At 32.9% G+C, this 72,089-nt stretch overlaps 2 protein-coding genes across 3 annotated transcripts in view; one reads left to right on the forward strand and one right to left on the reverse strand.

Moving 5' to 3' along the window:
* LOC143255599 (rifampicin phosphotransferase-like) overlaps positions 1-3,138 on the forward strand; it is a 109,641-nt gene extending 106,503 nt beyond the window's left edge. Inside the window, exon 40 of the mRNA XM_076511482.1 lies at positions 2,216-3,138. Within this exon, the coding sequence (XP_076367597.1) occupies positions 2,216-2,268 (53 nt within the window). The 3' untranslated portion in view covers positions 2,269-3,138. The remainder of the gene's footprint in view (positions 1-2,215) is intronic.
* Positions 3,139-10,010: 6,872 nt separating this feature from the next.
* Positions 10,011-36,497, reverse strand: LOC143255600 (uncharacterized). Of its 2 annotated transcripts, none has more exons than XM_076511483.1 (2): positions 36,138-36,497; positions 10,011-14,352 (listed from the first exon to the last, which is right to left on the reverse strand). In XM_076511483.1, the coding sequence occupies exon 2, from the start codon at positions 14,292-14,294 to the stop codon at positions 11,019-11,021; it is 3,276 nt and encodes a 1,091-aa protein (XP_076367598.1). In that variant the 5' UTR covers positions 14,295-14,352; positions 36,138-36,497; the 3' UTR covers positions 10,011-11,018. The 2 variants fall into 2 exon arrangements, with proteins under 2 accessions (XP_076367598.1, XP_076367599.1); XM_076511484.1 differs by having other exon boundaries at positions 36,280-36,418.
* Positions 36,498-72,089: the final 35,592 nt, after the last annotated feature.

The raw sequence follows: 72,089 nt of genomic DNA on the forward strand, positions 1-72,089 counted from the left end.
AACTAGAGTTAAAAGAATTTTAAACAGAGTTTTGCAAACAAAGTTTAACGGATATGATGCGAAGAAGAAGATTATACTTTGTTTTGACTGTGTGCGTAATGAGGTGAAGTGACCAACTGAGTGAGCGAGAGGCGTTTGACCTCGACATTCTAGAAAACTGAGTACGTGAAGGTTACGTGATTCTCGGGGGAGCAGGTGAGCATAGTAACGAAACCAAAGTCATGCAATTCGCTTCAATTATATGGAGAACAAATAGCATATATAAACAATACCGTCAATGTTTGAAGTTATCAAAAATGTATGCCCTTTATCCATTAAACTCTCCAAGTAAACTTGATTTCACAACATTAAACTATTGTACTAAATTAGTTGCATGATATTTTACATAGTGCTGATGACATATTTAGATATTACAATAACTCGAAATCTGGAGGCGATGGGCAAATTCTGACTACGTGGTTGAAATCAGCATCGTCAAATTACCCCAAATCACTTGAGTTTTCTCCAGCAAAATTGTTGTTTTCCAGTTCAATTATACAATTTCTCCAACCAGTTCTCCTATTTCAATCCTTTAATCATTTATTATGACACGTTTACCTAACCCCCTACATCTGGTGACATCTTCTTCAACCTTACCTATGTAAAAGTCTTCTCTTTCACATAATCATTTTTCTGGATTATTATATTAGTTTACCAGGCTATTATTTTAATATTTTGCGAATTTTATTATTTTTCTGTGTTTATATTTCTAAATCTATTTTTAGTTCTAATTACGTTTTCACATTTTTGTTAATTTCAGCCCTGTTTATGTTATTTGTTCAACAGTGCTTTTCACTATGTTATGTTCCCTCTGATACAGCGGTAAAATCCCCTGCTAAAATCAGGGGTTCGGTTCCCTTCGGTGGACTCAGCAGATAGCCCAATGTGGCTTTGCTATAAGAAAACACACACACTATTGTTTGTTACTGTGCTGCACGTTGAACGTGTGTAACCTCGTATTTAACTTTGTACTTTCTTATTTCATTACAAGTTGGAGATTTTACCGTAAATAATGTTATGTCTTAGGTATGAGAATTCGATCACAGTTGCAATAATTCTCAAATAAACAAATTTTACTAACTTTTAACGATTCATACTGAACCTGATTCCATTACAACAGTCTCGCTGCCTGACAAAGGGCATATGTCCGAAACGTCGCATAAAATTAAACTAGAAAGGTATAAATTTAGACGTGTCAACTTATTCTTTACTATCTTTTATTTAAGTTTCTGGAAAATATACTACGTCATAAGTAAGAGAATCAGTGAAACATTGAGTCAGTTTTCAGTGAGTAGAGAGCTAGCCATTTAGTGAAGTATTTGGATTATTGTTAGTTATCACGTATACTCATTACGCCATCGATTAGTAATCCGATTATACAATTATGTTTTTGTACGTTAATACATAGTACCGTTAATGAGTAACTCTTTGTTGAAGGCGAAGACGTTATTTGTCAACTTACAACTTGCCTATAAGTAAGTGAATCTGTCAGCATTCTATAGCAAAATGTTAAGGAAAAATAAGCAAATATTTATTGTTACGTTATTTTAATATCGCGTATTTTCACCAAATAAATAAAAGTGAAAACACATTACTACAACGACATGCATTTTCGTATAACCGTCTAATTTATCTCTTTTGTGTTGTCTCATGACAGTTTAACTTACACTGCCTTTTAACAATTTATTATATGTTTTGATGTATCTGTGCTATATACATATAACGTCAGTTATACATTAAATAAAAATTAACAATATCAAGTGAAATAGCTAATAGTTAATATCACAAACTTTCATTCGATCCTGTAAAACGCAAGAAAAACAAGGGCTTTTAGAGTTCCATGATAACAACTACATTGTCTGAAAATGGGATGATTTTTTCTGGACAACACGTTAACATTCAGTTCTAAAATTGAAACCATCTAATATAAAAATTAGAACAATACGCAATAGAAACCATGGTTTTTAAAAATCGTACTTTAATTTTCCTTTTAAATGTACCTCACAGATGGAGGTGCCAGTCACAAAGTGCATGTTAACATTTCTCTTGAATGAAATGTTTGATAAAGTAGTAGAACAACTGATATCGTCAAATTCACATTATGCATCTTTTCCTCTCATTATACATTTCTCTTCATTTATGTATTGCTCTCTTATTCAAATTTTGTTTTTTTCAGGTGATCAAGTGCTTCTAGATGGAACTCGAGGAATACTACAAAAAATAGGCTGAAATCAGAAATTAGAGCAGCCATTATTTAATTCATATTGTAAAAAAATAAATTTTATCTATTAAAAAGTTTTTTGGTAAAAAGTAAACAATATTACCACAAGTATTGTGGTAAACAATATTACTACAATAAAATATCTCAGTCAAAATCACTAACACTTGGCTCATTTTTATCCATCTAAGAAACCTGAGTTTCTGTTACCGTAAGCTAAGCGTCATTTATATCTATTAAAGTACACATAATATCAGATGCTTAGAGAATCCTGTCTGCTCCCATATTAATAAGTGTTGAAATATAAAACATTTGGTTGCCATCAGTAAGTCGAGAGACATAAAATACGCCTCCTGGTGGCACAAGTGTATGCTTGCTGACTTACATCGCTAGAAAACAGGTTTCGACATCCGTGATGAGTAGCTTTGTGCTTATTTAAAAAAAAATTAAATACACGACTACTGCTATACCATTTAATTGTAAGATGTGTAAAAACAGGACTGCTATTATAACAGTAAGTCGTAAGACACAAAAAAATATATATTCTATCAATATCAGGTTTTGAGACTTTGAAAATTTCAATAATCAAGGAGAAGAATTTTTTTTTGGTCCTACTGTGTCCAATAATACATCGCTTTAACAAAAAAACAAAGAAAAAGATATTTTTCATCCATGCTGTTGATCCAAGTTTTAGTAACTCAATGTTTATAAAACCCAGTAATTCTAATTCTTATTCTAATTCATAAGCTTTGTATGTCGAAACCATATTTTGTTTATTCTGTAATCGTGTATTTGCTAATATGTTATTTAGGTCTTTTTACGAATTTGAACGAAGTACTTCTCTTTCTTTAAATAAAATATTTTCTCTGGTACTAGAAAAATGTAACTGTTTCTGTGGTCCTGATTCTAAAATTGATGTTTAAAATTACTGATCACCTCAGTTTTCGAGTTATGATAGATGAAACTATTCTTATATATCGTGAAAATAACTTCTGTTTAATAACTTCATTTATTCATTGAAAATTGTATTTAATAATTGCTAAAACAATACATACTAGTAGTACCAGTTTTAAACAGCAATGAATATAATAAGATTATATACTGAAAATACATTTAGGTTATGTCAAAACTTTCATCGTGGTTTTATTTTCTATTGCAAAATATCTTTGATTTGTTGCACATTTTGTTAGAGTTCTCAGTTTCACGTTGTTAGAACCAACAAATCTCCCATCATCGCAAGATTTTATCATTATTGATATCACTGTCACATTGTAAAAATACCTTGATGGAAACGCTCAACCTACTCAGAGCTCACTACGTTTAGGAAAGCAGTCTAAGAAATTTTTTGATAACCAGTTTGAATGACTTTCAAGCAAGAAGTTCTTCCTGATTGAGTATTGTTTCAAAATTATCACTCATCAGCAGTTTCCGAACACGTAGATCAACAAAGATACCTTTTTTTTATTTCTGCTTCACTGATTTTTGGAAACTTATCAGACAGATATCTGAAACCGTATCTTTGTTCATTCCTTTTACAAAATACTTCAACAGTACCAGTTAATACGAAGCTTGAGCAGAATCACATGTTGGTGATTCACTAAAGGCTGATACTTGATATTCTGCTTCCCTGATATGTAATTTTATCTAACTGGCTATTCTTTCTTTTTTGAAACAATTTTTTATCGTCTTGGCTGACCCAGAGAAACGAAGAGTAGTACTTTTTTGGTATACTCACTCTGAAGACGTAACAAGAGTGCAATAATTTTATATCATCACATATATTTCATTTATGGTAACATTATTTGATGATTTAAACTATAATCTACATGCTTTGATGAGATTGTTTTATATTCACAGCATGAGAAATAGGAGTCGATGGCTTTGTGTTCCAGCTGTGCAATAGTACAGCTTTCAGATTAACCTTATTTGAGTTAGTAAATCTCTCCATTCTTGAGTATGGTGCTCAGTATCTAATTCTTCTATACTGCATCAATATTTGAACAGAAAAACAAAGTATCTTGCATGCTGTAGTGAGAAGCAAGAATTTCATGGAGACTTCGGTAAACAGCAACTCTTGTTCCAAAAACTAATAAATTTTATTTTTATAAAGAAGAATCGAGAAGCTCCCTATGTCCTGAATCAGATTATTTAGTTCTTCTTGTGTAATCATATGAGGCAGTTTTGTTGAAGTGCCACAGGAATAGAATTAGTAGAAGGAGAGGATGAAAATTATTCATTGTTTTCTTCAAATGATAACTCTCTTGTTCTCAAACTCGCTTGTGAATGTGGCATCGGAAGATCATTCCCATGTGGTGCTGGATTTATTTCAGGTATAATATCTGGGTACTTAATGTATTGCTTAATTTTGCCTGAATATCCAGAAACATTATTTTCATACAAAAATAACAGTCAGTTGGATGATCTTTAGCCTTACATCTGCTATTTGAACTGCAAATGGCATACTTCCTTTGTTTTTTTAGCCACTGTGTTAGTCAGATGTGTAAACTGCGTAGCACATATGTAGAACACAGTATTTTTCTTGGACTCCAATTTTATACCATAAACAGTAGTAGTAAGCTACCTCTACCTTGTGTGTGATGTTTTTCATTCGTAAAACTGTAATATATTTTACACAAATGTAACAGAAACTGTTTGGGTGATTTGTGTGCACGTTCGAACATTATTTGAACTGTAGGCAGCTAGTATTTCAAATGTTTTCTAAAGAAAATATAAAATAACTTATATTTACAGTACTAGAGTTTGGAAGATTAAAAAACAAGACAGAGTTTTGCAAAATTAGATCATATAGCGGATGTGATACGAGAAAGAAGATCGGACTTTGTTTTGACTGTGTGTTTAATGAGGTAAAGTAACCAACTGAGTGTTTGACTCCGATTTTTTTATGCTCAGTCGAAGAACTTGTCGAATGTTCTAGAAACTGAGCACGTGGAGGTTTATTGATTCTTGGGCGGAGGAAGTGAGTATGAGAATGAAGCCAAAGTGATACAATCCGCTACATTTATATCTAGAACAAATAACACATATGAAGCTTAAAAATCACTCAAAATTTAGAGGCTGTGGACGAATTTTGATCAGATGTGTGAAATCAGTAATATCAAATTACGCGGAATCACTTGTTCACTAGTTTAATCCAAAGTTTAAGCAAAATATTTAGCATAGGATATATGTGACTTTTAGCACTTTAAGATTGTAAATTTACTGCTGTTCTACCGAGAAACCATAGGAGATAAATGAAGAAAAAATGTAAATGAAAAGATCATTAGATAATTTTCAACAGTCATAAAAACTTTACCAAAATGTGATACTCCACCATAGTTTTATAGCTTTGGGTAGCGAAGCTATTAGTTTCTTTTCGTTGCCAATTGAACATTGTCATATATTATTATTTGAATTTTTTAAAATAAATCTGTTGAAAATAGGTAAAAAAATGATAAGTCGACGAACCATAATTACAGTTTCTCGTGTCTGTTTGCAATTAAGAACAGAGCTGCACAATGTGCTATCTGTGCTCTACTCACTACGGCGTATCGGAGCCCGGTTTTTAGGGTTGTAAGTTCGCCTATATACCGCTGTAACACTGGGAGGCTTTTTACTTGTCATTTGAAATAAAGACTCCTATCTTTACCAAAAGACATTAGATAAATTGTCATTAAAGACATCCCACGTACAAGAATTTTGTTCAGTGGTGAAGTCTTTCAGTCTTTTCCTTACAACAGATTGTAAGTCTGAAGGCGCAAAACGCTAAATACATATACACGTGGAGGGCGCAGTACAGACAGATAATTGTGTTGTTTTGAACTTGGCAACAGTAAGGAAAGTTAATTGTGATATAAAAATATGTGGGAAATGCAGTCATATTTTATCATTCCAAATTCCCTATGTAGAAGAAATGTCTGCTCTCAAATTATCAAGACTCATCCATACTGATTTATGTTATTCTTTTGGTAGTTCTACTTGTTGTCCAATGAGCATCACCAAGAAGTAACTCTATTAATGGGTGTTTTACAAGCTGTCGTAAATACTCTTAAGTGTTATATATTTATAAGTTTTATATATACATATATAAGAGTTTATACATACGTTACTTGTCCAAGAGCGATCATCTGTCCCAGGCACTTTTTGTATAATTTGTTCACAGTAAACGATAGAAACTTGTTTCTTTGTACCTGGTTATTACGATCTCCAAATATAGCATTGCAATTTCGAAACCGTTTGGCTGACAAACAGATTTAAATCGAAAGATACATTTTTGTGTAATCATTATCTGGAAAAGAGCTTGTTATATTATGTTTATAAAGACAATTCTTTATACTTGTTAATTAACAAAACGTGACGAGCAGGTAAAATATAATTGTATTATCATTTACAGCAGTTAGTTGCTTTAGTGCCGATAAACACAGCGTGTGATGAAGAGAGATAACGTTAAACCTTTCACCTCTTCTGGGCTTTCTATAAATAGCCCGTGATATCATCGAGAAGAAATGAAGCTACAAGAGATGTGTCAATGACTTAAGCACAACACTCTCTACGGGTTGATTAACCGACACCTTGGCCTTGCATATAAAGCGATACCAGTTCAGCATGTACCACATAATAAATAGCCTTACAAAAGAACGTAACTGCCATAATAAAACAGTTTAACACAATGTAATCCTTCTTCTTTATTGTTAACTTAAGCCTGTCTTTGAAAAGCAATAACCCGTAGTGTTTATATTTACCCATAATTTCTTATTTATGCGGCAAACTATTAATTAATACAGTGCATACTAACATATTTTGTAGTGTCCCCAATAATCAGTTAATATCAAATTATTTTGTGTCTCTGTTTCTTTACTGAGCAGACTTAAATTACATTAGATAGTAGAAATGGAAGATGGCACTAGCCTTAACTATTAGCACGTGCTTTATGTGATTAGGATTGTTTTGTTTGTTATGAACTTTTTGCAAAACTACACAAGAGATATTTGCGATATCCGTCTTCAATTTAGCACTGAACGACTAGAGAAAAGGCAGCTAGTTATCTCTATCCACCGACAAGTTTTGGGCTACATTTTTACAAATAAATTCTGTGATTGACCGTCACATTATAATGTACCCACGGCTGAAAGAACGAGCAAGTTTAGTGAGAAGGAGATTCAAACCCGTGTCATGCTAGCTCTTGTGATCAGTAATCATGTAATCCTTAATTTCAAATTACAAAAATAACTCAAAATTAAGTTTGCTAGAAAATGTTTTATTAAACCATAATTTGCTCTAATAACACCAATATATATATTTAAACTATAGAATGCTTATTGAAGATTAAAACTTGTTTATAACTTTCACCACCAAGGGAACACTATGAGAATTTTACATGCTAATTATATATTCAAGAGTTTCCTCGGCCTATAAGAGACAAAAATATATTAACATTTAAAATAATCATTTCAAAATAAACATTATTATTAACATAAAGCAAATTACAACAATAGCCTATAGCTAATCATAATCAAGTTTCCTTAATTATGTTCTTTTTAGAAATTTAATAAAAAATCAAATCTCATGATGAGTACTTAGTAATTGCATATTAAAATTCTAATTTTTTTATTAATTAAAAGTGTTTTTATTTATTATTTAGGCGAAAACGTAATTAAAATGATACTTATGAATGATAACTAAAATGCCTATTTGTTCGTCTATTGTTATGTAGTAATTTCTGAAGGCACTACGTACCCCAACACCGAAAATACTAAACCGGAACAATGACGAGACTTACATACACCCAAGATCTACTGAAATATTCTCTTTGATGATTTGTTAATGTAATTAAGAAAAACCTAAACTGTGCTATCAAACATGTAGACAAAAGCACAGAGATAGTATAGCTAACGATTATCAAATTTAAGAAATTTGTGAGAAGTCTTGTCGCAATAGTTTCTTTAGGAAAAGACAACACATTCTCATAATTACTATGACAATTAAAGACGAAAAGTGCCTTGAAGAAAATTATGATCGCATTGAAAAGCATGTCTTAATATTAAATTACTTTAGAAGGTGAAATAAAATGTTTTTGTTCTACAAATATTTAATTGCTCATAACGACTATAATCTGTAACAAGCACGATGGCATACGTCAGTGACATATAGTTTTAGGTGGCCAAAATGAATGCCAACTGATTCATCACCATGACTCACTGCATTACATAACCAACAACGTAAAATATCTCATGTGGGGAATCATAACTTTTTGTGTGTTTGTTCAGAAACATTGAAACTTCTTGTTCAAGTAGCTTATAATAATACCTACAACGATTGAACTCTTACGGTACTTAGATTAATAAATTCAAGAGATATAGGCTTATTTTTGTTACGATAATAAACTCAGGTACGTCCGTATAACGAAAAAAAAAAGAAGATAAAAACATATTTTGTTTTAATATCGACACACACACTCTATTCATGTAACATTGTTTGAATTATGTAATAAACATATAATAACATATACATGTTTATATACATGCAACATGAGTCCAAAATGTAGCTTTCTTGTTCTGCGTTAACATTAAACCACATTTTTTACAACGCTACAGCTAACGTTAACATAAACTTTCTTTTTCTTTTATCTCGACGGGTAATGATCGGGCATGAGTTACTTATTATTGATGGTTGATATACTCTCAAATACCCTCGATTTTTGTTCCGACAATCTTTATTCCGAACGTAGACACAACACGCGTACATAGGAAAACTGATGTTACGAAATAATTTTTTTAGATATGAAGATCATTCAGAGAATTGTAGTTCACGTAGTTTTAGTGGAATCGTGGTAACGTAATCGTAATAAGACATTGCTTGTTGTGAAATTTGTTATAGTAAAAATAACAAATTATTTATTTTATACGTAACAATACATTCTTTATCAAAAGAGGGAAAGGGCAGATTTTTTTAAAGACAAATTGTACCAAGAGTTTGATTTATTTATTTACTGAATTACTTGTGCTAACGATTTCTTTAAGTAATTAATTAGTCCTGGTTACCTGAAGGTAGAGTTACTAGCGTTTTGTCAAGATTTTCGCATTTAACCATAGCAATTTAATCAAGATAAATTGGAGGAAAATAAGAACAAAGTTTGTAAAAGTTTAACAACATGTTGTTTACACAGAAACTTGAAATATCTTTCGAGATAAAACAAACAAGCTGTTAATACATAATGATGTACAATATTAGGTGTCACGATGTTCTTGGTTAAACCACAAAATGACAATAAAATGGAATTACTTGCAATAATGTTATTTATGATATCAGAACATCACAGTAATATGTTATTAATTATAATGGTTTTCTTACAAATTCCCCAAATATTTTTGTATAACCACAAGATGGTGATGTTGTGCAGTCAAGAATACGTTCTTCATAAGAACACACGGTGAAGGTAAGAAATATCAACTGTGCGGAGCTTAAAATACATTTTAAGTTTTCTTGCAAACAGCACGTTATTAATATTGTACAAAAGTGATTACTTTGTTTCTGTTTTCCTGCTATTGTTAGATATGAAGATATTTACAAAATTTTGTTGACATTCTCCTGTACTAGCTACAGAAATGTTGGTAAAATTAGATTATAATTTTATAGAGTATTACCTTTCACTTTGTTGTTGGAAAGACACGGCAGTAGAACGATATTACTTGCCACGATGTTTTTGGTAAGACAACACAGTCGAATGGTATTACTTGTCACGATATTCATGGAAAGACATTGTGATATAACTTTATTAACTGCTAATTAATTATTGATTAGATCACAACATGACGATACAACGGTATTATTTGTTACGAAGTTCTTGATAAGGCCACAACATGAAGATAGAACAGCATTAGTTACCACGGTGTTCTTGGTAAACATGGCGGTAGAAGGGTATTATTTGCTACAATGTTCTTGATAAGGCCAAAATAAGACGATAGAACGGTATTTGTTACCACGATGTTCTCGGAAAGGTCACAACATGAAGATAGAACGGTATTACTTGCCACGATGTTCTTCATAAAGTCAAAATACGACGATAGAACGGTATAAGTCACCACGATATTCTTGGAAAGATCACAACATGACGATAGAACGGTATTACTTTCCACGATTTTCTTGATAAGGCCAAAATATGACAATAAAACTGTATTAGTTACCACAATGCTCTTGGAAGAACATGACGATATAACTGTAGTATTTTTCCAAGGTGCTCTTGGAAATATCACAACGTAACTACAGAACAATATTACTTCTCATAGGATGTTGTAGTACGCAACAGTTATTAATGCTGGACGTTGGTAACATGAATGTGTTGCACACATTGTGTCCAACTTTGGTGTGATCAGCCTTGAATATCAATTAGTTATAGATTACTATCATTCCTTTGTTATAATTTCTTAAGTCCTTAAATATTTTTTTTGGCATTTTTGAAAATGAAATGCAGTTTTCTTCCCACACGAAACAATCATATACATTTAATAAATGAAGTCTGCAAAGTTGTAAGCGAAAATATATTTTTCTCCGGAAATTTAGTAAATTGTTTTTCATTTTTAGGTATTATAATTAAAGCGATCAAGATATGAAACATGTATTTTTAGAATCACATACTTTAGTTTTAAACTACAAAAACAAAGCTACAAATGGTATTTATAAGCAGAGAACTAACAAAATAATTTCTTGATTACTGTATAGAATGAGCAATAATCAAAACAGGCCAATGTGGCTTAACAGCACAGTTTTATGGAATATAACCAAGTTCATCAGCTAGGTCAGTCTGAGACCAATGTTTGAATTTCCGTTCACTAATACCGTGACGAATGTTTATTGTTGTTCCACGGTTTAGTTCTGAGTCAGACTTGTAATGGTTGTGTATTGGTAACGAATGGTCGGAGTGGTAGTCATCGACTCCAGAATCATAGGAAAGGCTGCTTCCAGAGCCACGACGACGCAGTCTACGAAGACGTTTTTTTGAGAGACCACCGTTCTTTTTTGAAGATTGGCTTTTTTGCGAACTATTGTTTCTGTTTTCTACGCCTGGTGAGTGCGAATGTTCTGTTGGAAGATCTTGAAAACTCCAAGACCTCTCGGGATTTTTTACTTTGACTATTTGTTCACCATTAGGGCTCAAACACACTTCAGAAGTATCGTAGGCTGAGTCCTCAGAGATTTCGCATTCCTTTTTCTTTTTTGATGGGACTTTCTTTTTAGTTCTAAAACTAGCAAATTTCTTTCTAGCCCTCTTTAATGATTTTAAGCTCATTCGTTTAAAACTCGCCAGGAAGCTTGGTTTTCTGTTCAAATGGTCATCTGAAGAAAATCTGATGGACTTCTGCTGACCTCTATTAAGGGGTAGTGTGGCAGCTCCATTATGTGTGACCGAGCTTTTGTAAGATGCTTCTGAACCCTGGCTCATTGTGGACCAGTTCTTCACGTTGTTGTGTTTATGAAAGGTTCGGATCCCAGTTGAAATATAGTTTGTTCGATCCTGACCATAGGATGACCCTTCTTTATAGGGCACGTTAATGACAACCTTTGTAGTTCTGTTTCCATTGATTTTAGCAAGAGTCTCGTCATTGGTCTCTTGAAATTCGTTGTTTTTTGTATATTTGTTGTATGTCATTTCATGGACATCGTCAGGTCCATAAGCATCTCTAGTTTTGAAACAGGTGTGTTTTTCGTGCTTAAGAGTGGATTGACTGTCTTCACTTTCGCTTTCATTATCATCACAGATCACTTTCCGTGTGATATCATGCTCTTTATTACGTTGAACTTGCCACTTATCACTTTGATTACTCGAGTAAGAGCATTCACTCTTATAACCGAGTTCCACAGCTTCAGCTAGCTCTGTCGCTGCAATACCTTGTTTTTTACTTCTACTACCATTACGTATGGAGTTATAGTGATTTTTTCTTGGAACAGCATATAATTCACTGTCTAGATAGTGACTATCAATAGATGCTGTAAATGAACCATTTTTACTCAAGTTTGTTGAGTGTTTATCAGACGCGTAATTAATTTGCTCTCGAGTATCGTGTGACTTTCTTCTGTCTTTAAAATCACTTATTTCTCCATTTATTTCAAAATGCTTAGATTTAAACATTCGATTGAGATTTTCAATTTGTCGGTGTTTCTGGGTGGATATTATTGACCCATACAAGGACTTCGCATCACTTTCACTTCCAAAGTCCATTGTTTTTGTTATTACTGTGGTTTCTCGTAGAGGAGCCACACTACTACTTGTACTTTCTGTCTCTTCTTGTTCGAAATGGTTCGGCAATGACTGAGAAACATCTCTGGATTTAGGACGTCTTAAGACACCAGCCTGTCCTTCTTTACCCTGGCAGTCTACCTTAATTTTCGTAATTGGTCTGACTCCGTGTATGTTACTATGTCTTTTGATAACTTCTTGTATGTATCTACGTTCGTGCTCTGGTAACCTACCAGGTTCTGCTTCCAAATCCAGTGATTTCAAAGATTCCTCCTGGAAACCATTCCATCCCCACTCAGTTGATGACGATAGATTCTCGGCGTTTGAAGCGTACAATCTTTGTCTTAATCTCTCTTCCGGATTGTAAAACCTTACTTCAGTGTCTTTAGGTCTATTTGTGGTATTTTCAGTAATTTCTCTTGAAAACTGCATGGCTTGTGAAATTCCTTCCGCTGATTTACTACGATTTATGGTCGTAGGCTTTCCATCAGTGTCTGATGAAGAGGAAATATCATTAGCTATTCTTTCGGCTGATTTACTGCGATGTTTAAGGTGCTTTCGCAAAAGACTAGGAGACGAATAACTGTCTTCAGAGCAAGATTTTCCAAAATGTTCATTTAAAGTTGGTTTTCTGATATCCAAGTTCGAGAAAAATTCTCGCCTATCACCAGGAGTTGTTCTGTAATTTTCAAAAAATAGCTGTCTTCGCTCTCCAAAATGTGAAGAGGGACTTTCATCAAACATTCTTTCACAGGATTTACTTCTCGAATTGTGAGATATTTTACTATTGTATTTGTTTGCTCTTCTCTCGCAAGATTTGCTCCGTGTTTTTTGAAGACGTTCTCTCTTTTCAAGGCTTGGAGATGGTGAGTAGTCCTTAGCTCTTTTGTGACGTGACATTTTTGAATTATTTTTTACATATCTTCGCCCTGAATCTGGCGAAGAAGGAACATCTCTCTGTTCTCGTTCAAAGCGTCTTCCCATTAGTTGACCATTTTTTTGGCCCTTGGTATCATTACACTTTCCTTTGTGAAAATGATTTCGTGTGATAAGTTCGTTAGAATGGCCTATTGAAGATGGCGTTTCTATTCTTGCTGTCAGTTCACGCTGAAGATGTGTATCATCGTATCTTCCCGAAAAGTCTGAAGCCCGACTGCTTATTCCATCTTCAACCAAAAGTTCTATGGAACCAACGCGTTCACATTGCTGTTTTGTTTCTCCTAATATAGAACAGATGGTCATAGCATCTTCGGCACTAGAGCAAAGAAACGCATGACACTCAACAGACTTAGGAGAAGCAACTCGATGGAAGAGGCAGGTGAACAATGATGGATGAGTTAAACTAACTAGAAATCGTTGTTTCTTAGTAAGTCTGGTGTACTGGTCATCATCAACGACGGCTTCGGAACAGGCCAGAGGAACGAAAGCTGCACCAAAGGTTTTACGCTTCATCACTCGAGTGTGGAACCGCACTGCAGCCCAAAGAGCTAGACTCGAAACTGGAGTAAGAACTTTGGTTACCACAGCAATGGCATTGCCAGTCTCGTGATCCTGATTACTTTCTGCCACTACAAGACCATAATCAGACACATGAAGAATCTGGTTTAAACCCAGAGGATGAACTGCCCGCTGGTCTTCACCTCTACGCCTAGCCTTAGAATACAGCTCGAGAAGTGGTCGTTGTAGAATTTGCATATTACTTTTCTTCCCTTTAACATTGAAGGTGGTACTACCCAGATAGCGAACAGGAAAGCCATCTTCCTCAAAAGACGGAATCGGATCTGTTGGCTCATTACAGGGAATCATAATAACTTTTGACTTCTACAAGGTTAGTAAAGATGTTGGAATTGGAAATGGCTACATCCTAAATAGAATGAAGAAAAATTAGACAGTTTAATCAACATCTGTTTCTTTCTACACAGTTATAAATATATTTTCATATAGAAAACAAATTACTTACATGCTTCTCTGAATACTTTCAGATTCATATATTTCTAGTAAATAGAAGTAAAGATAAGAGGTATTTGAGCAATATGATCATGTTTGAAGGATGACGACCTCCATTCACACATCAACAAATCTTTACTCTCTATGCTAAAGACACTTAATATCAGAATGCAAGATAAGGGGAATATAATTTCATGTGAACTAACAGTCTGTTTATCAGTTCATAGTATGCTCATATTCCAAAAACTACATAAGTGAATGTTTTTAGATTTTTGGTTACATTTATATTTCTTATTTTCCAGATTCTTTCAAAATAACATTAATATTCAGTTAAGTTCGTGTTTCAAAGAATGCTCTTTCTAATTCTGTACGTATTTTACATCTTGCTTCACATAGACTTAAATATTTTCAGGACATATAACTTATTGTGGATCCTCAAATGTAAGTAAATCTATCCGGTTAGTTTGTAGTAATGCATCCTGTTCCACATTTAGGTTCAGCTAATCTTATTACTCACAATCTTACTTGTGAATTTGCTTAAGGAATAAAAGGTTAGTGTATTAATAATCTTTAAGAGTCAACCAAATAATCTAAACACTGAAAGACATAATACTTCTCCATCGAATTATTTTAAAATGAATATCAAGATAATTTGATTTAACGCTGTTAAAAGCAGTATTTTACTTATATTTATATTTCATACCACCTAATTAGATTGTACACACATTTACAGAATCAACGAATGAAACAGAATTTCCTTAAAATAATGCTTCTTCCCCGCAATTCTCAAGTTGCTCAAGCAATTCTTTGGCTATTTTTATACAAAAATTATTACCAGAAATAGATGTGCCTATAAAGATGTTTAATATTACATATATTAAAACAAATATCGTTAAAACCGATGCTCTCACGTTTGGTTATACTCTCTCTGATAACTATTTCTTTTGGTAATAGCCCTGTAGCATAGTTTTCATTGTAACAGGATCCACGGTGAGACTACTATATACATAGCACGCTACTCTTACATGAATGAGTTCGATAGTTTATCTAATGTATGTGTATGCTAATTACCCATTGCTTGTTTCAATAATTCGATTGCACGTAAAACCATAGGCTCTACAATAGGGGATGTGACCAGTACGTCTTCGTAAAGAATAGCATGCGTCTCATTCTCTATCTGCTTGAGGTATACGCTTTTCCAGATCTTCCTTCATTATATTGCGTACTGTTTCCTAGTGGACGACTTTTTTCTATTGATCTTTGTGTTCATGGAATTGGAGTTTACTTTGTTACAAGTGTTGGTTTCTTTCTTGATAGTCTTGATGCATCAAGTTGATCCATATTTCTTTGGCTTTTAATACTTTAAAGCACAAAAGATATCCCCACTTTGAAAACTCTAAATCCCTAATATTAACATATCTTTATGATTTGAGTGTATGGATATTTTAAGTCGGAAAGCAACCAATTTTCGGAGACATTCAAAAATCCAAAAATGTCAAAATGCAGTTCTTATACATTCCATTCCATGGCGACTTTATATCATTTGTGGTTATCAGGTGACTTGCTGATTCGTATATTCAAAATAATTTAAGTATAGAGTACTCAACCTCTTTAATAATCGTGTTAGCTTTAGACATTGAACCAATATATTCCCAACCTTAATGTGTTTGAAAGTGAAAATATAGTTAACTTAGTATTAGTCAGAAAAACTAGAATGCCATCAAATAAGGGATGCATCTCCATCTCGTAAGTGTGTGTTTTCTAATAGCAAAGCCATATTGGGCTATCTGCTGAGCCCACCGAGAGGAATCGAATCCTGATTTTAGTGTTATAAATCCGTAGGTTTACCGCTGAACTAGCTGAAAGCATTACCTCGTAACTAATGATAAATATCTTTTTGCTAACGAAATAGAAGTAGAATTAATGACCAAGGTTCTCATCACGAAGTGGTCTTTTAAAATTTCTTTGGGACTCCACTTTTTTATTTTTGATGACGTTGTGACTTCCACAACATATCTTCTCTTGAAGATCTCAAGGTTATCATTCAGTCACCCACAGATGAAAAAGATTATTAAATATATATTAATCATTACGCAATCTAAATTTTATTTTAAAGAAAGCACTTTAAAGCATAAGACAGTTCTTAATTGAGGGCGTAACTTGAGTGAGACTGAGAAGGGTATCCTCATATTTGGGAGGGGAACCGAAATATCAATTTGAGTTAGACATTTCTGTAGTTAGGGCGGATTAGCATATATACGCAAATTACGTCATAGCGTAAAGTTCCAGCTAAATTGTGGGGCTTAAGTCGGATCAACCTTATTTGCTCCTCAGGGTATTTGAAAAATGATGCTCTCTTCATGTAATACCAAAAGTGTTTACATCCTAGTTTGCTTTTCAAAATATTTCCCACTTTGATGCAAGCCTTGAACGAAAGTTGCTTCACAGACTCTGAATATTTTTCCTGGTGTTTCGTTTAATCAATAATTTATATTGTTTATTAGAAACATTTCTGACCGAGGGAAAGTACTTATGTGGAAGGTATTCAATCGGACTATTGTTAGCAGGTGTGTAGAAAACAGGATCAACGTTGTGGTCTTGTCAAAACTATTCTAATATTTTAAAACACAAAGAATTACATAAAACTTATTGCCATAAGTTCAAATCAAGCTTTCTTGACAACATAGGTCCATATCCTCGTGTTTGTCTATTTAGTGATCCAATCTAATATTGTTCACCTTTAATATACTATTTTTATAAACGTAATATTGTTCTCAAATGAATTGGTTTTGGTTCATGTATATTACAGATGTATTGAGTTAGAGCTGAAAGTTACAGGTTTACATATGTTTCAAGATAGAAAACACAATTGTACAATCTCTTTGATAATCTTTTAAATTAATGTGTTTAGATTTGGAGTTAAGTGTTGAAACATTTGAAACTGGTAGTTATACTAACAAATGCATCTGTCCTGGCCAGGGACATAGATCCTGGGGAGGATGGGAGTACAGATCCCCCCTTCATTTTAGGTAGGGGGTATGGTGCATACAATCATCTCCCTCTCTACAGTTTGGTCTGCTGAATTGTTTTATTGCATCACAGGCCTACAAATTCTCGTGTTCTTACCAATCGAATTACATAATTAGGCCTAGATGCAGGCTTTTTCAGTAGTCGAAATGTACATCTTTAATATAGGCGTGTTTCTAAGCTTTTCGATCTAAGCGATAGTTCATAAGTATCAGTCAGTAGGCCTAAGTATACATGCAAGTATCGTGGCAACAAGATTACTCTGTGACTGCATGTTTACTGCTTCCAGGTTCACGTAATTAGAGATTACTAATTTGCAAATTGAACAGTCCACATAAGTGGTTGCAAAAATCATTCCACCATCGGGTGTGAAAAATCTACGCCCCTGGTCCTGGTAGTTAGAGCTGAAGTCTTAAACTAATAACAACTGTGAGACTTGTATAATAGTTCTGTAAATGTATCTGTTTTAGCTACATGTTATGTAGTACTATTTTTTTCCTCAGTCAAAACTGGTAGGCGTACTAGTTGTTAATCTGCTTTAATCTGATCTATCTTGAAAAGATTTATATACAGTTCTATCTCCGAGTTTTTAGCCGGAAATGACATTTGTGCTTCATGTATTATAGTATTATAAATCTATTTATGTTTATAGTTGAAGTGAAATGTCATTTAATTGTACACATGTGTTATTATAACTTAGCTGGAATTTAGAGTTCAGTTATTCGCCTTATAGTGCTGGTAAGTATACCTTCTTTTAGGTGCATTTTGCAATTATCAACATACCTGTAATTCAGGGTATGGCTTGTAATTTTTCGAATTTAGTACGCAAATTGAAACTATTCTTTAATAGTTTGTAACAAAAAAAATTTGCTAGATTCTGATAGTTTAATCCTGCAGCCAGATTTGAAGTTGTTAAATTCTCGTGAATTCTTATTATTTTAATCTTCAGCTGAGCTATCAGTGTCATTAATTATAAGTGTGTCACATTCTGTCAAACAAGTTATGCAAGGCATGATAAACTTTTCAGTTTCTTAGGAATATGTCTTTCTGCGTGAATCTACAGCCTCTCGACTCATAATCCGAGGGTCGCGGGCTCTAATCTCCGTTACACCAAACATGCTTGCTCTTTGAGCCATGGAGGTGTTATACTGTAACGGTCAATTCCACTATTCGTTAGTAAAAGAGTAGCCCAATAGTTGGCGATGGGTGGTGATGACTAGCTGCCTTCCCTTTAGTCTTACATTGCTAAATTAAGGACGGCTAGCGCAGATAGCCCTCGTATAACTTTGCGCGAAATTCAAAACAACCCAAAAACCAAACCAATCTAAAGCCTTCTATTGGTAGACCTCGCGTATCTTTCCGCACAAGAAGGAGATGTAAATTTATATGTGAAAATGACGTTTTTAAATCTCAGTTATCAGATTTTTCAAAAAAGATACATATAATATTGTAGTAAACTTAAATATTGATGAAAGTTAACTTAAGAACCTTAGTGGTAGTCAATGTATATAGCATTTCACTGACATTGATAACAGTGAAGTCACTTTCAAACTCATTAAATTTTAAAAATTGCTTAATACGGTTTATTTTATCATATAAAATGGTACAGGCGTTAACAGACATGTGAAAAAGAGGAATAAGTACTTTGATTAATTTAACTGTAAAAGCGTTGTCAAGAAAATGGACATAAAGTCTCGGAAGATAAATAAATAAAAAGTATGTCTTACAAAACATCACTATTTCAATATTACCCTGTTGATTACTAAAGTATCCAAGAAAGGCAAACTAGATTGTTTTTCACACTTAGCTATAAACTTTATACTGACATGTTTTATTAATAAAATATTTTAGAAATACATCAACATAGCTTGTGGCTGCGGTTGCCGTCAACTTAAGAAACACGTGCTTAAAGTTCATTTATTATGTCTGAAGAAAAACAACAATTCTGAATATAAATCAATAGTCTTGCAGCGAATGTTTGTATAGCGTGACTAAACATCAAAACCGACAAACACATTATGACCAGTAGTCCCAAAACGCAAATCTGCCTTTAACAATACACTCACTACTATACCAGCAATGCAAACTCACTGCAAAAACGATAATTTATTATACTAAGCGTTGTTATTTGAAACTATTGGAGTTATATGAAAAGAAAACACGAAAAACTTATGAATTTTAAGTATATCAGCAGTTGGACGTCGTCTAGTATAAAAGAGCATATTCTGGGAACATGGATAATTCATCAAACACTGCACAACAAGTATTTCCAAAATGTAGTATCCAGATCAGAACTCTTTGATAATTAGACGAGATGAAGGTAAATAAACTTTTTCAGAAGTTGATAATTTAAAAATTTAATTCAACATTAAATTGTTGTCTGTTTCTTGTCAAGTTGTAAGCTGTTAAAATGTATTGCTCATATCATTTTATACTGCCTACACATCTACATATATAAACAGGTTACTTACTGGATTATTTCCATGTTACCAAATATTCAACATTTTATACTTGAATACTTACAGAATATTGGCAATACAAAATACACTTATCTGAATATAAAACAACATTTACATGGATTATGATTACATAACTAAACAGTTTCTAATTTTAAGCTGTTGATCTTACAGGGATTTTCACCACGGTCATAGCCAAGGTTGCCTAATTCGGTAAATTTTGCTAATTTACCTGTTGCATGGCCAATAAAAGATTTTCAAATTTATTGCCTCCTTTACGTGAAGTTTCACCTTGTGATAATGATTTATAAGGGCGAGTTTAATGTCTATATGTTTGAATATGCTTTATAAGGGCGAGTTTTATGTCTATATGTTTGAATATGCTTTATAAAGGCAAGTGTTATGTCTATATGTTTGAATATGCTTTATAAAGGCAAGTTTTATGTCTATATGTTTGAATATGCTTTATAAAGGCAAGTTTTATGTCTATATGTTTGAATATGCTTTATAAGGGCTCACTGTGCAGACGCAAGATAATTTCAGACAGTGATGATCCATCGGTGGCTCTTTTAGTCTTGTTTTCATATACTGTATCTATTTATATGATTTCGTGAGTTGTGAATCGTGTCAGTATTCGTTTACATTGTAATGCATTTTTTAATTTTAAATTTGTGTTTTGCTTAATTTTTATAATTTCATTTAATTTACATTTAACCCACAGATGGCCGAGAAAGGTGGTGATAAGAATAGCGATTTAGTAGAAAGTCCATGCAAGAAAGTAAACCTGCATAAATCTAGTTACGAACAGAAACGTCAGTTGCCACAACGTCTTATTGATCCTAAGTTTAGTTGTTTCAGTCGAAGTTCGAAAAACTTAAATAAGTCATTTCGTAAAATATGCAGTTGTGACTCATCTGGGAGTGGGAAGTGTTACCATACTTTAGTAGTATTTTGACAGTGAAAAACATTTTAAAATATTGAAGTGCCCAGACTTCTAAAGTAGCTAATTTCTTACGGCCTTCTACTTCATATAGCATGTCTCAAGTAGGTTCCATTGAACTGAAAATGTGTGCGTTTGTGGCAGAATACAATCTCCCCATTTCAATGCTAGATCATCTTCCAGGCTTTCTATATAATGCATGCCCTGATTCTAAAATTGCTAAGGGAATTAAATGTACAAGAACAAAAGGAACAGCTATTTATCGCAATGTCATTGGTGAGGAATATTTGGAAATTCTTATAGCACAATTAAAGAATATTAAATTTTCATTAATCACTAATGAAAGTACAGATGTGTCTTCAAAAAAAGCAACTTGTTCCAATAGCTAGATTTTATGATAGCCATATTCAAAAAACAGCTGACAAGTTTTTAACTCTTTTGGAAATCAATTGCGATACTGCCCAAGGCATTTTCAATTCTATAGTAATTTTTTTGAAAAAACATGAAATCCCATTTAAAAATCTTATAGGCTATGCAAGTGATAAAGAGATGCTATGATGGGGTCAAAAAGTGTTATTCAAAGTCTTCTAAAACAGAAAGTGCCATATCTCTGTGTATGAGGTTCTATATGCTATTCAATGCATTCATGTGCGTCCTATGCATGTTCTGAACTTCGAACTTCCTTAGAGGAGTTAACTAGAAATATTTATTCATATTTGTCAAACAGCCCAATGAGATTATTTGAATATGCAAAATCTTAGGAATTTACCCAGACTGATCCTAAAAAGATTTTACATCATAGCTGTACTCGATGGTTATTACTTCAGCAAGTGGTAGAAAGACTACTGAATCAATAGCCAGCATTTGTTTTATTTTTACTTCAGTGGCATTAGAAGATGGGATGACTTTGGCATCTACGATACTAGAAGGTTTACAGAATTCAGTTGTAAAAATGTACTTTGCATTTCTAACTTTTATTCTGTTACATGTAAATAAAATAAATCTAGAGTTTCAAGCTGAGAGCTTCAGAATTCATAGGCTGCATGCCTCTATCAACAATAGTATGAAAGGTATCCTTGGTAATTTTATTAAAAGAGAAGTACTAAAAGGTGCAGATATATCAAAGGTTAACATCAATGATTTTTCAGTTTACTTTCCCAGAAATGAACTGTATCGTGGAGCAAGAACTGAAAGTATCTTTCTAGAATATTCTTCCAAAATCCAAACCAAAGAACTTGAAGAATTTTAGCTTAAGACGTTGAATGTTTATGTCAAACTAAGTAAAAAAAAATGAAAATGGTTTGTATCGTCTGGTATATTCACGTATTTACAGCTATTTGAAGCTTTAGATTCAGAAAATGTGTCTTAAGGACAGCCACATTCAGATATTTCATTGGTCATAAAATTTCCTAATATTATTGAGAAAAAAAGAGTATGAAGATATCAATAGAGAATGTTGAGAGTTAACTTTGTAAGAGAATGACATTTCAGAACCAGAGAAATACTGGTATTATATTTATCAAGTAAAATGTGGAGATAAATTTCGTTTCACAATTATCTACAAATTAATGATAAACTTACTATCATTGCCTCATTTTTCAGCTGTGGCAGAAAGGCCTCTTTGGTAAACAATATAAAGTTAAAAACTCGTTCCCGGCTAAGTACGGAAACACTAAATGTCTTATTATATGGCAAAAATCTTTTAGAAAACACAACATGTAAAGAATGGCAACCGTCTGAAAAGTTGAGCAGAAAATGAAGGAAACTAAATTGTACACCAACAGAGAAAAAAAACACCAAGTTTTTAATAAAATAGGGTTAGTTATATGTTTTTTATTTAACTTAGTAAAATCCAAGAAATTTCGGTAAATTTTAGAAAATTATTTGGTAAAATCTAAGAAAATCATCTGACAACCCTGGTCATAGCTGCCTGCATATAATCATAACATCTACTAGACCATTACCACATTACTAGATACTTGTACACAACTAACCATGGGATACCAGCCGTCCTTACCCAGCTTTGCTCAGGTAATACCTGAACAGAGGGTCAACCTTTAGCTATTTTTAAACAAAAAATATCAAAATTTCACTTTTCATGTAACAATCCATGTAACATACATAAAGGTAGTGATACTGAAAAAAAAGACATACTATTTTAAAGCATTCTATGAATATGAAATTAGTACAAACAAACATTTAAATATAATCATTTTATTCAAATAATATGAATTTTATCATTTGTATGTACTCTCGTTTAAAAACAATAACAGTTTCGCAACAGGTTTTTAAAAAACAATGTAGAGAATAAAACCTAAACTCTTGTTTAGCACTCCATTAATTAGTGACATCAGCCATTTTCTAAACTACTCAACTTTGTAATTTAAAATTAAAGACAATATCTAGAAACTTATACAAACACAGTATCTATGTAGTTAAGAAGCAAAGTTAAACCTTTAATTTTACAATGTATTATTTAACACATGAAAAATTCCTTCATTTTTCTCTACATCATACCTATGATTACATTATTTTATATTTACTGTATCGAAACAATCGATTATATTCTATATTCATCATAATTCCATGCATTTAATAATTTCAATTTGAGATATCAGTTATTGTTAATATTGCTGCTTAGATACCTATTTTAAATTTCCTTGGTGACACTGTGGTATGTCTATGGACTTACAGAGTTAGAAACAGGGTTTTAATGCCTGTGGTGGACAGAGAACAGATAGCCCATTGTGTAGCTTTGTGCTTAATTACACAATGCTAACTACTGCCTGTTTTAAAGCGAAGTTCCGCAGTAAATGAATTTTTTTATTGCTCAGTATATCGTTGTCCGATGAAAGTCTCGGTAAGAGGAACGAAAGCACGCAAATAAAGGTATTTTAATGTAGATAAAATTCAACATATTCACTTACCTGCGTTATGATTTTAAACGAAATTTTTTTTATTATTTTTGAAAATTGTTTTAATAAAAGTTGTTATTTCCTGTGTAGCTCAAATTTGTTTTCTTTTTTTTCGCTGCAAGAGTAATAACGAGTTTTATTCAAAAATATTTTTTATTCTTCTGAAAAAAACAAAACAACAAACGACAAACATTTAAAGATAATCATTTTTGTCAATAACATGAATCCTAACACTTTTACAATATGTGTTTTTGCTGTTTTTTAAATCTGTTGTTACAAGACTATTAGGCCCGGCATGGCCAAGCGCGTTAAGGCGTGCGACTCGTAATCTGAGGGTCGCGGGTTCGCATCCCCGTCGCACCAAACATGCTCGCCCTTTCAGCCGTGGGGGCGTTATAATGTGACAGTCAATCCCACTATTCGTTGGTAAAAGAGTAGCCCAAGAGTTGGCGGTGGGTGGTGATGACCAGCTGCCTTCCTTCTAGTCTTATATTGCTAAATTAGGGACGGCTAGCACAGATAGCCCTCGAGTAGCTTTGTGCGAAATTCAAAAACAAACAAACAAAACTATTAATATCAAACTTTATTTCCTAACACTTTGTTGTACCAAGTAACAAATGGCAATATATACTTAGCTATAGAGCAAAATTATATTAAAAAACAAACAAAACTGGCCACAATTTTTCGGAAATAAATTCAACTCGATGCACACTATTAGTACTATCATGCGTGAAAGTTTCAAATATTTAGGTTCTTTTCCCTTGGAGCTAGCTGACTGACTGACGCACACACACAGACACACAAAGGCGGTTTTATTAGTATAGATTAGCATATTAATTACTGCTTACTGTTATATACCCAACACATTTACAGGATAATAGTCATCTTTAATTTGCAAGCCATTCATTGTGTATAACATTTCTTAGATTATTTTGATTACTAGACACTCATGTACTACTCATCAAATGTTCACGAGGCTTTTATTTTATTACATCATTGGCTCTATACCAATTCATAACCAGTGTCTTTCTTACATTATTACATTACTATGTGCTTTTATATATATATATATAAATAACCAGAGTAATTACCTAATTATTTTCATATTATACGATATTTATCTCCTTATAACCAAATATTTATATTATAAATAATGTCCCATTACTAGGTAGCAATCTGTAATTAATCTAAATATTTCCTTGAATAATTGTCCATGACAGATACACAACAAGCTATCTGTATTCTGCCCACAGGGGGTCTCGAGACCCAGTTTTTAGTAGCGCTAGTCCGTAGACGTAAATTTGTGCCACCAGCGCTGCGTAATAAAAAGTTTGATAAATGAATCTGAGCGAAACTTTATGAAAATCACTTTTCACAGATGCATCGCTCTCTCACAGTATAAACTCAATAACGAATGGACTTCAGTATTTTGCACATTTAACTTTAACTGAATTCTATTAATAAATAAACTTCCTTTTATATGCAATTTCTATTCATTACTTACATTCGTTTGTTGTTTGAATTTTGCGCAATGCTACGAGGAATATCTGTACTAACTGTCCCTAATTTAGCAGTGAAAGATTAGAGGGAAGGTAGCAAGTCATCACAAATTCTTGGAATATTCTTTAACCGAAAAATAATTAACCGTAACATTTTAACATCTTCACGCCTAAAGGGGAGAGCATGTTTGGTGTGACAGGAATTCGAACCCTAATGAGTCAAGCGCCCTAACCACCTGGACATGACAGGTCATTAGTTCTGCGAGAACTTTAATGACATGTTCATTATATTCGTTTAATACATGTTCTTATACGCGAGTTTGTAATCACTAAGTAAGCCTATGCAATTTCAGAGGCTGGAAGTTTTAACTGTCGTTTTAGTGTTTGTGTTGAGAGGGAAATTTTAGTTCTAAATTAAGTGTTGCTATTTTTTTTAACAAAGATTGGGTATTTATATTAATTTTACCCATATTTTGTACGTTTATAATTTATAATTCTCATTATTGGCAGACTGAGGACAGATCTGTAGTTTCTGCACTAAACTGAATATGTAAATATTCAATAAATGAAAGACGAGTAGACATTGCTCAGCGGTAAGAGCGCCGTACTGTAATTGCGAGAGTACATGGCTTGCGTCTCATTGCCACGAAATGTTTTTTCACACTTACGTGTGTTTAGGTTATTACGACTAGTTACGTCATAAAAGTAACAGTAAAATTTCACTATTCGATAACAGTAGCCAAAAAAGTTGGCGGTGGGTGCTGTTGATTATCTGCCTCCTCTCTATACTGATACCAATCAGTTCAAAATTAAATACAGCTGGGGCAAATAGTGTCTGAAATAAATAGACAAATACGGATTGGACTTTTTAAGATATATTTATTTAAAAAATGCAGTTGTTTTCCTCGAACTTTCATCACAAATTTCTCAATCAAACGCTACAAATCTCATATCGTTAGAAATGCCTTTTCAGATAAGTCCAGATTCCATACTGAGTTTTTCTTTCAGAATCGCCTTAACTGGTTTTTGCTTAGTCAAACTTTTTAACGCACCAAGTATCGTACACGATAGTACAACGTCGTTGTCATCACGTGACGAATGGTTTCGATTTCAACTGTAGTTTTTAGTTGCAAACTATTTCCAACAAAAAACACTAAAATCACATGTAATTACTTACACGAAACGAGCATTACACCAATTACAATGGGCGTTCTTGATTACGTAGCCTAAAATACTCACGCACAGTTCGTTCAAAACCATATGTTGTGAATCCGCATTCAGTCGTTTCTGCAAATTGAATTAAATTTGCCTGCTTTACATCTTTACCTTTACATTAATTTTTTCAATAACTTAGCTTCGATTCGTTTCACAGACTCCTATAAACACCTTTAAGTTACTTTTCCCTTTACTACTGGTTTTATTTTCCGTTTTTGTGAGTTTCTTCGTTTCAGCTCGTAAAACTGTGTCGTGCAGAGTTCTCAATGCTGTTTCATACTCTGTACGTTATTGTAAATACCGTTACTACACTTTATTGTTTACTTTACGTGTAGTTTTATTAAATAAAGTTAGTAATTGTAGTTTTATTAAATAAAGTTATAACTACGCGAGTTTATTTGTCTGACCGCGTAAACTTGTTACAAATATACCAGGATATATCGATTTTAACACAAATGCTTCTATAAAATGGCGTGCCTAAAAATGATAAAATAATGAAAATTATTCGGTTATCGTCGTCATCGAAGAAGGTCGAAACGTTGTTTGATCCTCTACTAGTGTTTTCTCTACTCATACTAGTCGTTTTTAAATATATAATTTTCTCAACAAGGTGGTTTTCTGGTCATCAAGGATAACTACTGTAATTATTTTGCGGGTCGCGGTAACATTTTATCAAAATAAGAGAAACTGCGATTGAAATATACCTTACTTAATTATGTTACCTGTTTAACACGTAAACTTTTATAATAAATTTTATATTTCAATACATGAGTCCAATACTCCTTTAATTACCAATACATTTAATGAATTTACTTCAATAAGATTAAGAAAAACGTTATATTACATTTTAAACAATATAAAAGTCAACAATATTTTTTTGTTGTTGTTATGAGAACAACTCAAGAAAATGGAACTGCGGTCGCAGGATGCTTACACTACTGGACCCACAAATACACAGTTTGGTGCATTAACCACTAGGCGACACTTCCCCCAGCACTTTTGTTTGTTTTTTGTTTTGAATTTCGCACAAAGCTACTCGAGGGCTATCTGTGCTAGCCGTCCCTAATTTAGCAGCGTAAGACTATAGGGAAGGCAGCTAGTCATCACCACCCACCGCCAACTCTTGGGCTACTCTTTTACCAACGAAAAGTGGGATTGACCGTAACATTATAACGCCCCTATGTTTAGCGGACGCGGGCACGAACCCGTGACCCTCGGATTACGAGTCGCGCGCCTTACGCGCTTGGCCATGCCAGGCCTCCCCTAGCACATGAAGCCAAACCTGAAGGACGAATTTCAAGCCATAAAAAGTCTAAGTAAAAAGAAAAATAGAGTAACAACAAAGTCAAACATATATATTCTTTAAACTAAATTGACTAAACTAATAAAGTTAAAGATATTTAGCTTTATACATTGAAATATGATGAATTTCAAGAAATAAGATCATGAGGATGTTACTATCCTCTCTTCAGTCATGTATGGTTTACAGGTATGGTTGATCGGACAGATACTGCATGTTACACAATTTCTGGTTTTTAAGTCATGTTTTTGCGTTCTTTAACTAAATGTTGGTAATAAGATCAACTCTACTAGTTTTGATATCGTCTTTCTATAATAACATTTGATTAGATGAAACTATATATTTATGTAGAGAGCTTTTAAATAAGATAAGAATAATAATACATCAGTATTAATTTTAAAAGTTTATTAGAACTGCCCCGAAGTAATCTCACATAGAAATTTCATTAGTTTGTATCATGGCATAAGTAGGGGAAAAGACTAACTTCGTTACGTCTGTCCCTTCCCTACCATGAAATGACACCACTGACTTGATCAATGCCATTTTCTTAAAACTAATATACTGTTATTTCTAAACACACTGAACATGTTTCTGGGATTTCTTATAATATAACCTACTAATATGAAGTTCAGAGATAAACATAAAGATAACAGATCACGTTCAGATTTATTCCATAAGAAAACCTTTACTGGCTTATACTTTAATTTCGATAATTTTATAACAACTTATATTAAGAAAATTATAAGTCAAAAATAAATCAAAATGTATTGCATTAAGAACTTGAGATTATCAAAACTTCTGACCTAAAAATGTTTAAATAAAATATATTATAAAACATATTATTCATGGCTATTTAAACACCCAATCTGGAATGTTACTAAGCAGAAAAGTTCTGTAGTATTAATAAATACAAAAAACATTAAATAGAAATTAACTAAGTATGCTGTGTCATTTGGATTACCCGTCACTTGAATCAAGGTGTATCGTTAAACGTGAATGCAGTTTGTAACAGTGTTTTAGGTATAACGATAAGATATTTATGTTCAAAGCTACAAATAATGTGTAAGTTTAAAACTCCTCACTAGAAGATAATTTCAAGCTCTAATATGAGAATATGTTAATTTGAAATCGACGCCATTTTCCAGCATTAAACACGATGTGAGAAAATAGCTTAAAACACCATAAAGAACATGACAAAAGTGGATAATTAACAAAGATTGCATATAAAGGAAAGTATACTTATCAATAGGTTTATATTGGAAATAAACGAGTAGAATAGTACATTCATTTAGATTTACACTGTCAAAAGCGATAAGGTTTCATTAAGTTTCTTTGAATACTGTTTATCTTATTACTGTCATATACTTTTTTATATCTTATATTATCTATTACTTCGTTATACCTCACTAGGTATGTTTCTCTATGTGACCATAGTGTTCACAGAAAATCATTACATTATTATCAAATCACTGTTATATTACTCGGTACGTTTTCGTAAAAACTATTATGTTGAAATAAATGTCGTCACAGTATTAGCTACTTTTAACCTAAACAGGAAAAGTATTCGATTATTATCATACAAGCTGCGACCCACAGAACAATTGTGATATCTTTTATGTCTTTCTCTTGAAGTTCCCTTGTTCTACCATTTTAACGCATAAAACTTAATCTACTCTTTCTTGCTGGCATTAAGTGTAAAATTGATAAATGCTCATCTATTTGAAAACAATCACGTAGAAGTAACTTTATTTAGCAAAACTGCATCTATGTAACTTTAAAAAAAAAGTAACTTCATGTAAAATAAAGAATAAAGTATAGTAATGGTGTTTACAATAGTATTTAAAATAATTTATAAAAACGAAGAATGAGAACCGTAGTAAAGAAAAAAGCAGCTAAAAGTTGCAATGAAGACAAACTTACATGAAAACGTCTTCACAAAGTGATAATCATTTGGTTTTGAATGAACTGCACATGCGTATTTTAGAGAACGCCCATAGAAACTGTATTTAGTGTAACGTTAATTTCGTTAGGGTATTACATGCAATTAAGTTTTGTTTATGTGAAATACCTTGTAAATAAAAATCTAAAATTGAAATCGAAACCAATCGTCACGTGAAGACAATGACGTTGTGCCATCGTGTACCACATTCGTTACGTTGAAAAGTTTAACAAAGAAAAAAAAACAACAGGCAAGATGATTTTGAACAGAAGAGCCAATACACAATCTGGACTCCTTGGTCATAGGCCTTTCTAACGAAATGATATTCGTAAAGTTTGATCGAGAAATTTGCGAGAAGAGTTTCGGACAAACAAACAAGCGTATTTTTTATATGTATAAATAAATAACTACTTCTCTACAATAGTAATGTTGATTATATTATTACTGTTATTAGTAGCTAGTTGTCGCAATTAATAATAATACTTCCATGCACTTTTATCCGCAGTTATTAATGGGTTTTTGTCTAATTACTAGCCATATATCTATATATGATCAGGAATTTATAGACTGATATCATATTAACAAGTACTCAATTGTATATTACATTGTCTTATTAATATGCTTCATGCCACAGGACTTGAGAGGCTGGTAATATTCATGCATACTATACAGTAGACGTAAAACCAAGAGGAAATTTTTCTCTATGCACATTGAAAAGACGTCTTAGGTTTTATTTCATTGCTTCAGGTTAAATATTGTCTTCGAAGGGACAGGGTCAAGACATACGATGGCTAGAAGCAGTTCAGATCTCGACCTTACCGAAAAACTGTTGGAAGGTAATGATTAGCAAAGTGCAAAAGAAGAAATGAAAACGTTTCATGGAACTGCCGGAAGTTCTAATGAGCACGTGACTTCATGAACTCACCCTTGCCTACATTCGATCCTTCTTGCACAGCATGCCATGGTGATTTCAAGTAGTTATCAAGACAGAGGGCACAACCAAATACATAAAAAAAACAACTAATTCTATCACAACTTTTGTCAACTATATTACTGGAATTATTTTTAAACGTAGGTTTTCTCGCTCAAAAAACATTTGCGTTTTTGCCAAGTATTTATTGATCATCTGCTATAATACGTTTGTAACGGTTGATTTGTTAATAAGGTTGAATATATGTGGTTGGAGGACTGAAGTATGAGTCAGCTTAAACCACACAACCATTTTATATTAGTCTAACATCTCCACAATGCACAATATCGTAAACAATTACCAAAACCAAGAAAGTGTGAGAAAGATTGGGTGCTGCAACTATTTTCTCCAACACTGTTATCTCATTACTAGGCGCTTATTTGCACATATCTAAATACTTATTACATCATTGAATATTTAATCATTGTCACTCACTTGTAAATAGTGATATATTCTTGATTATATTACTTATTTGAGATATTCCTTTCATATTAATAGCTATATATTTATATATAAAACGAAAACATTTTTCGAATTAGTATATATTAGTACTTTATATGTACACTAGATACTTGTAACCTGTAAAAAGTTACCGGATTTCTGTCACACATTACAAGCAATGTATTTGTGTGTAAGCAAGTATTTAATTAACTGCTATATGAAAAGATATTTTTATGAAAATAACAAGAACATTGACATACTAGTATTACTTTCGACATTTTTTTATTACTGTTCTTACTAAGACGGACTTCACGTTACTAGATAGATATAACCATATTATTTAATGGAATATCTTAGCTGTTTTAATAATACGAGTAAGCTATTTTATGTTATTATAATGTATTGGTTATTTCAATTTTGCGTTTTTACTTCCAAAGCGAGATGTAAGTAATCCTCAGTAGGGTAGATAAATTTTGTGATGGCACAGTAATTATCTTTAATCGTACCAAAGCCACAGTCGTGTTCTGCACTCTCAACAAAAGACATGATGGCAAAGACAAACCACCCTCATCCTTTGTGTTCGCTGCCACCTCTTTGAAAGAAATGCTGAAGCACCTGGAGGTAATATTTGACAGACAAGCTCAACTTTACCAACCACGTTAACAGTATGATAACCAGAACACTGAAAACTGCAGCAGTAAGTAGAACTGGAAAATAATCTGGTTATGTTCTTCTAAATTCGTATTTTCTCCATTCTGGAGTCCACAGAAACGGTGTAGGGATGTACTTAGCTTCCACAAAGGGTGAAGTTCAAAAAGTCTGTCACTATCAGCTTTTAACTATCGTGTTAGATATTCATCTATCATCACGGTCAGAAATGATTCCTGCATTACTGAAAGCGAGAAAGCTAATTGGGCATTTATTGTCTCATGGAGCAATAAAATACTTCTTGGAGCGTTCAAACTGGCAGCAAATAAGTAGTACAAGGATAGAACTAGAAGCCACTATGTGACTTCACAAGATAAACCCCTTTATCAAATTCAATACAACTACTGGTATGACAACCATTAAAGGCGTTCATTGACATTCAGATGGCAAATGTTATAAAATTTTACCTCATGGTATAGTTAAGAAAATAAGGGAGTGGAAATAGTTTACTGTTTGTTTGTTTGAAGTTAAGCACAAAGCTACACAATGGGCTATCAGTACTCTGCCCACCATGGGTATCGAAACCTGGTTTATAGTGTTGTAAGTTCGTAGATACCTCTGTGCTACTAGCGACTAAAAAACAGTATACAGTCAGAATAACATGGGTCATATTAATAAATATTAGTTCTTCTAACTCCTGCAAGGCGGTTGGTCTCTATATGATGGTTCAACATCCCCTAGTAGTGAAGTCAACAGATATTCGGTTATTTCAACGATATATATATATCACCTTCGTTATTTAAACACTATCTGCTGACGTTATATATCGAATTCATTATTTCAATACCCAATTAAAATAAGTTTATTTCAACTATGAACCGATTTATTTATTTCAAGTCCTGTTGTTGGCTATGCTAACTCAACTTTATGTGTCGATTACCCTAATTCAACACTACATATTGGTTAATTTTGGCTATATCTACCGACTAAGTTATGATAACAATATATATCAGTTGGTTATTGGTTGTTGTAATAGTATTCACGGGCTATTTCTTTAACTGTATGTATCGACTTGGTTAATTCAAAGATCTGTTGTAATGTAGTTATTACAATAACATATACTTATTTATTCATTTAAAAACTATACATCAATTTCGTTATTTTAGATCTACATGAAAATTTGCTTATTTCAACTCTATATATACCAATTTATTTATTTCAAGCCTTATGTACAAACTAGGCTAATTCAACTCTGTATACCGAAACTTGTTTTTTCAACACTATGTACCAGTTGAGAACCAGATTAGGTTATCTGGAAACATATATTATGTAATAAAGTGAACGTCTGAGAGGATCATAAAGAAGAACGGCAAAAATAGAGGAAAACACGTCAGTTAAAGGAAGGTGATTTGTCTTTAATACAAGGTCACCCACCACCTGCTTTAGCGATCACCCGTTAGAAATGTATTCAGAGATGAAACTCATTAACCGTTGACCTTGAAGTCATGAGGTTTAATGGTCAAGAGTTTCAGTGATGTCGAGAAAACCCATTTGCAGAGAAATATATATGAAAAACGGCTCGTTTGTGTTGAGAAATATTTTATGTAGAAGAGCGACCAATGTTTCGACCTTCTTCGGTCATCGTCAGGTTCACAAAGAAAGAAAGAGGTAACTGATCGGAAGCTGACCACATGTTTGGAAGGGGTTGCGTAACTGAGTGTCGGAACGTAGAGGGCGGTGTTAGATGTTTGAATATATAATTTTATATTATTTATTTTATTATATTTAATATAGGTATAAAGATATCAAAACATGTTTAGAAGATCTAGCCAGGGGACTTGTGATACTTTCTACAGAAAACAAAAACAAGGAAACAACCACAACCAACCAATAGAAAGAAGACAACTTAGATACTTTTATTGACATCCAACAGCCAAACTTCCCAGGTAAAATTAAAAATTTATATTTTCCAGAAACACCTAAAAACAACATCTTAAACGATTTTTTCAAAGAATTTTCTCACAAAACCATCAACATAATTTCACAAAACAGAAGGCTGAAAAACAATCTTACGAAAAGAGACATTATTTCCATTAAAAAACCTAAAACAGGACAAAAACATAAAAATTCTAAAAGCAGATAAAGGTAACGATATAGTCATAATGTACACGAATGAATACAATCAAAAAATGAAGAACATCTTATCAGACACGAACAAATTTAAACCAATAGACAGAAATCCAACAAAGATAAACGAAACGCAACTTAATTCCTTTATTCCTACCTACGTAAAACCGACTCACGCACACCATAAATATACGGCATCCCCAAACCTCAAAAACCAGATTGTCCATTACGACCAATAATGTCCACATATGAATCGTTTAATTACAATCTCGGTAAATACATAGCATGGGCATTCTCCAAATATTTAACATCAGCCAGCTCATTCATCAAAGACTCTTTTAATTTCAAGTCTAATCTAAATCAACTTAACCATAAAGCCTTAATGGCCAGTTTCGATGTTATATCCCTCTTTACAGAAGTTCCAACCACTGAAGCCTGCAAGATAGCCTTAGAACTCTATATCCGAGACCCTAACCCAACTATAGAAATTCCCAGTAACCAGTTAGCAACCCTCATAGAATTCACCACGATAAAGACAAACTTCATGTTCAACAACCAAAACTATATACAAACAAATGGCCTAAGCATGGGCAACCCAATATCACCAGTTCTAGCCAATATTTTTATGACACAAGTTGAAACACAAGCAATTAACACAGCATTACATCCACCACTATACTGGTACAGATATGTAGATGACACGGTTGCGGGATTCAAATCTACAGAACACATACTTAATTTTTTCAATCACATTAACTCTATACATCCCAACATTAACTTCACATGTGAACAGGAAGAAAGCAATCAAATATCATTTCTTAACCTCAAAATTACAAGAACTGACACACAATTCAAAACAGAAATCCACCGAAAAATCACCCATACTGGACTATACATTCCTTGGGACTCAGCACATGAAACAAAACAAAAACTCAACATACTAAGAAACCAAATAAACACAGCCATAAAACTATGCTCACCAGATAAAATTAACGATGAAGTACACAAAATAAAACAATACATCATCAACACCAATAAGTTTCCTCCACAAACCGTAGAAAATATTATACGCACACACATAGACAGAAAGCAAAATCAACCAACAAAAGTAAATATATCTCATGAATCAAAAAATCACGAAACCATATACTGCTGCATACCATATATTCCCAACATCAGCAGACAAATAACCAACATTTGGCAAAAACTAGTAAAAAATATGACATTCCAGTTAATATCAAATTTATTCAAAAACCAGGCACAAAACTGAGGTCTATACTATGTAAAAACTACACTGACAAACACCACACCAACATTATTTATAAAATACAATGTGATAACTGCCACGACTTCTATGTTGGAGAAACAAGTAGAAAAATGGAAACCAGATTCAAAGAACATAAAAAAGTCACCTTTACACGTTTTCGAATACTGCAAGTCAAATAAACACAACATAACCATAGAAAACACTCAAATACTAAATAAAGAAACAAACATAAACAAACGCAAAATTAAAAAAGCCTTACTTATACAACAACTTAAATCTAAAATAAACCAATATAAAGGGTCACCTTTATACCTATATTAAATATAATAAAATAAATAATATAAAATTATATATTCAAACATCTAACATCGCCCTCTATATTCCGACACTCAGTTACACAACCCCTTCCAAACATGTGACCAGCTTCCGGTCAGTTACCTCTTTCTTTCTTTGTGAACCTGACGATGACCGAAGTAGGTCGAAACGTTGTTCGCTCTTCTACGTAAAATATTTTCTGAACTCAAACGAGCCGTTTTTCCATATATATTGGTCAAGAATTTATGTTCATAATATTCATTGCTTGGTAAAAATTCTAACTAAATAATTATACATCACCTTTACTGTTCTTGTTTCAAAGATAGCTCCTTATCAAAACAATAAGTGTTTACGAACATTTTAAAATCCTTTTTAAAGTTGCTACTTTGAGACACAAATAAGTACATGAAGTTGCATCATTTACTAAAGTATTCTATTTCCTGATCTCCAAGGTTACATTGGAACGAGTAAACAGTATTTTATTTATATATTTTCAACTGTTTTCTTGACTTCTCACAATGAACTAGCACTAATTTCTGACATTCATATCAACATACACATAAACATCTGTGTATAATATGTACATATAATCACTTTAGCCAAAGTATAACATATAACTAATCACAAAGACGAGAAGACAAACCTGTTTAGAAGAAGTACGTTTAACAAGATCCTACTTCGTGTTCAGCACCATTGAATCAAGCCGTTAGCTCACTCTCACTCGGTCTACGTACAACTAAACTACCAACACACTAAACAGTCATGCTTGTTTCATCACTTCTTACCTCTACCTTTGTTGCCTGAAGTCTGCATGAAATGAGACAACTGCCCTACTTTCAGTGCTGTCACTAAGACCCGTCCACGGTCGCTTAGGGCGGCCCACGTATCACCGTTATGTCTATACTGGCGTTCCAAAATAGACCCTGGGAGAAACTGGTTTCTCGAGATCTAGCCTACACACTGGCAATTTCCTCTGAATTGGTCTGTGGTTTAGTGGCAGAGAAGGAGCGCAAGGGATTTCGTTGTTTAATAATACAAAGCTTGTTACTCAACTGCTCCACAACGAAAAGCTATCATTGGTTCACTGAATAACTCATCTGACTGACCACAAATCCGAAACGTTGCATATGGTTCAAAGCGACAAAAATGACAATAATAGTTTATTTTAGTCTCATATCTCCTCTCTCTAGCCTGAACCTTTCTTCTTTTACCACTAATAACCTCTTACCCTCTACCTGTTAATGTGAATCGTTTTCTGTTTCAACCTTTCTATGACACAATACAATTCCATCCAGGATCCTTACAGCTTTGGCCTATTCTACCTCGGCTGACCTCGAGTTTCTCACGTCGCCGTGATTCTCAAACCCTTTCACTTTGTTTCTCTCTTTTTACTTTCTGGTATCTGTAATTTCTAAAACTCTACTAACTCCGACTGTCTCATCGAACCCTTTTACATTGTCTCTCTCCTTAACAGCTTTTAAAACACTTCTATATTTTACTTTATCTCTCTTCTTAACATAGCTTCTAAAACACTTCTATCTGAGTAAGTGTTACTGAAGTCCACCATTTCCACAATCTTTACATTTATTCATAATATGAAAAACAATGAAGAATCAAGCAGGCACAAACCGTCTCTCAACGTAAGAGTACCAGCATAGACCTGAGTGAAGAGTTAACCGCCTCCAGTAAATCGTATGTTTTATTTTCCTTATTCGGTTAATAAAATACAAAACTTGACATCAGACGTTGATAAAATACTTGTCTCAGGAAGTTTTGGCACTATATCAGGTTTACACGAAGAATACTGATTTGAAGAGGTGTCCTAGTTTCGAATGAAAGTTTATCTTTCTGCACCGCTTTCAGTTTTCGTCAAGTAGACCTACATCGCCACTCTAGTCTGCCTTTAAAACCAGTCCAGAAACATTCAACATGTTGAGAGGTGGGCTAACGTACAGCACAAAATGGTTCTTTGTAGCAGGCACCTGACCTCAAACAGGATTTTCTCTCCCACGCTTAGTCATGATCCCAGTTTATTGAATTATAATAATAATACCATTGCTTGGTATGTTTTTTAAACTGTTTGACTTTTACAAAGTAACGTTTGTATTTTTTTCTGACATTCTCATGAGGTAAAAAAATCGAATGCCATGAATTTGGCCTTCACATCAACATCACACCTCTCTAACAAGTGATGTGCAAAGGAGTATAAGTAAAATGAACAAATATACCATTTTATAAAAAAATCAAATCAAATCTACTTTTCACGTATGAAACCTCTTAAACTTTTTCGTAAAGTACATGTATACAAAGTAAAATTTGTGCACTAAATATTATTTTGGAAGTGAACGATCTTTCCTTAGTAAAGTAGTAACGTAGTTATTTAAGCAGGGCTCAATAATTCATAAAGAAAATCAGTTAAAGTTAAATAGTACATCATATTTTCAGAGTTGATTCATACTTTTCTAAAATGTTTCTTTTTCTATATAAGTATCTTTGTTTATTTCTTAAAATTCGAAAATGGTTAAAATCCTCAAAGGCATGAGTTTAATTCGCAGTAAACTTGGTTTAATTCGTTTTAATTTAACCCACTTCAATATTTAGAATTTTGTGAGGTATTCTTGCAACTATTCTTTTTATTATATTTTAAAGTAATTAATAATTGATATGCAATATTAATCGTCAAATTTTAAAAGCAGCAATTACAATAAAAAGTTCGGTCCATGATTAGTATGACTGTTAAGAGAAAAGTTCATTAGTTTATACATTATTAACTCAAACACCGTAGGTGAAATGTGTCGTTACTTGTAACTCGTTCACAAACGACGAAAATCTACTTTAAGTAATTTATTATGATATAAAGTTGTTGTTGTTGTTTTGAATTAAGCACAAAGCTACTCAATGGGCTATCTGTGCTCTGTCCACCACGGGTATCGAAACCAGGTTTTAGCGCTGAGCCACTGGGGGACTGTGATATAAAGAAGATATTTTAAAACATTCTCCGCACATTGTCTTTGATTTAAAAAACTAAGAGTGAACCTTCAGGTTTTTCACGATGTTCTAAAATAATGCCAAAATCTCTTTAAATATAAGAACAACCATTCGAAACAGTAATTTCAAATATTTTATTCATGGAATAAATTAATTTTCAAGTAGAAAGATCTGAGTCCTTACAGACCAATTACAGACAATTATGTTTTTCATGTAGAATAATCTTAGTCTCTGTAGGTCGACACCAGGTTGTATTATAAGGTTTCCCATAATTGTTTTTTTCCTGTATTCGTATAATTAAATCAAAAGTTACAAAGTTTGCCAACGAGATTCTTCTAATACAGAATATGGTATGAAGTTATCTTTCATGAAAAGTAACAACTGAAAAAAATACACAACTTCACTGATATATTTACTCATGATAAAAAAACATCCAATAAATCCCTCTGAAACATTTCACACTGAATATGCCAATATTGCACTTGATCTGGTATATGAAAGCACATTTCAGTATATCAATATTACATTCACAAACAACGATTTATAAGCATAATGAAGTGTGTTTTTATTGTTCTTTTGGAAAAGTAGAGCAGTGTTTCGCTTGTGCCTGAAGAAGACAAACAAAGTTCTATTGAAACACGTGATGTTCTCTAAAATAACACCGCTTCATAATTCTTATAAATCGTTCTTTCTCAATTTACTAGTACACTTGAGTGCAAAAGCTTACCTGTAAATGATTTCTAAAAATATAACTGAAGTCCAGTATTATTTTCCTGCCACTTGTTATAGAAATTTTAGTTTAGTTACCATTAGGCCCATCATGGCCAGTTGGTTAAGGCGCTCGACTCGTAATCTAAGGGGCGCAGGTTCGAGTCTCAGTCACATCAAACATTCTCGCCCTTTCATCCATGGGGACGTTATAATGTGATGGTCAATCCCATTATTCGTTGGTAAAAGAGTAGCCCAAGAGTTGGCGGGGGATGGTGATGGCTTACTTACACTGCTAAATTAGGGACGGCTAGCGCAGATAGCCCTCGTGTAACTTTGCGCGAAATAAAAAACAACAACAATTAGTCACCATTAATTTAGTTAGTTTGCTTATATTATACTTGATGACAGGACACTTCTTGGCATTGATTTTATCATTAAATGATTAAACTTGTACTTAAGAAATAAGTATTATTGTTAAGGTTAAGTGTCGGTATCAGTAAATATATTTTTCGAGCGATTACTTGTTGGTGTATTGTAAAATATATTTGATGTTCTTTGGTATTTTCTGTAATAATACATTGCACTAATGATAAATGGATCGTTTAGTTACAAGTACCAACTAATGCGACACCAGTATGTGTATATTTTTTGTGTTTCCATCACAATTTCCGTTAATCTACATACACACACACACATATACCAATAATATTCTATGTTTGCGTATTCTGTCTTATACAGGAATCTGTAATCCACTACAGTTGATAAAGTGATATCAGAGGTTAGATAAAAATTTCTCCTATGAAACACCATTATTCTGTACGTTATTGTTAAAGTATCCCGGATCTACAACGCTAAAATCAGGAGCTCGATTCCCCTCGACTGACACAGCAGACAGCCCGTTGAAGTTTTGCTATAAGAACACACACACACATACACGTCATTGTTAAAAAAGTTCTAGGGAGTTGTATTCTTCAACTGAGTAATTTTATAAACCGTCAAAGAATTCCAAAACGCTAAGCCTAACCCAGACAATACCACTATTTGCAACTAGAAGTTTCAGCTGGTGGCAATCGTGATGGGGTGTATGAGATACTAACTATTTGGCCTTGTTTGACCTGGGTGTGCGAAAAAATGTACTCAGCATAATGGCATCGTGAGTGATACAAACATATATATGTATACTCGTACACGTTATAAATATATATTTAAAAATCTTATAATGGAGAGAAGAAATATTTCATGAATACACAGATGTGCGAATGGGTGGTATTTAATGATATTCTACAAAATCTCGAGATATGTATTGTAGCTCCTCCAACACCAATGATGCACAATGATCAATCCTTATTTGTTCACTTCTTCAGTGTTTGTCCAATTCAGTTCGTTCGTTCGTTCGTTTTATCTACTTTTCTATTGCCCAGCTCGTTTCTAACGTTTTTATGCTACAGCATCTATTGCATTTTTAATTTTCAGTTCTTCCTCTAATCCAGTCACTTTTTATTTATCCATTCTTGCAGTTCCCAGTACACTTCTTTCCAAATTTCTCTAAACTGTTTTTAGTTTTGTCTTCGTTCTTTCTTTGCTTTTTTCTTTTTGATTTTTTGAATTTCGCACAAAGCTGCTCGAGGGCTATCTGTGCTAGCCAAGCCGTCCCTAATTTGGTAGTGTAAGACTAGAGGGAAAGCAGCTAGTTATCACCACCCACCGCCAACTCTTGGGCTACTCTTTTACCAACGAATAGTGGGATTGACCGTCACATTATAACGCCCCGACGGCTGAAAGGGCGAGCATGTTTGACGCGACGGGGATGCGAACCCGCGACCCTCAGATTACAAGTTGCACGCCTTAACATACTTGGCCATGCCGGGCCGTCCAATTCAGAAAGTGAAAAGTCCTATCATATCTTGTTCGCAAGTTATATTACAAAAAACAAACAAACCAGTAAATATGAAAACATAATAATTTATTACAATAAATAACAGCACGGGTGAAAGAAATAAGAGTTAATCACCGCCTTCTTTATTATGTACTAGTAGCAATAACGGTACAGTCAAGAACAATAAAGACATAAATATATTTTTATGATTATCAGTAAGTATATATTTTGTGCAATCTACTACTTGATTACAACTGAAAACGATACAATATTTTGTGCAATCTACTACTTGATTACAACTGAAAACAATACAACTAGATAACACATATTTGTTCTACTCCCTCGCCGTTAATTTTAATGGCATAAAATATATTTCTTTTTTATTATCCGGTGTTCTCTTCAGGGCTATTGGTTTTTATTGTAAAGGTTTTAAGACCAATTAACTATATAATAAAGGTTTCATATCTGGCACACATATAATTAATCTATATGCTTTCCAGCGACTAAAAGCATTATTTAAACCACCTGTCGTGAACCAAGTCCACCATAGTATTAAACTGCTGTGATATTAGCCTTTAAAACTATTGTTTGAACCAACTTGTATGAATAAAGTCGAATTTAGTGTTAAACTACTGTGACCAAATTGCATTAAAAGCACTGTTTTTAACATATTTCTGAAACAAGTGGAGCTTACGATTAAATTATTGTGAAATAGCAGAGACTATGTATTTTTTATACGAGACAGCTACTGTCTTGGAAGCCATGTTTTTTGTTAGTTTCGAGGGTAAAAATTGCAAGTAGATTTATTTTAATGCCGTGCATCCAGAACTTTCCATTTATAAACTAACCTATGTGTTATTAACTAAAACCCAGATTTAAAATTTTCCAAGACTTTGTTCTGATAAAATAAGAAGTCTTGCAGGTGTTAGCGAGTCGAAATAAATTTCAAGGGCAAATGAGAGGGAAAAATTAAAAGGTATAAAAGAACTCACGACTAAAAACACCTGTTTCACGCACATATTCGTTTTATCTCCTTCTACCTTTCTATATTTCTTTTTGTTAGTATATCTTATTTACAAGATAAAACCAAAAAATATTCTTTTTTTGTCAATCAATTCATGACAGGTAAAAATCTAAAATATAGCAGTTAATGAGTTACAAACTATAAACATAAGAGTAGCGGATGAGCTACAAACTATTAACAAAAAACAACATGAGAAGCTGATGACGTATAAATTATAGAACAAGAGTAGCTGAAGATGAGTTACAAATTATAGAACAAAAATAATTGCAGATGAGTTACAAACTATAGAACAAAAATAATTGCAGATGAGTTACAAACTATAGAACAAGAGCAGCTACCTATAACTTACAAACTATAGAACAAAAATAGTTGCAGATGAGTTATAAACTATAGAACAAGACTAACTGCAGATGAGTTACAAACTGTAAAACAAAAGTTACTGCAGATGAATGACAAACTTTAAAACAAAAGTTACTGCAGATGAATTACAAACTGTAAAACAAAAGTAACTGCAGATGAATTACAAACTATAAACACAAGGGGGGGGGGGAATTTAACCATAAGGATTAACAGACTGCTGTGGATTGAAATACTAACCATTTTAAAATCGGAACAGAAATGTTTAAATATTTAAAAGTGGATTAACCTGAAACAAGGATGTGATTTCAGGTTGATCTACTTTTGGAAGAATATGAGGACATAAGATATTTTAGTACTAATGTTTTGTATTTAGAATGGTTCTTCTACACGATTTAATGAATTATTTAGCATATTTGAACATTATGACACGTCTTTTTTTCGAATCATTTATGAATAATAAAGCTAAAAGTTGAAAAACCTTTAGGAATTATATTGCCACTCTTTGAGCCATGAAAATAAAACTTCTGAAAAAAATATATCTTAAAAACTCATTTTTTCTTGATACATTATTTGCAGTAGTGTTAAAGACACCAAAAAGTTAGGACCACTTCAGCCAGTCAACTGCTACAAATTGGTGTATGAGTTACACCCACCGTATTGCAACTGCTTACAGACCGCAGGTCGATAATGTATGAATATTTAACGTGAAGATACTTAGCTCAGAAAATAACTCTATAATGTCACACTTATAATGGAGTTGTTTTCTTTCAATACGTGGTATAAGAAGTTATGCTCTAAGAACCGGAATGTATATGTGCGACGTCAATATCGTGTAATACAGGTTTAAAGCTTACGTCAACCCTTTCTTTGTCTTAACCATTATTCTATGTAACGCTCATTACGTAATCCTACTTTTGTGATTCTGCTTATTAAAATATGACTAAATTAACCATTTCCAATTGACTTTTGTATAACCACGTAAGATTTACATTGATGACGGTCAAATTCCATGCTGAAAAAGAAAGTTTTAAATATTCTAATGGAACGGAATTTATTTCGGAAATAAGGAAGAATTACTTAAGATATATATGGTGATGTCCTACTGAAGTAAAAACAAATAAACTCAATATATAAACCACACTTCCAGATCCAAACAGAAAACCGAGTAAAATTAAAAACAATTTAAACAATACAAACTTTTACTATCGGCTCCATATAAATGAATTTAATTAGGTTAGTAAATATTATCTGTAACGTTTGTGTTTTTCTTATAGCAAAGTTACATCAGGCTATCTGCTGAGCCCTCCGAGGGGAATCGAACCCATGATTTTAGCTTTGTAAATCCCTAGACTTAACGCTGTACTAGCGGGGGGCATTATCTTTAATATAGACATTTTCGAGATTCAGTTTTTGATTATGAACAATATAAAAAATGTTTAGTTTTAAACGTGATATGCACTCTTAGATTAAAGGGACAAAATGTTCAGCCCATTTCCCTTATTTATTAGATTCTTTAACCAAATAAACAGGCACACATTATTAGCGTTAGGCTTATATTATAAGGAATGTGTGGGATTTTCTACAGGTTTGATTTAAACTCTTATCAAAGTTCCCATATTTGATATATAGATTGTGGTGTTTTCACGCCTTAGGAATCAACACAAACATGACATAAAACAACATTACTTTTCAAATTCACTGATTTAGTCTATCACCTAGCAGCACGAAATATAAAATTCTCAGGAAGTCAACAGGTACTGTGTCGTCACTGAAAAATTGTAGCTGCTTAATTACAGCTGAAGAATTGTTTGAATACATTCCTCATACATGTGGAAAACTACAACTTAAATGTTCTGTTGCCTCACAGTTTTCTGTTGTTTTTTTTTGGAAATATCTTATGCTTTGCTTGTGTATTTTTGTCTGAAATGTAGTCCAACCCTCGCGGAAATGATCAAAATGCAAATACAGCATGGAACTGGTTAAGACGCCTACTAACACTAAGCCTACATAATAGTGGGCACGTAAACCTGCAGAATGGTGACAAGGGAGTCCAGTTTTTACCCACAAACAAGAGACTAATATCTGATATAACGATGATAAATGTAAAAAAAAAAAGGTGTTAGACTACTACTTTATGAAGTAGATTCTAGTCAAATGAAAAACACGTTTACATTTGGAACAGTTATAAAACGGTTCTTAACATTTTAATTAGCCAATCATACTTTTTGGGAGGAAAGTGTTCTTTTATAACTGGGAGACACGTTTAAAAAATAAAATATTGAGATTGATTTTCAGAAGCGTTAAAAACTCTTATTTTGGTTGATATTTATGTAAATAAATTAAAGCAAGTAGTGACTTTTGTTATTTCATCTTATAGCTTACAAATAATACGGGTGACATAGAAAGCTCGTTATGAAATTATTAGTTTCATCTCAGTGTTCTAGTAGCTGTTGTAACCTCAATATAGAATAACAGCAGCAAAAAGTTGCAAGTAAAACACATTTTGTCAAAGTATAAATAAATTGGAAGAAGTGGGAATTATACACTGTTTATCAGTTGGAATTATGCAACGGTGAAGATACGTTTTCTTTCATTAATATCAAACGATTATAAAAACTGACACCGTCAGAAATATTCACATCGTAGGATATTCTGTGTAGAGTTATAAAGAGTGTGATGCTTCATTTATTTGCTTTTTAGTAAAAATTTCTTGACGTATTATTTACTATTGCAAAAGTTCATGTCATCAAACCTTGTGTTAATACTAAAATAAAGCACACAGATTTGTTACATATTACTTTAAAAAATAGGAAACTAAAGAGTGTAATAAAAATGCAAGCTGTCATTGAAATTTCTTTTTTAATGTAAAACTTCATAGTTTTCTGAGCAAATAGCTGGTTTTCAATTTATAATTACAGCTAAAAATTACCAATGGTTATCAGGTAACACATCTCCAGCTACTCCAACACTTTACCAGTATTTACTAGGTAATACATTACCAATGGTTGTTCCTGCAGAGTATTATTACATTTATGATGTTACAGACTTTTATATCTTCAGAAAACTGGTTAAATTTTCGCTACGATTAATCTTGATCACATACATAAATAAAATAAAAGAGTCGATTTTAAACAAAAATATTGCTATTTGACACTTCATAGAAATCTAAACATATTTTAAATCATATGTATTGGCATCACGAGCAACAATGTACATCATTTAGGATAGGCTGATTAAATAAAAAATGAATCAAACAACTGGAGAGGTTTAAGATAACGCTTTACCTTATGCAGCAATTTTGTCTACTGTGAGTATGAGTTTTATTTCGGACTTTAAATTGCTTAACGTGTGTGTTTTTCTTATAGCAAAGCCACAAAGGGCTATCTGCTCAGCCCACCGAAGGGAATCGAACCCCTGATTTTAGCGTTGTAAATCCGGAGACATACCGCTGTACTAGTGGGGGGCATTATCTTTAACATAGACATTTTCGAGATTCAGTTTTAGATTATGAACAATATAAAAAATGTTTAGTTTTAAACGTGATATGCACTCTTAGATTAAAGGGACAAAATATTTGAGAGTTGATTCTTAGGTAAAAATGTACAAAAAAGGAGAAATTGGTCAAAATAAAGTTGTTTCCATGGTAAACAAGAAAAAAACTTAACAACCGCTCTATACACCAGTTATTTTAGATTATCTTCTTTCCATTTTAGTATATAAGTTTAAAATAAGTACTCATCCGGAGCATGGACTAGCATGCCAGCTGGTTGAAGCAATCGACACGTAGTCTGAGGATCGCGGGTTCGAATCTTCGTTACACCGTGGGGGCTTTATATGTGACGATCAATATCACTATTCGTAGGTAAAATAGTAGCCCTGGAGTGGGGGTGATGCCTTCCCTCTAGTTTTACGCTGCTAAATTAGGGACGGCTAGCGCAGATAGTCCTTGTGTAGCTTTGTACAAAATTTAAAAACAAATAAGCTGAACCGGAGATCATGTTAAAATTGTCTTTGTAAAGACAATCATATGTCAATGAGTTCATTTACTATTTTTCATTAAATGCAAAATTTGTGAAAACAAAACTTCGTAACCCGGCATGGCCAAGCGTGTTAAGGCGTGCGACTTGTAATCTGAGGGTCGCGGGTTCGCATCCCCGTCGCGCCAAACATGCTCGCCCTTTCAGCCGTGGGGGCGTTATAATGTTACAGTCAATCCCAATATTCGTTGGTAAAAGAGTGGCCCAAGAGTTGGCTGTGGGTGGTGATGACTAGCTGCCTTCCCTCTAGTCTTACACTGCTAAATTAGGGACGGCTAGCACAGATAGCCCTCGAGTAGCTTTGTGCGAAATTCAAAACAAACAAACAAACAAACAAACAAAACTTCGTAGTTTCAAACTCTATTTAAATTAAAGAGACATAATGAAAACGTCAAATTATTACTATATTGGGAAACAAGAGTAAATTATTTATATACAAAATATTTTAGAATGGAATGACTAAGTGGGATCGAACCATTAGTTTCCATCACTGTACTTAAGCACAAGTTAGTCACTTGTTCTAAATATAGTTTGTTGATTATCTTATTTTTTATTTTAAAACGGTATTTTTTACACGGTTAGTATTACTGCTATGATATGTACTAGTTTTTCACGTGTTTCACAGCAAACATATCAAATGATGATTTGATAGCTGAACAAACACTCCGTAACTGAGAATATGTATAACTATACAAACGTGACATCAGTGAAGTAACTTAGCTGATGTGGACGTGAAATGCAATGGCCGCGAATGTCAAATGATTTCCCAACTCATTAAAATAAACATGCTTTTATAATAATAACCCATTCATATGCTCTGATACGGCACTCATTTGAAGTATCTATCTTACAAATTAAAGAAGGTAACTGCTGTAAATAGGAGTTTCGTACGTTATCACGTAAACAGTTAAGTTTCAATATTTTTGTTCCTCCGAAACTTCCTAAGAAGAACAACTCCCAAATTACTTTACTTGATTTCTTGGGATATTAAATGATTATTGATTCATCGGTTCATCTTTAAGTGTTTAGTTAATATTAATAATCCAGTAATAATTAATTGTATTGGTTACATACATGATACAGTTCTACAGTTAAAGAAAACTTCAAAATCAGGTACTAAAGTGCATTACTTAGATTTTAATATAATTAATAATTATAGTGATGTTAATGTTTTTAGTATAAGAAATAATTTCGCAACCAACAATGAGATATAGAGTATTATACACAAAATATTCTTAGGCATTGTAAAATTTGTAGCATTATACACTTTTAAATAACTAATATTAATGTATTAGTACACAAACCGATTCTTAATGGTTTTGATGAGAAAATTTTATATTTATTATACAAATTAAAATATTTTAAAGCACTTATATACATTTGAAAATAGTGATTTCAGCAAAATTATAATATAAACAACAAAAATAATTTGTAAAATTTAATATAGGTGAATAAATGGAATTATGTATTTGAATATTTGATATTTTATGTAGGTGAATTGACGTAGTTGTATCGCCTTCCCTACTTAAGACCTGTTACTTTGAAGTTCCAGATTTGGTTTGTTTTGGATTTCGAGCAAAGCCACACGAGAGCTATCTGCGCTGTCCGTCCCAAAAATAACAACGAAGTAATAGAGAGAAGGCAGTTAGTTATTACCATCTATCGCCAACTCTTTTACCAACGAATAGTTTGGTTGATTGTCACATTATAACGCTCTCATAGCTGAAAGAGCGAGTATGTTTCGAACCCAGCATAGAAGGAGAAGAATGGGAGCTATACTTATAATATTAGTTAGTCTTAGTATAGTAGTACCTAAACATTATGATATCCATGTCCAGACATCACACTAGGGGCTGGAATGCTAACTGTTAAGCTGCCTCCCACATTATATTTTAATTAATTCTTTATTTATATTATTTTTCTTTTATCTATCTTTCTGAGTGTGTATGTTTTTTTATAACAAAGCCACATAGGGTTATCTGCTGAGTCCACCGAGGAAAATCGAGCCCCTAATTTTAGCGTCATAAATCCGTAGGCCTACCGCTGTACCAATGGAAGACTTTATCTTTCTTTGTAAAAAAACGCTTTCCCACTTCTGGCTGCAGACATCGAAAGGTGATAAGGATATGGGACGTTGTGGGCAGAACACCCACACCTGCTCTTTTTTTTCATTTTATTGTCAGCATGTGAGGAAGACAAAGACTAGATATGCGGTATACCCAACATAACTTGGACCTTACTTCCTCAGTACCTCTAAAAACTATGGCACATTAAATAATTGTCAATATTATGATTTATGCCCTGATGCTGGATGTTTATTTTGCGTGTTCAGTATTTCTCTCTGTCTCTCTATATAAAATTACATTTGATTATATATGTATGTGTGTGTTAACGTGAAGGTGTTTGTTTTTGAATTTCGCACAAAGCTACTCGAGGGCTATCTGTGCTAGCCGTCCCTAATTTAACAGTGTAAGACCAGAGGGAAGGCAGCTAGTCATCACCACCCACCGCCAACTCTTGGGTTACTCTTTTACCAACGAATAGTAAGATTGACCGTCACATTATAACGCTCCCACGGCTAAAAGGGCGAGCATGTTTGGCGCGACGGGGATGCGAACCCGCGACCCTCGGATTACGAGGTCGCACGCACACGCTTGGCCATGCCGGGCCACGTGAAGGTGATCTAGGAAGGTCGAAACGTTGTTCTCTGCTTTAATATTAACACTGTTAATACCCACACCAGCCGCTCCGAGATACATTTTTATTTCAAGGGGTACAATTTGGAAATAGATTCCCAGATACTAACTGAGTCGAAGTTTCACCTTAAAGTGTAAAGTGGTATTTTAGACGAATTAATAAATGTCTTACGAGTCTTAATGTGTTGGCAAAGTTCAAAACTCTCAATTCTCTCACCAAAGCCGGGATATCGAGGGTCATATTCAAATATATAAATGATAGGGAATGTTTGGTATCATAATTAAATAATACATTAAGCATAGGTCATTACAAGCTTACCTAGTATTGTTCATCAAATACAGTTTTAGTTGGTGTTGCTAATATAATGTAAACATTTAATTGGTATCGATAATCTAACACAAGTTTACCTGGTAGTGCTACCCTAATTGGTATCGATAACCTAACACAAGTTTACCTGGTAATGTTACCCTAATGAAAGTTTAGCAGCTATGGTTAATTTAATACAAATTTAGCTTTTCATGGGGTTTTTATTTCCTTTTGATCTCATCATATAGTAGAATATATTCATTCAGATGTGTACATAATTTTATAGCATTGCATCCAATTTATTATCCAGTGAACAAACTATTTAGTGATTATATTAAATATTTCTTTTCATTTCACCAAAGAATACTTTGCAAAATGTAATCTGTGACGTAGAAGTCTCATGCATTCTTAGATTGGCCGTACCTTAATCTGTTCATTGCAGTTTCACTTAATCAAGGCTGATCAGCGCAACCTTGGTTAACAAACCAAGCTAATATGATTAAGCCTCTCATATTGGTGAAGTGTATATAACATTTTTGGGGATTTGAATCATTTTCAACTAACCATATAGTAACTTAAATTAATTTAAGTGTGTCGATCATATTCTGGCATTGCGCCTCATTTATAATTTAGCTTTTATCACTAATCTAATACAATTTTCGCTGGTATTGTTAATCTAATAGAAATTTATCTAATATTGTTAATTTAATATAAGCTCTCATTTTATAACAAATAATTCCTTGAAAAGTTTACCTTAACTCCAGCGCAATATTTCAGCGATACTCAGCCAGTGTAAAAGTAACTAGCTTAATTAAATGACAAGGTATGGGAAGTAGTTTACTATAATATTCAGTCGCCTAAAATGTGACTACATATCTCACACAGAATATAATGATATGAATAGAAAAACCCGTACTTTAGAAATAGTAGCACAGGATAGCAATTAATGTGGGTATTCAAACTTATAAATCGTGTGCATGCGTTTTTTACCAAACTTCGATAAACCTACACATTATGAAAGGTAAATGTTCGAGCGTGAACTGTACTGATGTTTGTTTGATTGTTTTGTTTCATGTAAATTAAAATAGACATCTGACATCAAAATGGTTTTGTAGAAAAAAAAAGTAGCAGTACGATAAACATCTAATGAACTTAAATGAAACCATGACCTAGTAACGCACGTGACTAAAAAATAATGACTGCTTAATTAGTTTTGATTATTAAGATATTAACCAGACATTGTTTATGCTACATGTGTGTGAAGATGTGCGCGTGCATATAAAAAGAACATAACGACCAAAATTATAGAACAAAACAGTTAACAGTGTACTGATTGTTTCAAAACATTTTTTGTTTTTCATACTTTTTTGTACCTCCATTCCTTAACGAGGTGCTTCCCAATTTTGAATTACTCCTTTTTTGCGAAATGTATTTTTCAAACAGATTGTTTGTTTGTTTTGAATTTCGCGCAAAGCTACACGAGAGCTATCTGCGCTAGTCGTCCCTAATTTAGCAGTGTAAGGCTAAAGGAAAGGCATCTAGTCATCACCACCCACCGCCAACTCTTAGGCTACTCTTTTACCAACGAATAGTGTGATTGACCGTAACATTATAACGCCCCCACGGCTGAAAGGGCGAGCATATTTAGTGTGACAGGGATTCGAACCCGCGAACCTCAGATTACGAGCCGAGCCTTTTCAAACAGACCCACTAACTTTATCCATCATATTTTCCGCACCTCAAGCACTTAACCCACCAGCTGCTCCACTAACAACCATTGTTAGTAAAGGGATAAAAATGGTGAAAATACTACATTTTGTTTTAATTGTTTTCAATACTGCAATGAACTTTCCACAATTTATCTATTTAATTTATGTTTTTATTGAAAGAGTTTGATGATTAGGTATTATGTATTTATTTGAATTAAATCAACTTTTCTATGTTGTTTTTAATCTATATTCGCTGCAATATGACTTATTTATTATGCATTAAAATTTTCTGCAATATTCTTCGACTTAATTATTTGTTATCTCTTCTCGTTCAAGTAATACATCTAAATGTCTACAATGTGGTTACGCAATTGTTTAATTATGTTTCCTGCTATTAACTTGTTATTTAGTTTGTCCAATTCAGTGATTAATCCTTCCTAAATTATTATCTTAAATTTATATGTACCTCTTAACTTAAGGGTATATATATTGTTTTAAACTTATAGTTAAATAAATGATAAATATTAAAATATTACTTGCAACTAGAGGGTTTTGAGAACCTTAGTAAGACTTATAATTGTTCGCTTATCTGGCAGTAAGATTAATATATCGTTAAACCTAATCTGCGATCATGTAAACCACGATCACCTATATATATATATATATATATATAAATGTACAAAAGATATAGGGAACTAAGGTATCAACATATACAAGATAACTTCAGAATATTTAAAGAAATAAATTTAGATGACTTATCCATCAATAATAACAAATAACATTTTAGAAATATGCAAAATATTTAAAAGAAAGAAAATGTATCAATTATTTATTCATCACAGTCATATTATTTACTTACTGTTGCATTACAAGGAACTATAATTAGTTCATATTTTTGCAAAGTTTATGATAGAGAAATAGAATAGATAATTAGAGAAGCTGATGGAATAAAAAGTACTAATGAATTTAAATAAACTGTTAAAATGTTTTTATTATTAGATTTGTAACGACATACAGAAAAAAATTAAAGTATTGTAAATAAATGGCGCAGTATTTACAAGGAAAAATTACTAATATATAGGATAAATTATATTCTGATATTAATATAGTTAGAATAAATTATATTCTGATATTAATATAGTTAGGATAAATTTTAACTTTTTATTAAGAGATACTGGCTTAGTGGCATTAAGGAGCCGATATCATTAAAGTCATTCGTAAGTATAGGACCATAACTATTAATAATGAAGAAAAAATAAAATATGTTATAACCTTCACAAAGAAATGCTAAATTGAGATTAAATAAAAAATATAACTGAAAAAGAAATTATTTTCAATGAGAAAGATTTCATAGAAATATTAAAATGCTTTCCAAGAGAAAAGTACATTAAAAAAGAAAAGGTTAAATGGATATCAATGAGAGGAGGTGATCTGGTTGGATAGATGCAGGATAAATCCCTCCCCCCGTCACGAAGTCCGTATTTCCGATTTTATTAGTGTGTATCGTTTAGTAATTTTCAAAAACGTGTAACTGGAGCTAATCCTGATATAAATAGAATGAACAAAACTGTTAAGAAACATGATATTACTAATAGTATTTCAAAAGAAAGCTACAGCTGATAGAGATATAGCTGGTCAAGAATTGCTAAAAGATCTTAATGTTATTCAAGATCAAGACGTAGCGTAGTGTGTCATGCAACCAAAAATTTAAAAAATGCAAAACAGGTGTATGTTAGGGAGCAATAGTGTAGAGATTTTCCTCTTTCTCTTGCTTGAACTATAGTAATTCAAATTATTACATATTTCACTGTATTTACTACAGTGAAATATTTGCTACATACTAAATTTAAAGACCATCCATCAACAAATACACAATATAAAATCTCCACTTTCGACTGAATTTCTTATTTTTATCGTCACACCGAAAGTAAGGAGCTTTTATTTGATAGAAAACATATTTTATTTTAATGGAATTTTTCTTCAAATTTGATGCATTAATAGATCTTTAAAACCTGTAATTAGGTGTGAGATTAGATCTCAATATAAGCCACATATACAAATTTACTATAAAAGCTCTCAGTTTTGAGAAAACTTTGCTTACATCTATGTAAAAACATCACGTGGGGTATCGGTTTGAAATCTTTAATATATCTCATCTAAGAGTAAGGGTGAACAATGTTCAGGTTTTTGTCATTCAGATTAAATATGGATAATTTACAGTAGCAAACCAATACGCTACAAGCGCGTTTAGGTATATAAATATTAGTTAGGTAAAGCAAACTAGATTAGTAGTCTCTAGCTCAAGTTTTCAAAAGAATCATACAAGTGACAGTTGTTATTCATTATTCATTTAAAATTATTAAGTGCATGTTTTCTAAATGTTATGAAATTCTTCTAATTAAAGAGTGTTTAGCGTCACATGATAATACCTAAAGCAATTAACGTAAATAATGACCCATGCTGCTACAGTACAGAATGCGAGCGGTTGATGACAAACAACTGTTAATTTTGATTCCATGGCGTTACAATAAAGGAAGTTATTAACACCGTTCTAGAAAGGAAAACTACCACTATATATTTTAAATAATCTGGTTGATTTTGTAAAATATAGACCTATTCCAAATAATGTTGGTTACTATCGAGTGTCCCTTTCTTATTTGCTCTGGTTTACTGGTTTTTATTGACAAGAAGTCATGATATCTAATCAAAAATAAAATCAAAATTGGCAGCCAAACCGGTAGCTACATTTATAGCTCTGATAAGAATCTTACAGCAAATATACATTTATTAGTTAGTTACGCCGCGTATTTTATTTTACTCATTATCATGCCTCAGTTTGAACAAAAAGTAGCCTGGCTAACTGATGTATGAACATTTGCTACAAATTTCTTAACAATAGTGCATGTCGCTAATTTTGATTTCAATCCTTTAAGTCGCACAGTCAGTCTTTTTTGGTTGTATCATTTTTTCACACCTAAGGGGCCCGGGATGGCCAAGTGGTTAAGGCACTCGATTCGTAATCCCGCGGGTCGCGGGCTCAAATTTCAGTCACAACAAATATGCTCGCCATTTCAGTCGTGGGGTCGTTATATTGTGACGATCAATCCCACTATTCCTTGGTAAAAGAGTAGTTCAAGAGTTGACGTTGGGTGGTAATGACTACCTGCCTTCCCTTTAGCCTTACACTGCTAAATTAGGGACGACTAGCGCATATAGCCCTTGTGTAGCTGTGCGCGAAATTCAAAACAAACCACACCTAAGGTGTTTTTTTTTTATTAGATTTAGAGTATCAAAAATAATTTCATGACTATCATGTAGATTTACTTTTAGCACCAGAAAACATAATAGTGACTAAACAAATATAGTTAATGAGAATTATATGTAATATAATATAATTGCAGTTACGTGCTTTACTACAGAAATCTGAAAGACTATTAACATTAGAAATGAAACAAAAAATTCATAGAGTGTTTGAATTCAAGCAATTTGATAGGCTTCAGAAGTATATTGATCTAGGTACACAAATGAGAACTAAAGCTATTGATGATTTTGAAAGATATTTTTATAAATTGTTAAGTAATTGTATTTAGAAAGAGTATGGAAACATTAAAAGAAGTGATAAACAATTACCTGTTCCAATCCAAACAAAGTTACAAAATCAATAATTAAACTAACCCTCAGGTATAGATCAATATTTACAGAAAGTGTATCCGTTATTCATGTGAGTGAAAAAAAATATTCAATAAACCAATTTATATTGTTATAAGCATTCTAGTTCTTTTGAGCACTGATGCATGATTTCCACTAGAAATTCATAAAACCATGAATAGTGATGATTTAAAATAGTTATACCAATAATAGTTAGGTTAACAATGATTTATTAATGTAAGGAAAAGTTTTATTAAAGATGGAACATACTATATTTGTCAACGTAACATTGTTCAGTTTTTCTACATTTTCGATTGAAACATGTACTATATTCCATCATCAGTAAAACATTTCCTTATGTTTGTAACTCGTTGTTTATATCTACAATATAAAAAACAACCGACGTCTGTAAGGTTAGTTTTGAAGTTAAGCATAAGCTTATATAATGGACTATTTGTGCTGCCCACCACGGCTATTGAAACCCGGTTTCAAGCATTATAAGTTCATAAACATACCGCTATGTTCCTGAGAAAAGTCGATTATAAAATAAAACAATTTATTTGATAAATCATACTATCCAATAAACTCGTCTTTTGGTGTGCAGTTAGTAAACCAAAGCTTTTTTGGGCAAAATGAAAATCAAGAATAATAGGAAAAAAACAACAAACAATGACAGAATATGTAGAGAGAAGATCTGAAATATGTGTAAGATGATAACATTGGAAATAAGTGTGAAGGTGTAAATAAGTACGTTGTTAAAGATAGAATTACTTAATGTAAAGAATGTTTATTTGGGCAGATAGAAGTATGTAAAACTATGAATCTAAAAAAAGAAAAAGAAAGTCATAAAATATACTATATTGAAGACAGAATCAAGCTCAAATAATAATGAAAGATATATATTACCAAACAGTATTAGTCCTTTAGCGTCAGTAAAGTATCTGTCGTAAAAGAATCCTTATATTTCATATTTTAGCAACATATATAAATGAAAGCAAGGAGAAAAATTAATGCAATTCAATATATCGTAAGCTGAATGATACTATATCTTGCTATCTCTGAATAAAAAAAAACAATTGAAACTTCATTTGGTGGTAAACTATTGGATGTTCAAATATTTTCACCTGATCGATTTAATAAAAAGTCAACTACGAAAAAACAATAAATGAAATAGATCTTGTTTATAAAGGAATATGGAAATAATAAAACAATCAATGGTAATGATTTTTAACTATTTTATTTTTTGGGTTATTTGTTTTAAATAAAGCGTAGGGGATCAAACTGGTTAAATCATTCTTGATAACTACGATGTTTTATATATATATATATGTCAATTAACTTAAAATATTAAAGTTCGGAAGGAAACCAAAACATTATGTAGAACCTATGGCTACGACTGTTGAGTTTGGCATGTAAAGTTGCAGCCATGGTTATGCTATGTAGACGTTTCGGCTACCATTGCTGAGTTTGCTGGAAGCAGTAAAAGTTGTTGTAATGCTATTGTTGTTCGTGATGGGAGTAGTAGAAAATATGTTATGTAGAAGTTTTGAAAGCCACTATTCTACTAGGTAGAATAAGATAAAACCATTACCGTGTTAAATAGAGGCAGGTATGATCATTACAAAGGCAAGTATTGCCTCCTTATTCACCTAAAATAAAAAGTGTAAAGCTCTATCGATATACGTTATGGCTGATCATTTCCAAATCAAAGACTAACATTATTTTGTTGGCATGTAGGACCCCCACTACAACTGAAAAACGCAGAATCACAGACAGGAAACAGTGTTTTAGTCCCCATATAAATATCTTTATCGCTATTAATCTCTAGACCATGAAAAACTTTTGTGCTAAGTTTCTACAGTTAGATTATTTTTGGTATCCTTTAATGTATTAGTGCCATTAATTGAGTCTTAATTTTATGATTAATTAGGATATAACTTCTAATAGTTCTCGTTTGGGTAAATGAAGAACAAGACATCAATTTGGTACCAGTTTTTTCTGATGGATATCTTAAACCGAACCTGAGAAATTAAAGCGCTCATACATTAAACAAACCGTCAAAGAAAAAAAAAACATTAATTGAAAATGAAAAAAAAGTCAGATATATTTTCTACTGAACGATAGAAAGTCTAAGACACAGACTTTAGTAGTAGGTTGTTATAAACCATATAAAATCTAAGATACAAATAAATAATGTTGTTATATGTCAATGACTGTAAAATACGAGTTGTTTTATAAATAGAAATATGTTTAGCGTGAGTAAAGTATGCTATACAATAGCAATTAAATATTCCTGAAACAACTATGATATTAATAAAGAAAACAAAATATTCCCAAATGATTGATTTTTGACTAGCATGTTCTTGTTGTTGGCGAAGAAACGTGAAAGAAATGGGCAGTTTTAAAACAAAAAAAAAAAACAAACATGGATCATTTTAACAAACCTGGTATATTTTATTCCTGTATGTATTACATACAGGAATATATATAGATATACAACGGGAAACTAGTTTTAAAAAATCTTAATATTAAAGCATTATCAATTTTTTTATATAATGAGAAACACTTTTAGAATACGCCTTAACACATGTATTGTTTGTTGTTAAACACCAATTAGCCTAAAATATATCTAACTATGACATATCAACCTAATTTAGTAGAGGCGTAGGAGGGAAATTAAAAAAGTGGAGTGCAAAGCTTATACAAACAACAAGCACATCTGATTGGTCAATATATATATATATTTAAATCTACTTTTCAACCAATTCTAATTTGTAAAAGCGCATATCACAAAAACAGTCTTAATCAACGTAGACATTAAATTAAGAAATTAAATATTTTACTGGTTTACTGGTTTCAGTTTATATATTTCATTTCACAGTTTCAGGACAGAAAACAGTATTAAGATATACTTTTGTTGCTTATTGTTATATGCAAACATAATAACATGAAAGCCGTTGTTCAAAACGCATATCAAAGTTTGAATTTAAAAAATAGATAGAAACAGAGAATATGTTGTTGTACACAGCTCAGTCTTAAGATAAATATTATTTATTGTTAAACACCACGTGAAATCACTCTAGAATACTTCTTAATATGAGATAGCTATCAGTATATACCACGTGAAATCAGCTTGGAATGTGGTTTAGGTAATTTAGTTGGTCATGATTCAAACTAACACAAAACAAATCAAAGATGTGTAGGAGACATGAACAAATAAGGACAAAGAGAAAAAGGTAGAGTATATAATCCAGCTGGTAACAAGGTGAGCAAGTTTGAAGGCTTGTGACCGATTTTACAGCTCCGAGAATTCTCAGCCAATAAACTAACGTGGATTACCCAGACTATACCTAGAAATAAATTTCGGGTTTTAGAAAAATAATTTCTCTTATGATTACTTTTATGGAATTAAATACAAATATAGATTTCAGTAGTGAAGTAAAATAAAAATAAAGAAATTTTAAAACTGAAAACAGTGAAATCATTAAACTTCCGATGGTAATACCAGCAGAAAAAATCTAAGAAATAATTACTAACCTTGTATTTGAAGATACGTAAAAGTCAATTGCTAAAAAATTAAATGTAAATGTTTTTAACTCAAGGCCTCGAGGGGCTCAAAATGAGGAGGAATTATTTTAAAGTAAGCGGCGCTATGATACCAATAAAGAAAACACAACATCTCCAAATGATTGATTTATGACTAGTATGATCTTGTTGTTGAAGAAGATACGTAAAAGAAATGGGCAGTTTGGAAAAACAACAACAGCAACAACAAATGTGGATCAATTTAACAAACCTGATATATTTTATTCCTGGCAATAAAAAATCCTAAACAAGCTATATTATGTGTAGTGAAGAGATTGCGGCTAAAGTAATTTCTAAAAATGTGCAGTTTGTCGAATAATAATTGTTTTGAAAAACAATTATTGTAAAATAGATGTATAAAGTTTATCTATGATATTTGTTCAAGTTTCTATAACGTGATTTGTTTCAGTAACAAAACTATGAAACAAAACAAGCTCTCACCACTCACACTTGTTACACATTGTGCCTGGGACAACATGCTACACTTACATACTAACAATTAGAGGAATACGAGATTTTGTTTGTTTTGAATTTCGCGTAAAGCTACATGAGAGCTATCTGAACTAGCAGTCCCTAATATGGTAGTGAAAGATTATAGGGAAGGCAGATAGTCATCACCGCTTGCCGTCAACTCTTGGGCTGGTCTGTTATCAACGAATGGTCGGATTGACCGTCACTTATAATACTCCTACGGTTGAAATAGTGAGCACGTTTGGTGTAACGGGGATTCGAACCCGCAAACCTCAGATTATTAGTCGAGTACCCTAATCACCTGGCTATGCAGAGTCTTCTTTTTTAATATGAGAGACCTGCCAGAAATATAAATAAAAAGTGAAATAAAGCATTGCAGAAATGTTTTCACAAATACCTCTATATATGGATATATATACGAGGGCTGTTAAAAAAATACGCGGACTGTTTGAATTGCGCGGCTCCAGTTGGTTCCAGGGGAATCTGCTAGGTTTGCACAGATCAGCTGATTACGACGCCATTTTTCGATTGCAGATATCTTTATTTGTGTATTAGCTACCCGGTTTTAAGTGAAGTGCGATTTTTTCGTTTGGCGGATTTCAGAATGAATGACTTGAAGGAGCAACGACTTGCTGTGAAATTTTGTGTTAAACTTGGAAAATCTGCAGCTGAAACTTTTGCAATGCTTAACACGGCTTACGGTGATGTTGCTATGAAGCGTACGGCATGTTTCAAGAGGCATGAACGTTTTAAGAATGGTCGACAGTCCATTGAAGATAATGAGCGTCCTGGACGTCCTTCCACATCAACTGACGACCCACACGTCGACAAAATCAACACCCTGGTGCGGACAAATCGACGTCTGACTGTCAGGGAGCTTGCTGAAGAGTGTGGGATATCAGTTGGATCTTGTTATGAGATTTTGACCGAAATATTGAAGATGCACCGCGTTGCTGCAAAATTTGTGCCTCAGAACTCGTGCGTTTTTGGACAAACACTCGATCACTGTTCTTCCCCACTCCCCTACTCACCTGGCCTTGCTCCTTGCGATTTTTTCTTGTTCCCCGAACTCAAAAGACCCTTGAAAGGAAGAAGATTTGAGACGATTCCCGAGATTAAGGCAAATGCGACGAAAGAGCTGGAGGAAATTACAAAAGAAGCGTACCAGGACTGTTTTAACAAGTGGAAACACCGTTGGGATAGGTGTATGCGTTGGGGAGGAGAGTACTTTGAAAGGGTCCCAGACCTGTAACTTCTAAATAAAGTACATTTTGTTTTATGACGCCAGTCCGCGTATTTTTTGAACAGACCTCGTGTGTGTGTGTAAGTTCAGAAACATCAAAGGAAACAAAGGTGTGAAACCTACAGATATCAGGCGAATGGCTAAGGAACTTCATTTAACGTTCGACTGATAACGGTCTGATCCAGGAAATCGACCTCTTTACGTTTTTAGCATCCACGGGCAAGGTGATGGGGGCGTTATAATGTAATGGTCAGTCCCGTTATTCGTTAGTAAATGAGTAGCCCAAGAGTTGGCGTAAATGGTGATAACTAGCTGCCTTCCCTCTAGCCTTAAATTGCTAAATTAGGGACAGCTATTTCAGACAGCGCTCGTCTAGCTATGCGCGAAATTCAAACAAACAAAGTCTTCAAAAACACCAATGACTGCGTCATGCATAATGAAAGTAGTTGTGATTTCATAATTTATGAAGTTGGTGTGCAAGCACATATACAAACAATAAAATAATAACTTAGTGCTTTTTGGTTTTCACGCTTACGTAATAACTGGAGTTTTATAATTCTAGAATTTTGCTTCCCTCTTTATCTCTGAATTAGTCCCTTGACGTTGTGAAAAAATATTTGTTGTTTTGAAAGTAATACAATCATTACACATCCTAATTTTCGTAATTTTTGGTTTGCATGTTTTATAGCAGAGCTATATTGTCCTATGTGGTGTATTCACAGCGGGAAATCGACTATTACGAAAGTTATATTGCGCTCACGTAGAACATACTTTTGCGCTTGTTTGATTTTAGACCACAACGTTCAGGGAATATTTTCCTGCTATATCAAATGATAGATTAGTAATTCCTTTGATGGTTCCACCCTCTCACCTCAGGTATTCAGCACGAAGGAAGAAAATATGGATTTTCTGTATTTAAGAACTGAAAAGGAATTACAGAAATCTCTCTTGATCAACATTGGACTAAGTTTAAGAAACGAGTACCTTCTGCTGGCAGGAAATGATACTGCAGTATTGTTACCGTTTTCAACAAAATATTTATTTCAGAAAGTTTTTTCCTCACGTGCACACCTCTAAACCAAATACAGAAGTAGATTCAATGCCAAATCTGACCTAATACTATATTTCGTCAGTAGTTCCATACTTCCAAGAACTATGCAGACTGAAGCAAGTGTACCCATCACACTGATTCGATTTTAATTTCACGACTCCTCATGAGAAATGGAAAGAATAATTTCAGGCTTAATCACAGTGATATGAGTTACTCGGAAGTGTTGCTGTTTTCACAATGTTATAATAAATAATAATGTGATAATAAGTAATGTGTAACAATTTTATAACAAGTAGTGTGTAATAAAGGAAGAAGTGTTATAAGAAGAACTAACTTTACATTTCCAAGATCACTAGTTTAATAATTTATACTTGGGTAAAGGAGAAAATCTGTGGAATATATTTAATTTTTGGAGGAAATTCGCAAGATCTGGTATTCTCTTGAAAGGAGTTCACTAAATGTTAAAGTTTGGGAACCACTAGACTAGATTGAAAGCATTGACTACAACACTACTTAACACCAACTCTTGGGGAACTATTTTGCCTTCAATTATAATTTATTATTTAAACAACTTGGAGATTTGTACTGTCAGTTACGGTTTGTGTTTCAGGGGAATAATCCTGAAGAAGCTATAAAGCGAAACGCTGAGGGTCTAATTAAATATAAACAACGACTGGGTGGTATAAGGTCGTTTATTTCTTGTATTTAAACACACTTAAAATGTTTGAATAACGTTATGTCATCATCAGGTGAAAATAGTTAACCTATAAACTCGAATATTATAATTATAGATATTAATATGATAAGTGGCATGTTCAAGGAGCACATCCATAAATTTTCCACCCCTAATGAGGTTATAATGTGCTAAAACAGATTTCATATAACACTACCACTCAAAGGTAAAAATGTCTTGAAAACAAATTTAATAAATTTAACTGTGTAACGTTTAACCTAGAATAGAACTTTGAGTCATTCTTAAATGCATCTTTGGAATAAGTAACTATTTTGTGTTTACATCGATAATAGGTCAATCAAACTGTTCAAACGTTGTATACAAGTATAAAAACTCTGACAGTTCTACTTCTAGAGTATAGATAAGATGAAGTCAAGAAAAATAGCATGTTTCACGAAAGTGTGGAACATTTCCAGACGTGTGCAAGGTTGTAGTAATACTTCAGGAGCAATCAAATTGTTTTAAATAATAGGAAGTAGGAAAATAACTATTTATTTTAAAAGTCGGAGACCTTGGTTATTAAATACTTTTAACTTGGAATTATTCAAGTTGGAAATATTCATGGTCAAGTACTAGGAAGTTTAATTTTAAAGTGTAATAGATGTGTAATTTTTAACAACTATAATTACTTGTATAACGTAACAAACGAGTCGTTTGGGGATTCAAAATTGAAGTAAATCACAAAATGGTTAATGGGAGCGGTCGTATAAAATTAAAGAAAAATTTCATCATGTTTAACATGAGGGCAGAGATTCACAAAAGTTGTTCTTTGAAGCTACATTTTTTTTTGTTAATAATAGCAATGAACTGAGGCTTAACTTGAAACAACATAAATAGCCTTTCCAAGATATACAGTATCATAATAAAGAAGGTAACATACATAGTTAAATATGTTTGTGGTAAGAATAAATAATACTGTTGATACCTAATATGATAATAGATGTATAGGCCTAACTATGGATCTTCACACCAACTGCTACTATGAATTGTAATATTTTAATAATATACTACTGGTAGATATTCGCATTTCAAAATAAGTGTCGCTATAAGTAAGTGATGTTTAGGTTTTATAACCGAACTTCTCCACAGCGCAACTGAAAGTTGGAGGTAACCGGATGTAATTTTAAAATATGCTTAGACGAAATAAATGTATTTTTCTTCCACGTGTGTTTGCGGTTGTTGTTAGGCAAAAGCTCACACAAAGGGCTATTTGTGCTATGCTCATCCCTGGTATCTAAATCCGATTTCTAGCAGTATAAGTCCGCAGACACACTGCTGTACCTCTGGAGGCCTTGTATTCACAGACCTTGTGTTGTGATATAAGTATTTTCAGCCACTTTAGGTCGACAAGTATCCACTGGGTCGAGTTTGGACCTCTTGGTGGTTACGTCATTATTGTTGTGATTAAAAAGCGCTGTGTGCGCTCTATGTATATATATATTGTTATGGTTCAGTCAAGCTGACCATTTGGACTATGCTGTAGAGGCATGAACAAGATATATATTTAACAAAATTTCAAAAGGAATTGATATGGGAAACATACTTTTTTAGTTATTAAAATTTGGCATATAAGGTAATGTTTTTATGTACAGGAAGTTGGTATATTAATATTACACATAACAATAAATTTCCTAATATTGAAGTTTTTATCTATTATTCTTTTCTTTAATGCTTACTGCCATTGAGAAATAAGATCTTTTCCACCAATTAAAGAACTGATCAGACATAAAAAAATAGTTTGCATGCACCTCCTCATCCCCAAAAAACACACAAAACAGACAACAAAAAACATGTACTTGGAGGCAGTTCTTGAAAATGTAATATGGGTATAAATTCACAAGAAGTACAACAGATACTTTAGATGAATAAGAGAAAGAAGGAAAATATCAATTAAACGTACATAAAATGAGGTCATCCCATAAGCATTGTTGTTTTTTGGGATAGAATAAGTTTAAATGGATATTTCTTGGCTAAATGAAGTTATTCTCAAAGTTATATAAGTTATATGGGATGACTTGATAGCATTAATTGTAAGTCAGTTCGTTTCTTTACTAGTTTTTATTTATTTTAGAAGCCCCAATTATCATGGAAGTATCAGAGGAGCACAAAAGGCATATAATGTTTTACGAGTTCAGAAATGGTAAATGTGTTATCGAAGCTACGTGAAGCATTCAAGAAGTGTACAGCAATGACATTCTGAATGTGAAGAAAGTGTCAAAGATGGTTCAATAAGTTTAAACCTGGTGTCTGAAGTTTGACAGATGCACTGGGCACTCTGTTGAGTTTGATTATGATTTGGTTCTAGCAACACTTAAGGAGGATTGTACTGTAACTGTTGAAGCTCAGAAACTCATTTCATCTCCTTCTACTGTCCCTCGACATTTGCAACAACTAGGTAGAGTTTCAAAGTTGGGAAAATGGGTACCACATGAGTTGTCAACTGATAATCTGAGAGAACGAGTAGACACCTATACATCTTAAGTCCCTAGACGGTTCAAAACGAAGGAAGCTTGAAGTTCACGAGAGTGAAAGAGATGTGTAGATGTCTACTACCCCGACAGTGGGTTAGTGCAAGAGAACCGGCTACACCACCACCAAAAGTGAACCTGCACCTTAGGAAGGTTTTGCTTAGCGTTCGTTGGGTAAAGATGGTGTAATACACTTTTAGTTGTTAAAATTAAACTAGACAATCACTGGTGAGAGATACTGTCAGCAAGTGAATCGACTAAACACTGCACTAAAAAAAAAAAAAAGACCCGCTTTGGTGAATCGGAAAAGAGTTGTTTTCTATCATGACAATGCACGTCCTCACACAGTTAGGATCACTTACAGAAATATTGAAGAGCTTGGCTGGGAGAAACTTTCCCATCCCCCTTGTTCTCCTGATTTTGCTCCTTCAGATTACTATATTTTCAAAAGCTTTCAACATCATCTGAAGTAAAAATAGTTTACTTCTATGGATGAGTTAAAAATAACCGTTGCACCTTTTTTGTCTCAAAACAACATGATTTTTATAAGCATGGTATTGAAAATCTTTTGATACGTTGACAGACTGTTATTGAAAGTGATGGAAGATACATAGTTGGTTAAAATTGTTATTTGAGTTTCTTTTTCTCCTTTTAAATTTAGTGCTACAAATGACATTACTTACAGGATGAGCTGATATTTTTGTCAATGAGGTGTATCTTTACATGGAGGTTAAGATAAAATTTACGTTACTTGAATAAAACGTTACTAAGTAGGCATATTCGAAAAGTTTGCAGTCTATTAAAATCCATGTACCCAGACGGTTCTTAAAGTTTATTTTCGACTGGAAGTTTACAAAAATTTCACAGGAGGGGCAGTAAATTTTATAACATATTATTATTAAAACAAATAGTAAATCTGATTTCATAGAAAGGAGAATAAAGATAACATCATTGTCGGACTAATTGGGCATAATGATGTTGTCAACAAGATGTGGTATCTTTTACTGAAAAGGCTACCCGTGATATAAATATCCTATTCCTTAATTTAAAAGCCACTAAATTTTACTAAATGGGACAAAATATAAGTCTAAAGATAGGGCTCAAATGTTAAATAAATGTTTGGAAATGTACATGACATCCAAAAAACAATCTTTGTTGCAACCTATTACTGCAGTCGTCATATTTATATAACGAATATATATTGTTCACACGGAATTATGCCAAACCATGTACACAGAGGGAGCTCTTAAAATTTATGAGGAACTTAAAAATTATGTATATATATATTTTTTTTTCATAGAAGAGACAAAATATAATATAGGTGCAAGTTAACTTATCTTAATAATTATTTATTTTAAAAAAATCAAGACTAAAATGTCTGACTAAAACGTGCATGACATCGTTGTCGAAGACGTATGGGATGGGTAAACTTACTTTTCTGTTTTTTTATATTTACAAATATAACATTTGATATTTACAAATGTCATACTTTTAAGTTGGATTGCGTGTTTCCTACTTATACGTAATTTCCACAAAATAAACCCAATCAAAAAACCAATAAAAATATTGTAACGGTTTTACTAATATATATTTACTTTATTATCGATATTTGTTTCAGTGAAATATATATTTAGAAGTTAATGCAACTTATGCTGTTAAATGTGTATTGCAAAAGTCCCGCCCGTCCTATAAATTTGTAGAAAATTATCAAGTGTGAGAATCAACAATATATGTTTTACAATGTTGCCAACTGAGCTTTTGAAAACATAGCCTAAAGTTTATAAATCGATGCGCCAAGAGACAATTTTTAGAATATTGTTTGTTTGCTCTAGATGATATACTATAAAATCGGAAGCTTTAACTCTTATTAATCAGAAACTAAAGATATTTGGTCAGGGACGTTTACAGATTTCGAACATTGCAAACTGTTTAACTTTAGTGAACTAACTTCGGACGTTAGTATTTATACGAGGACATTAAATATTTTCGTCCGTGAAAAGTTAGTTTGTAGACAGCGTGAGGTTAGCCAAGAATAAAGCTAGCTCGCTTTTTGTAAAGTGAAGTGCGCCTATGTATCAATATAGAATTAATTTTCTCATCGTGAACTGTCGATAAAATATTCAGTTCCATGCCAGATAGAAGACTCAATATTGTTTTCAAATTTGCAAAATATATAAGTTTGTATATAAGTCATTAGTTGTAATAACTGTTGTTATAAATTGTATTATTGTTTATATTAAAATATGTTTGTTTTAAGAAAGAAAATTGTGTGTAGCAATCTTTTTGATAAATATCATACATTTGATACTTACCGACATTCAACTAACTTCTAAATTAACTTTAATATTTCCGGCCATTTGAAATCGTAATACGTAACATAATAAATTCCTTCACAGTAGCATACACTAGGATTATTATACTTGTTGTGCAGCAACATAAGCGACTTGAGGATTACATTATCTTAAATACATAGCTGAAATACGATTTATTGCAGTTTATATTCAACTATAACAGAGTAAAATAAAGTAAGCGCAAAACACTGCAATACTAGTAAATTGTTCTAGTTAACTAATATAGGCCACTTCGGTATCAATGTACAGCAGATTGCAGCTGGAAAAAAAAAACAGTAAAATTACAGTACAATTTGTTACAACTGTTATTTATCAAGTTATTTACCTGTGAAAAAGTGGGAAAACTACAATATTACAGTTACATCTAACACAAGTTACATAACGATCATCATTTTATTTCGTTTTAAGACGCTACAGATAACCTACTACACGACAAAAGTATTATACACGACCATTTTAAACACAAAACTGTAGTCAGTACTATGCAGCTAAATGACACAAACCACTAGAGTATTTGAAAACCAAGAGTTATCGCAACTAATTACCTGCAGTACAGCTTGTTGCAGACGAAAGGCTAACCATTTAATTTGTCAAAGTAAACAAAATTACTGGAAAATGCAACAGGACTTAACCATTGCAACCGAATAATACAAGCTACTCTGGTCTAGGATCATAATCCATGCAAACATAAATGCTATTATATAACTTGTAGCAACCTCTATCTATTTTCAATCACAGTAAACTTATTACTACCGGAATGTAAATTAATTATTTCAAAAAATTAAGACAACCACTCTGTGATCTCACTTTTTGTAAACTCAAGCTTACAAAAATCCCTATAAACACTAACACAAGTCTCTTTTTTAAAGTTATAGGATTTGCTCATCCGCTTGGTATTATCTATTGATTTGACATTTTGATGGTCCTTCTGCATTCATTTATAATGCAGTCAATCTTGGCAAACATCACAGAAATCATTTTTCTGGTTTTGTGTGACTTAAAACAGACTTGACCAAGATAGCATGTGGGCCAGGTAGCCTTTATCAAATGTGTTTAATGCTCGTCATGTAGGACATGGTATCCTTGGCACCAGGTAGCAGCTTTCTGGAAATTTGAATGTTTCCATCACAACTTTTCTCATGAACTCTCACCTACGGCATTATTCTCTGCACGTTCTACAATGAACGTCTAGATCATACATTACTTATCACACCAATCTTTTGTAAGTAAACATTGTGCAGTCAAATTCCGCATTGTGCCATTTTACCTTGTGGGTATGAGTCTAACCACCATGTGCTGCAACATATGGTAAACATCACTGTTTTCACAACTGGTTTGATACTGGGTGTCAATAGATACATTAACACCTCAGTCTCCTATCGAAAAATACTTGCCATATGTTGAGAACAGTAGGACTTCATACATATTCAAATATGTCTTGACACATACTAAGTTTTAACTGTATTTTAACAATGCACTGAAAGTACTGAAACAGGATATAAACACATTGTGTTATATGAGAGACTGTTTAATGTATACATTACTATTTAGTTTATTCAGTAAATAAATCATATGTTTGTTTGTTATAAGAGAGCTAAAAGTAGACGATTATTGTAAGTTGTGCTTGTAACCCATTGATGTAGATAACATAGCAAGCAACGAATCAGTAATAAAATAGTATGAGATAAGCTGCGAATAGCAGAAAGATTTCGACAGTAGCAGAAGAGAGGAAAACATGGACAAGGAAATGTTTGGTATGAACTTAACTTGGGTAGAATATGTTAGAGTAGCACTAACAGTACTAAAGGAGAAAAGGAGAATAATTTATTCTATTAAAGCATGGTTTTAAAGTAAATGAATCAGCCTGAGTGCACTTTGACAAAAGGAACAAAGGATATTTTGAAGAAATAAGATCAAATGATTACTAGAAAAGCAGTAGTATACGACTGCAGTAACTTGCAACACAATTGTAGTAATACACGGAATATTAGTGCGACAGAAATAGAGAAATATAGTACGGCTTGTGAACAGAAATTCTATAGCAACTGAAAAGGCTAAATGGACTTTTGGCAAGAAGAAGAAAACTATACATATGATCTCTCTAGTGTAATGAACATTTGTACATACGTTTAATTACTTCGAATATATATATATATTTAAAGCAAGTGTAGAGCTTGCTGTTCTGTTATTTTGCTGTGAATTTATCACCAAAAAGTTACAGACATCAACTGTAGAAGAATTCTAAGCCTAACAGCAACAACAACACAGTATATATTTATACTATAAAGAAGTAAAAGCCTTTAATTGACAATTGGCGAACCACTGCTAGGATTATATAGCAGTAAATGACGATAGCTGGTTGGTTGGTTGGTTGGTTGACGAGTTATGACGCAAAGCCACTAGGCTATCTGCGCCAAATAACCGATAAAATATTAAAAATAAAGTAAAATTATTAAAATTTATAAAAAGGAATCCTGTTAAAAAAACAAAGTCCATTTTTTGAATTAAAAATTTAAATAGTGTTAAAAATGTCAATGATCCTTAAAATATTAAAAACATTTATATTTGTCATTGGCGGTGATGACACTGTCCAGCGTCAGGGATAAACCTGTGGACAAAACATGTCTAAAATGGTGCTGTCGTTCAGAGTCGTAAAGACGGCACAACAGTAAAATGTAGACTTTCGTAAATTGCGTGTCACATAGATCACACGTTTGTGCATCAGTCCAAAATAAAAGAAAACGATTAGTTAAAATCTGCGATTAATACTTAGTCTAGTTAAAACAACTTCCTCCTTCTGATCTTTATGGAAACAAGACGGCCTAAGTCCAACAAAGGGGTTTATCTGAAAAAGCTTGTATTCACGTTGCTCACTCCAAGTCGACAGCCAACTGGAGCCGAGCCGACCCTTGAGTACTGAACCATAGTCCATGTATGGAACAGGCATGACAGTGAAAGCATCAGAGCACACAAACTTAGCTGCGGTGTCAACGAGCTCGTTCCCGTGAATACCAACGTGTCCTGGTATCCAGAAGAACTGGATAGAAGTAGATGTTAAAGAGAAATGGGCCAGTTGTTTTGAATATTGGCGAGAATAGAGTGAGAACTAACGAGAAACAATTTCAGAGCCATTATAGAGCTAAGAAAATCGGTATAAATAGTACAATTCAAGTGCTGCTTAGCGCTATGTGATCTAGAGCAAGGGAAATGGCGTACAATTCGGTAATGAACATGGAATCTGTAGAGAGAATTCTGTGTACAACTACTGAACCACAACAAGCCATGGCAGAGCTCACAGAGTCACCTGATTTCGAACCATCCGTCCAAATGGGAATGGAAGGAGGGTTTGAAAGATGTTCAGCAAATAAAAGAAGGTACTTCCAATAGGGAAACACTAACTTGGAATCGCCGGCCCATTAAATTTTTTTAATACAAATGGACAAATGGCTACACAACCTATATGAGTGGAGGTTTTACAAATGCCATACCTCCACATAGTATCGTAAGCCTTCTCAAGGTCAAAGAATACTGACATAAGATGTTGTCACTTGAGAAAGTTTTCTTTGATCAATGTTTCAAGTCGAATCAGATGGTCCACGATGGATGATTATCGTACGAATCCACATTGGGCGGGCGGGAGGAGGTTGTTTGATTCGAGGAACCGAACAAGACGAGCATTAACCATCTTCTCTACGGTCTTACAGAGACAGGTTGTTAAAGTGAGGTGCCCAGTTATTCAAGATAAATTATTTCATTCTTTTAGAATGTTGATAAAATAACTGTGTTTATCTGTCAAAGTCAAAAAGAGTACAACTGAAAATGATATTTTTTTAAGTTATCAAGTAAAGTTCACAAAGCAGTGGCTATAATACACACTGAGTTGAGAGAAGTATCAAGACATTGTATGAATGTATTTAGCATGGCAAAATAATTTAATAAGTGTAAGTACGCATCAAATACAGTTAAGGTGATAGTGTCAGCTGGATGTGTTCAAGGTTTTAAAACATTGTGAAGCAATGTGAGAGAAATAATGTTCATAAGTATTCATTTGTTACAAAGTTATCTCCATAACAAGCTCAGAATAACCTCACTTGCTCTAGTGCGGCCATATATAAATGTAAAAACATCTGACAGTTCTGTGAATGTTGCAGTTTAGGATGACTGGAATACATGAACTCCACAGCACCATAAACAACTCTTAATACCACTTTGCTAAGTGTGATTCCTATAAGTACAAGAATTTGACAACTGGTCACAAAGTCATAGGTTTAAAGTGATGACTCAGTTGCAGGATTAACAGATTTCCAAAGTGAAAAACTAAAACTTTGTTTCTCAAATAGAGTGAAACTATAACAGCTCTGAAACAGTTTAAATTATAACACGCTTTTAAACATTCTAACAATTATTGCAATGACTGTAAAAAGTGTTTTTTAAACAAACAAAATTTGTTAAAACTTTGTCTAGTTAAAAAAATCCCATCACAAACACCTTAGGAATGAAATTATGTCAACACAAACTACACCAAGTAAAAAAATAACGCTTGATAGCAATGAACACTAACTTTAGGATTAGAACCATATTTTTTGGAACATATCTTTACTTTACAGTACCAACCAGATTATTTGAAACATATGATCGTAGTTTTAGTCTCTAAAACTAGTCTTCTTGTATAATAACTCCATAGAAACGATTAATATTTTTTTGTTGTCACCCGCATGTACTTGGTATAGCAGTATCAAGTACCAGCATTTATGCTAACCACTTAAGCTAATATCACGTGACGCTCAACAAACTCTAAATAAAATAATTTCATAAAATTTAGCAAATATTTGCTTAAGTTGGCAATAAATAATGAATAATACTCGTTTATTTGTATAATTCTTCTGCACATTTGAGCTAGAAACTGGTAGCCTAGTTTGCTAGTTTAAGAAAGTAATGTATAATGACAAACCATACATATTAAACTTACACTTATGTATAAAAAAACTGAGAGGTATTAATACTTTTACTATTTCTAATTTGAACAAAGAAAATAAGGCTTCAAGCTGAAATGATCCCAGTTTTACTGGGATGCCTGGTAACCCTACCCCTTACTTAAAGGCTAAAAGACAGAAATATGAACAATTTGAAGATAACTGTGTTATGGTTTTTGTGAAGATAAGAAGTGTATTATAGCCTGAGTTGCATCTTAACATTAGCCACTGATCTCATACATGCATTTCCAGCATAGCTAAACGTCTAAAGGCTCCTTAAAATAAAGGGAAAAGTTTTTAGTTGTCAAGACAATGTTTGGTATCTCCAGATTAATGTTATGTACCACAAATTAGTCTGAAAACA

This window comes from Tachypleus tridentatus, chromosome 7 (assembly GCF_004210375.1).
Source record: "Tachypleus tridentatus isolate NWPU-2018 chromosome 7, ASM421037v1, whole genome shotgun sequence".
NCBI lineage: Eukaryota > Metazoa > Arthropoda > Merostomata > Xiphosura > Limulidae > Tachypleus > Tachypleus tridentatus.

Bases quoted from the DNA above. Each gene is read 5' to 3' on its own strand.
- LOC143255600 (XM_076511483.1), bottom strand. From the start codon at position 14,294: ATGATTCCCTGTAATGAGCCAACAGATCCGATTCCGTCTTTTGAGGAA.